We start from the raw sequence: 60948 nt of genomic DNA, 5'->3' as shown, positions 1-60948 counted from the left end.
TTTTCGTGTAGGAATCTAAATGGGCGCGTACAAGTCGTTTGAATTTGTTTCACTCGGTGAAAAAAAACTGGCCTTGGTTACTGAATATATTTTTCAAACAGATAGTGGCCCCATTCATGTTCCTGTGTGACGAGAGTAATGGTTTCTTGCGATGTGTCATCCAGACGCGACTGGGTAATGCACTGCCAGATTATGCGGTTGCGTCATGTGCTGGACCTAACGTGTCAGTGAAAGGTTTTTAGTTTGAGATAAGTACTTATCGGCTCCTAAAAGCCCGCTTTTCTTCGGAATATTTGAATTCCGTCACAAAAAAGCGGTTGTACAGAGTTTTGGTGGATGTTATGTGCCCTGTTCGAAGATGCCGGGAAGTATATGTACTGGGGAATGAAAAGACCGTTTTAAAGAGGGTAAAAAGAATACCAGTATGGGCCACAACAAAAACGTTTTTCTTCATGTTACATACGGGCACGCTTCCTATCAAACCTGGCTAAAAGAGAAGGGAATATTTCTGCTTTGGGGTGTAAACTACTACATCTGCAAAAAACCTGGAACAATTGAGCATATTTACCTGGATTGCTGGGACTCCGGCTTCCTTCGGGATATTCCACAAAAGACACTTAAAAAAGGAATTCCCATTAACATCATTCGGAATCCGGTTGTTACCGTTTGAAGATACAGGAGACGTGCCCTACGACATGGTGATGTTACTTTGTATCCACAGCGTGTCGAAAACACAAATGGCTGTTGGAAATGAAGATGTAGATATAAGGCCTGCTAGAGAATACTTTAAAGGGACACTAAAGAGAAACAATGAATCGGTTTAGACCGATAAATTGTGCTCTGAGAACTCTAATGTCGTTAATTTCGCCGTGATAGGTTTGTTAATACAGGAGAAAATCAAGTTCAAAGTTTCATTTTTAAATTTCGCGCCCAAATATCCCCGCGTGACGTCACGGATTTCAAAGTGTATTTATCGTATTTTGGCGCCATTGGCTCAACAAAGTTACGCCAAATTTGGTATGTTAAGTCTATGGCACCCTCATAGGACAATGTTTTTTTTTTTTAATTTTTACCGATTAGAAACTACGTAGTCCCTAGCAGGCACCGTCAAAACATGTGACGTCACGGCGAATTGTGCAGAAACTTCAAGGTGGCGTCGCCACCGACATTTTGTTTTTGCGCGTTTTCTCGCTTACTGAGCGTCTTATCGCAGCGAGCGTGGTGTTTTTGGTATCGTGAAAGAGTACTTTACTAATATGAGAAAAATCGTTTTGCTCTTTAGTGTCCCTATAAAGAAACTTTATCCGTGAAGTGTATAAATCTGTTGGTGAACCACCAGAGTGATTACCTGCCTTTGAAGAAGTGGATGCCATTGAATATTATTAATTTAATTCACCGACGAGACACACTCGCTCATTGCACATTTTGTTTTTTCGCCTATGACCGATAGTGTCTGTGCTGCGTAAATGTCTGTATCGCTATGAGCAGGTCTTAAATAAAAAAAAGGGGGGGGGGTGTAGCTCAACCCTTCGCTTAGCAAGCGAGAGGTACTGGGATCCACACCCAGCATTTCCACTATTATTTTGTTCTTGTTAGACGTTGTCATGTGTCATATTTAGGGCTCCGTGTTTTCGGATAAATCCTGAAAAATCCGACAAATACTCGCCGGTAAAATTTTTCACAATTTGTACTTGTCCGATAAACTCTGATACTAGAAGGGCATTTCCAACGTTCACAGAGCATTTTCAAAGCTGAGAATCATCAATAAAAAGGAGCGCTTCTCCATCAGCGGCAACAACCTCGTAAAATATGCTTGCATCTATGGCAACAAGTTTTGAAGTTGTAACACGAACAAACGTATGTATTTTGTATTCAAGTATTTGTGCTTGTATGCCTATGTATTTGTGCGTTCAATCCTTCCATATACCTCTAATAAAGTTAGTGTGTTCGCATGTTTTCGTGTTCAGATATCATTTCATCTAACATTTCGGAGTATTGAGAATTATAATAATAATAGGTCCGTTATTTTTCAAAAAGAAGATGAGGGAAGCTGGGAGAAAAAGCTGAGAAGCAGCTTAACTAGCTACTCCCCCCCCCCTTTCCCCAAGAATACACTTGCGTGAGTTTGCGGCAGTGCACATCAACAGCCTTATTAACAGGGTAAATGAACGGGTAGTGAGAAAAAATGAGAGGATAGAGAAACAGCATTATCAGCAACAATGCAACGCATTTTCATTGTAAGTTAAATTAATAAGAACACACTGCAACAACTTATAAAGCAAATTAAACACGGGATTTCAGAGAAGTAGAGATTTACGTGATGTAAACAACGACAAAGGCCGAATTTCCTCCCAAAAAGTAAGCTCCGAAAAACACCCCCCGAAATTAAAAAAAAAATAAACTCCGAACAAACGCAGCCTAGTCATATTTAATTTGATTGACAGAATCAAAGAACGCGCCTAACAAAGACGCGCTCTCGCAAGAAAACCGGTCGGCAACCGCGTCGGCGACCCTCCTTTCCAGCCAGCAGTGGCACGTAATTACTGATCAGGTTGTGAGAGTATGCTTCGATCCTCCATCGGGGGTGTAGCTCAGATGGTAGAGCGCTCGCTTAGCATGCGAGAGGTACTGGGATCGATACCCAGCACCTCCATTATTATTTTTTTTATTTGGCGTTGTCACGCGTCATGATTAATTTGATTGACAGAATCAAACAATGCGCCTAACGAAGACGCGCCGTTGCAAGAAAACCGCTCGCCAAACGCGTCAGCGACCCTCCTTTCCAGCCAGCAGTGGCACGTAATTACTGATCAGGTTGTGAGAGTATGCTTCGATCCTCCATCGGGGGTGTAGCTCAGATGGTAGAGCGCTCGCTTAGCATGCGAGAGGTACTGGGATCGATACCCAGCACCTCCATTATTATTCTTTCTATTTGGCGTTGTCATGCGTCATGATTAATTTCATTGACAGAATCAAACAATGCGCCTAACGAAGACGCGCCGTTGCAAGAAAACCGCTCGCCAAACGCGTCAGCGACCCCCCTTTCCAGCCAGCAGTGGCACGTAATTACTGATCAGGTTGTGAGACTATGCTTCGATCCTCCATCGGGGGTGTAGCTCAGCTTTTGATAGGGTTCCCCATGACGTTCTGTTGTGTGTGCTAGACCATGTCAATGTAAGCCATGTTATTAGAGATGGGGTCGCGATGGCGTACAGGTCGTGCACTACGCAGTTAATAGTGAATAAAGTGGTTAGTTAGAGGATACCAGTGCGACCATCTCTGCGTCAAGGGTGCCCTCTTTCAGCATTACTTTTTGGTCTGTATGTTGAATCATTTTGCCAGTGCATTATAAAGAGCGAACAGATACGTGGTTTTAAATTACAACAAGTATAGGTGCGTTTGTTGGCCTACGCCGATGATATTGCCACATTTTGTACAGACTACGACAATATTCTGCATGTTGCTGAAACGGTCAAGTCCTTTTGTATTGCAAGTGGAAGTGCTGTGAACTGGGGGAAGTGTCTCGGGTTCTGGCACGGTCAATGGCCGTCTACCCCAGACACGTTCGCCAACTTGAGGTTTGTTACCACTCCTGTTAATTATTTGGGAGTGCCGCTGAGCAATTATATTGACAGTGAACCACATTGGCATGATGAGATCGATGAACTACGAGAAAAAGCCAATAACTGGAACGGATGGAACCTGTCAGTCTTCGCTAAAGCTACAGTATGTAACTTATTCTTCATAAGTAAACTGTGGTATGCCATGGAAGTGATTCATTGTTCAAGAATGAATGTCCAAAACCTCCATCGCATATTCGCAGTGCTTATTTTGGGGCTCCACGCGGGAACGAGCTAGCAGAACAAATCTATGCGAGTCCGTAATGGTGGGATTGGTTTAAGCCATTTGTACTTGCGCCAAGTAGTCAATCGTTTTATGTTCTTAAGGGATGTGGAACACCCCTTCCTGCGGACAATGTGCCAGCTGCGATTAAGTCAGGCCTTACCTGACTTCGTTGTTTCGACAGAACATGCGCACGGAAGCATTCGCGGTTTCCTCAAAGAAGTAGTTATGTCTGCGCGCGTTTTGTTTACTCGTTTTTTGTTGAGCTATTTAAGTGACGTAAGTAGGAAGAAGTTATACAGAGACCTGCGTGAAATGGTGCTGCCTATGCCACTGTATAGAACTCAGTACAGTACAACAAAGGGAAAAGATATTCTCAAGCGTGTAAAAAGAATGCCTGTGCCACCAGGTGTGAAAACTTTCTTCTTTCGCTTACACACTGGCACGCTGACAGTGAAGACATGGATGGCCGAAAGGGGATTTTCCTACCCTGGGGCGTACAGTGTGAAATATGTAAAACAGATGAAACAATTGATCAAGTGTTTTTAGAATGTTGAGATGCAGTGTTTTTGTGGCATATACTGTAGAGAACACTTAAGAAAGATTTTCCCCTGCACCCCCAAGGAATCAGGTTTCTGGCAATAGACAGTGATTGTGGCGTACCCTATGACTTGATTATGCTCTTTGTACTGCACGGTGTCTGGAGATGTCGTGTGGCAGTGCGAAATGTGGATATTGGAGCAAGACCGGCAAGTGAATACTTTAGGATAGCCTTCACAGATTTGTGGAAGAGCAGAAGTCTCAACCCAACGTGTCTGAATGGTTGCCGCAAGTATAATTGTAGTAGATTCAGCGCTATTTTTAGTACAACGTTCCCTAATACCAGAGAACGTTTTTAACTATTCACCCTTTGTTATATTATTGCATTGTTAACCAATCTGTATGTACTGAAACTGGAAATAAAAGAAAAGGGTGTAGCTTAGATGGTAGAGCGCTCGCTTAGCATGCGAGAGGTACTGGGATCGATACCCAGCACCTTCACTATTATTTTTTTTTCATTGGCGGTGTCATGTGTCATACTTAATTTGATTGACAGAATCAAACAATGCGCCTAACGAAGACGCGCCGTTGCAAGAAAACCGGTCGCCAACCGCGTCGGCGACGCTCCTTTCCAGCCAACAGTGGCACGTAATTACTGAACAGTTTGTGAGCGTATGCTTCGATCGTCCATCGGGGGTGTAGCTCAGATGGTAGAGCGGTCGCTTAGCATGCGAGAAGTACTGGGATCGATACCCAGCACCTCCACTATTATTTTTTTTATTTGGCGTTGTCATGTGTCTTGCTTAATTTGATTGACAGAATCAAACAATGCGCCTAACGAAGACGCGCCGTTGCAAGAAAACCGGTCGCCAACCGCGTCGGCGACCCTCCTTTACAGCCAGCAGTGGCACGTAATTACTGAACAGGTTGTTAGCGTTGCCTCGATCCTCCATCGGGGGTGTAGCTCAGATCCCTCTTCATCATTTACTGGCAGAAATCTTATATGATGAAGAGGGATCTGAGCTACACCCCCGACGGAGGACCCTTTTGACTTGATTATGCTAATTGGCCTTCACTGTTTATGGCGGGCTCGCATGGCGGGGTTTTATTGCGATCCTGACGCACGACCCGCACGGATGTATTTTCGTGAGTGTATGACTAAGTTTGTGGAACTCCAGAAAGCTCAGGAGTTTGTACCTTAGTGGTTGTCGAGGGTAGAACCCTCGACAGCGCTCAAGGAATTTTAAATTTGTGTCTCTCCAGTAGGACTGACACAACTTTTGTCTTTTCTTTCATGGACTTATTGTTTGATGTACGTGTCTAATAACAGGCAATAAAGCAAAAAAAAGGGGGGGGGGTGTAGCTCAGATGGTAGAGCGCTCGCTTAGCATGCTAGAGGTACTGGGATCGATACCCAGCATCTCCACTATTATTTTTTTTATTTGGCGTTGTCATGTGTCACAGTTACTTTGATTGACAGAATCAAACAATGCGCCTAACGAAGACGCGCCGTTGCAAGAAAACCGGTCGCCAACCGCGTCGGCGACCCTCCTTTCCAGTAAGCTGTGGCACATAATTACTGAACAGGTTGTGATAGTATGCTTTCATCCTCCATCGGGGGTGTAGCTCAGATTCTACTTCCGGCAGCCGAGCTGTTCGGACGAGTGAATCATGGGCTCCGATGGAGCAGCTTTTGCGGCACCAAGCCGCGGTAACAGGCTTATCGATGATAACGAGGAAGCGAGTTATCAGTTTATTTTGCCACCTTTGCCGAAGGGACATGTAGTAAAGAACACTGTGTTTTTGCATGGCGACGTGCGAGCAAGGCCCTACAGGGCCGAAGGTTTCCGCGACGCGCTCGACGCGACTGGATTGTTGCCGGAGGTCGTGGCCCTTGGGGCATACCAGATCAACCACGTGTGGGCGGTCACCTTTTCGAGTGACGACGCGGTAAAGAAATTGCTGGCATTCAAGAAGCTCAATGTGAAGGGGCGTCGCTGCGTCGTCGTCGACCCTCAAGACCAGCAGGTACGTCTCCGCCTTCATTGGCTCCTGTATTGGGCGGCGGACGAAGATGTAAAGACAGCGCTGGCAGCCTTTGGCAAAGTCATTGAAGTCACGCGAGAACGTTGGCGCGTCAGAGGCGTCAGGGACAAGAATTCGACGTCACGGACGGTACTCTTGAAACTGAAGAGCGGATTGAAAGTCGACGACCTGCCGCACCAAATCCGAGTTGCAGGTGAACTGGCCCTTGTTGTGGCTCCGGGACGGCCTATGCAGTGCCTACGGTGCAAGGGAGACGGCCACGTCCGGCGCGAGTGCAAGGTGCCGCGATGTTCGCAATGCCGAATCTTTGGGCACTCTGAAGACCAGTGCGTACGCACCTACGCCGCAACCGTGGGGCCACCAGCGAGTGAAATACACATGGAGATGAGGATGGATGCTGCTGAAGCCGAGGACGCTGCTAAGGGGGCTGGGGTCCAGGAGACCGCCAGCGACGTGGCGGAGACATCGAAGACAGAGGGAGGTATCCCAACGGAGCCCATTCAGAGCATTGGCCATATCCCTTGGATTATCCGAACGTGATGTTGCTAATGAGTTTTGTTCAATTCTTACTGGAAGTGGACAACTTGCTCAGAGTATTACTGCACTGCCTAATTCTGTAGAGACGCAAATCCAAGATGCTTGTGCATTACTACATGCCCAACTGGATAACCCGTATTCTGTACTAGAACTACGAACTGCTTTATCACTAACCCGTGTAAGGACAGCAGCTGGTCCAGACAACGTGTCGTACAGCGTTCTGCGAAATCTAGGCCCCAAAGGCACGACAGTTCTTCTAGGGATATATAACAACATGTGGACAGAGGCGCACGTTCCGTCGTGTTGGAAGATCGCGAAAATTGTGCCACTGCTAAAGCCCGGTAAATCACCGCTATCCCTTGACTCATTTCGCCCAGTCAGCCTCACTAGCTGCATATCTAAAGTCATGGAAAAAATGATTGACATAAGGTTGCAGTGGTGGATTGAAGCTAATAACACTCTTCCAGAACAGATGGCTGGCTTCAGACGACGACGATGCACTATGGACTGCGTCTTTGACCTAGTCACATTTGTGGAACACGAAATGAACTGTGGGAACATCGCTGTTGCGGTGTTCATAGATATAAGAAAAGCATTTGACTCTGTCAGCCACCTATCTGTGCTGTACGGGCTTACTTCACTTGGGGTACATGGCCGTATTCTTAAATGGATCGCCAACTTCCTGCATGACAGGCAGATATACATTTCTACCAATGATGGCGAAAGCGATCTGTTCAACGTGAACAGAGGTGTACCCCAAGGAAGCGTTCTCAGTCCGCTTCTTTTCAACGCTGCAATGGCAGGTCTTCCAAAAGTGCTGCCAGAAGCCTTGAACATATCCATGTACGCAGACGACATATGCATATGGACGTCTCACAAATCTCTGGAAATCATCCAGCATCGACTTCAACAAGCACTAAATCTAACAAGCGATTACCTCAAGGAGCGAGGCATGCAGATTTCTCACGCCAAATCAGTAGTTCTACCGTTCACGAGAAAGAAAATGAAGAACCTGAAACTTTTTGTGGACGGCCAAAGAATCGAAATCGCACGAAAGCATCGATTCCTTGGTGTTACTTTAGACAGCCAACTCAGATGGAGTCAACATATAGCCGATCTCGAAAACCAAGTGAACGGCACCATAAATGTTCTTCGTCGCATTGCGGGGACAAAATGGGGAGGAACATCGGCGTCACTACTACACGTCCATTGCGCTCTTATCCGACAGAAGATTGCCTACTCCGCACCAGTTCTCCACAACATATCCCCGACGTCTCTACAGCGACTTCAACTGCTACAAGCACGAAGCCTGCGCGTATGTCTGGGGGTTCCACAGGCAACATCAAGTTCTTTGACATTAGCAGAGGCACGGGAACCCAACTTTATAGTGATTCGAAATGTGGAGACCTGTCGGCACCTCTTTCGCCTAGTCACGCAACACCCTTCACATCCACTCATAACACAAATTGAGAACCGTCCCGGCACGCAAATACACCGTGTGTACCAACAGTACATTTCACGGCTTCCTGCGTCGACACATTGGCCGCCGGACTTGACCTATCCGCCCTGGTTGCTAGAGCTACCAACTATTGAAACGTCAATAGAAGGTCTGCGTAGTAAACATGACGTACCAGCCATTGCCGCTCTGCAGTTGGCCTCACATCACTTGTTTGACAGATACCAAGGCTACACTCACGTGTACACTGATGGCTCCGTCAACAAAGAGACTGCGACATCAGCATTCATCATTCCGGAGTTACATGAGGAACATGCATGTCGACTGAGTCATCTTTCCTCTTCAACAACATCGGAGCTTGTAGCTATTTTGCTAGCGGTCAGCTTTATTAAACTGTCAACGAGGCCCAGAAGGTGGGTCGTAATCACGGATTCCCTGGCGGCTCTTGCGTGTGTGGAAAATGCCACTTCAGGAAAAATAGATATACGTATAGTATACGCGATCTTGAAAGAGCTTTCAGAAGCTACGGAGTCAGGTCATCACGTGGCATTTCAGTGGGTTCCCAGTCACTGCGGAATCAAGGGAAATGAAATGGCAGATGAGTTGGCAAAAGCCGCTCATAATTACACACAAACCCACCTCATTCCTGCATCCCAATGTGATATAAACCGAATTTTACGAAGAACGAAACGTGAATTATGTTTATCCACCTGGTTCCCAGACAGCACAAAGGAATCGATTCTGTACGCTGTTGACCCTAACCTTGAGTGCCAATTAGACCCCCAGCTCCCAAGACGTATCGACACACTCATTCATCGCCTAAGACTCGGAACCGCTTACACAAAGCACTTCTTATTTCGGATTCATCGTGCATCATCGTCAACATGTTCATGCGGCCACGACGACGAGGATGTGCATCATCTGTTACTCGACTGTCCGAAGTACGACACGCATAGACAGCGACTCGAACAAGAACTTCACACGCTGGACTCTGAGCGAACGTTTTCCTTAGCGAAAATACTAGGCCCATGGCCGACTAGGATAAACCGTAAAGCAATGAAAGTGCTCCAGCGTTTTTTTGAAGACACTAATATTTGCGATAGCTACTGAGTTCTTGAACTTGTACGACTGTAGATATGTATATATATATATATATATATATAGATATATTTTTTTTATTTATTCTGTTATCTTAACAACTATGTGGAAAGGGGTAGCCGTCACCAAGCAATGGTGACAACAACTCCTTCATTTGTTTTCTATTTCAATAAAAAAAAAAAGAGGTGCGGAAGGTGAACCTGTAACCTCCGAAAAGAACGACCGGGCGACACTGAGTCATGCAGAAGAAAGGGAGAAAGACAGCAAAAACCGCCCTTTAGTCGATGATGCCACGCACGCACCAGAGGGAGGGAACCCGTCCCAGGGCAGCGACGATATGGATACAAGTGGCCACGCTTCTTCCAAAAGACTGCTGGACACTACCGACGAGAAAACTACTGAGAACCACGCCGACGGGCCGCCTGCAAACACAACTGTGACGAGAAGGACCAGCATCAGGCCCCGCCCAAACATTCCGCGAGATAGAAAGGGCGGCGACAAGCCAAAACAGACTACGGACCACGCCAGAACAACGGATGGTCCCGGAGACGTCTAGCCACAGGCTAGACGTGGTGGTGAGCACCGAGCTCCGGGCCTCTCTTTCTCTGTCCCGTCCTAGCAATGGCAACCTACCCGACGCTTAGCTTAGGCACGCTAAACGTGAGAGGTCTGGCCGCAAAGCGTAAACAGTCAAGTGTACAGGATGATGGTGGACCAAGACCTCGATGTTTTAGCCGTGCAGGAGACAAAGGTCGAAGGGGAGGAAGAGACCCGGGGCATGTTGCTAATGTTTACGTCGATGTACTACGCGGTAGTGAGCCACGCTAAAGGAACATCAGCGGGCGTTATTTTATTTATGAGGAAAATGCCCGGGCTATCTATCGAAAATTATCATTCGTGTCCTTCGGGCAGACTAGTGTACAATGACTTTACTGTTTGTGATGTTATGTGGCGAGTTTTGTGTGTATATGCACCGAACAGTTGTGATGAACGCACTCAGTTTTTTTCCGCCCTAAAGACACACATCTGCATGCAGAGAAAAGCTATTATTCTAGGAGATTTTAACTGTGTAGTCAGAGATCGAGACAGAACAGGCAGGAGAACAAATGATAAAAACTGCCATGCACTCAATGAATTATTGACAGAGTGTGACTTAGACGACGTGGCGGAATGCCTAGTCGGAACACGCGATGTTCAATACACGCACTTCCAGGGCAATAGTCACGCTCGTCTGGACAGGATGTACGTGTCTCTAGACGTGATACCCCTGTGCCGCAGCTACGCAGTGACGCCTGTTTCATTTACAGATCATTGTTTGGTAAAGACATGTATTGGACACAAAAGAAAACGCAACACCTTCACGTGGGAGATGTGGTAAATGAATTCCAAATTGTTAAAGGACGAGCTTTTCTTAAGCAACGTGCAGGACCACCTGAAAGAAGTAGAAAATAACAACAAGGTGCAAGTCACTGAAAGGTGGGAACATTTCAAACAGCGAGTTAAGTTAACCGCCATCGACCGATCATGTAAAATAAAGCACGAAGAAAGAGCTAAAGAGAAAGAACTAAGGACGGTATTGGAAAAATTAACGGCCTTAGAAAGCAGCCAACAGGGCGTTTACAAAGATGACTTGCGCAGCATTAAAGTGAAATTGGAGCTCTGCGATGAAGAACGATATCGGGGAGCGATTATTCGCGCTAGGGCCGATATCGCGCCCTAAACGCGCGTTCGGGCTGGAAAAGTCGCATGCGCGGCGCAACCATATAGATGCAATAGAAGTAGATTGTCACGAAATAACTGACTGTGAGGGCATAGCACGTGCGTTTTTCGAGCAATTCCAACAACTTTATGCATATAGAACTGTTGACCTAGACGCTTTTAGACCTGCCTTTTTGGGACGTATGCCGCAACTTAACGATGATACGAAGAATAGACTAGAAGCACCGATATCAGCCAACGAAGTTGAAAAAGCAATCGACAACTTAAAAATAGGAAAGTCGTCCGGTCCAGACGGCCTAAGTGCTGCCTTTCATAAACAGTTTAAATCAGACTTAGCGCCCCTACTCGCGGACGTGTTTAACAAAGCGTATGAAGTAAACGCACTGCCTTACTCTTTCGGGGAAGCGCACACCGTGCTCATCCCCAAGTCGGATCAGCCTGCGAAACTGAAACATGTTACGTCGTACAGACCAATATCGCTTACGAACAGCGATTACAAAATATTCATGAAGATAATCGCAGACAGGTTACAATCAGTAATGAAAACCATTGTAGGCAGGCACCAAACATGCGGTATCAAAGGACGTACCATCAACACCAACATACACATAATGAGATCGATTCTGGAATGCTGTGACGCGTTGAGGGAGCGAGTCGCAATTCTCCAACTTGATTTGGAGAAGACTTTTGATTGTGTTGCTCATAGTATTCGAAGAGCCTTTCTAGAGCATATAAACGTCGGGTCCATAATTTCTGACGGGGTAGCCATGGCGTACCGGAACGGCACTACTAAGCTCATAATTAACAAGTCACTGGGGGCCCCCATCAGCATACAACGTTCCGTGCGTCAGGGCTGCCCAGCCAGCCCACTTTTGTTCTGTATTTATCTAGAGTGTCTGTGTCTGGCTGTCATTGAGAACAAATGCATTCAAGGATTTACAATGCAAGCGACAGAAGTCAAACTCCTAGCCTATGCTGATGACGTAGCCGTGTGCTGCAAAGACAAGCAGAGTGTTTTGCAAACGATAAATTTTGTTAAAAACTTCGGTGAAATCACTGGCAGTAGAGTGAACTGGAGAAAGTGCCTCGGTATTTGGCATGGGGAATGGCCTGAAACCCCTGCTATATTTGCCAATTTCAAGTGGTCGACAGTGCCAGCAAGGTACTTAGGCGCACCGCTTCAAGCTTACAAACAAAGTGACGAATACTGGCAGGGCGAGCATAGAACCGCTAAAGAGAAGGCTGAAGCTTGGAATGCTAAGCACTTTTCAGTATTTGCCAGGGCTACTATCTGCAACTTGCTTTTCGTCGCTAGGCTATGGTATGGTATGCAATTCATTTTCTGTAATAGGGCGAATGTGCAGAAATTGCACAGATTGTTTGCCGTGTTTGTGTGGGGTTCCGGATGGGAGAGATGTAGTCGCAACAACTTGTTCAGAAGGGTGAAAGATGGAGGGTTAGGGCTGGCCGACCTGTTTGTGAGGCAACTAGTTGGACGGTTCCTATTCTTCCGCGAGAACGAGGACCCATTTCTGCAAAGAGCCTGTAAAGTTAGGCTAGCGCATTGGTTGCCAGAATTAATTGTATGTTCTCAAGGTGTGCCGGCGGCAGTGTTCGGTTTTTGCTGAGAAACTGTATTCAGTGTTCGTTTCCTTGCTGTACGTTATTCAAAAGAATACCTGTTTACGGTCACAAGGAAAAAGCTGCGCAATGATGTACTGGACAACCTCTTTCCCCCGCCGCTGTACAGGGCGATATACAGTCGAGGTCCAGGTGAGAATGTTCTCAAACGTGTCAAAAGAAGGAAGATGTCACCAAGTATCAAAAGTTTCTTTTTCAAACCGCACACAGCTACACTTTCAGTTGCAACCTTTTTAGAAGAAAGGGGCTTTTACATGCCATGGGGATCACAATGTATCATATGCAAACAACCTGAGATAATCGACCACGCATTCTTACACTGCTGGGAGGGAGCGTATTTTTGGGAAATTTTACAGCGAACAATAAAGAAAGAATTTCCACTTGATCCCCATGGCATCAAATATTTGCCGATAGGAGATGAGGACATAACACCTTTCGATCAGGTAATGGTAACTGGCCTCTACTGTATATGGCGCTCACGCATGGCTGGCTTCTATTGTGATCCCGATAGAAGTGTTGTGCGTTTCTTGTCCTTCGTCCGTGCCGCGCTGCACATTTTCCCGAAGATGTTAGTACACCAACTCGCCCATATCGCCGTATTAGTCCCGATAGAAGACCAGCCCATGCGTATTTTCGAGAACAAATAACTCGTTTTCTTGATGTGAGGGCTAGACAAGGGTGTCCGCCACCATGGCTGGTCAGAATAGAACCCCTGGCCAATATTAAGGAATTCTAAACAGCGCCTGTTCCGATTTGACAGGTGGCAGTTTAATATTTATTTGTAATGGATAAGCATTCCATATATTTGTGTACATATGTTGCTTATGTTGATGTTCTGATGTACTGCTGATTACAGGCAATAAAGAAAAAAAAGGTGGGTGTAGCTCAGATGGTAGAGCGGTTGCTTAGCATGCGAGAGGTACTGGGATCGATACCCAGCACCTCCACTATTATTTTTTTTTTATTTGGCGTTGTCATATGTCATATTTAATTTGATTGAGACAATGAAACAATGCGCCTATAAAGACGCGCCGTCGCAACGAAACCGGTCGGCCACCGCGTCGGCGACCCTCATTTCCAGTCAGCAGTGGCACGCAATTACTGATCAGGTTGTGAGCATATGCTGTGTTTCTCCGTCGGGGGTGTAGCTCAGATGGTGAATTCCACTTCCGGCCGCGACAGCGTACGGACGTGTTTTCATGAGCTCCGACGGAGCGGCGATAGCGGCCAAGCTCGGTCGCGGAAACAGGTTATCTGCAATGGAAAACGAATACCAGGTTGTTCTGCCCAGTTTGCCCACAGGTCGGTTTATTTTAAATACCGTGTTTTTGCACGCGGACGTCAGTGCTCGGCCCTACCGGGTAGAAGACTTTCGCGACGCTCTGGCTCAACATTCGGTACTCCCCGAGGTAGTCGCCTTGGGGGCGTACCGCATGAGCCATGTGTGGGCGGTCACCTTCAAGGACGCTGAAACGGTGAAGAAGCTGGTCAGCATCGGTGAACTGCAAGTTAAAAGCAAGCGCTGTATCGTCATCGACCCGGCCAACAGGGACGTCCGAATGAAGGTGCACTGGCTGCTCCACAGTGTGCCTGACGAGGACGTGCGCCTTGCCTTCACGCCTTTCGGTAAAGTCACCGACATCGTCAGGGAGCGCTGGAGGGCCGAGGGATTGACCGACAAAGGGTCTACAACGAGGCTTGTGACTCTGAAGCTGCACTCCGGCGTCAAAATCGACGACTTGCCACACCAGTTAAGTGTGTCCGGTGAGCACGCCCTTGTTGTTGTGCCGGGCAGGGCTCCGCTCTGCCTTCGCTGCCGGGGCACAGGCCACATCCGCCGCGAGTGCCGCATTCCGCGATGTGGCTCTTGTCGGCGATTCGGTCACGAAGACGGCCAGTGTGAACGAACGTACGCCAGCGTGACAGGGCCCGGGGGCAGCGACGACACCCCCGACCTGCTCATGGACGAGGCTGACTTGGAAGAGGCGACGCCTCAGACAAACGCCCGTGAAACACAGCCATCTACATCGTCCTCTGTTCCGGAGGGCGAGCGTGATAAGCGGCAAGTCGACGAAGCCTCCAAGGACCAGCATGAGCCCGTCAAAGGCGTCGACACTGCACCGACTAGACGGGATACGGCCCCAGAAGTGCAGCCTCCGGTGAGCGTGATTGAATCCGGCGAGAAGTGTATGGTTTCTTCACACGGCGAAGGGAGCCCGATGGCCGGAAAGCGGCCGCATGAGAGCACCGTCGACAGTGAGTCGCAGCGGGACGATGGTGGAGGCGGCGAGCCACCGACGAAAACGCCAGGTGTAAGACGCTCTCCATTTAGACCGCGACCTAACATTCCGGGCGAACCACGGCGGGCGGGCAATCCGCCTTCGTAAGAGATGGTTTTTATGTCGGGTAAAGGGGGGGGAGGGGAGGGGTGGGGTGGGTTTGGGCCGAAAATGGTGTAGGAAAAAGCTACAATGTGGATCACTCTGTTTGCTTTGCTCTTCAAACGCGACAGCTTCACGGCCACTGGCCGGGTTTTGTTTCGCGGTGTCATCCGCGAGAAGAATATCGCAATAAGTTTCACCTCTGGTTTGTTCTTCGCAAAGGACACCATTCGGAAGGGCAACCTCCTTTGCAGCCATGGCCCAGCTAACAAAAGCGAGTTTGCGCGTAGCAACCCTGAATGTACGAGGGTTAAGCGCTAGAAGGCGACAGTGCCAATAAAGCCGCTTACTGCTCGAAAACGATTTGGACTTGGTCGCAGTTCAGGAGACCAAAATAGAAAGCCAGGAGGTTGCCGACCGAATGGTATCCGTTTTTCGTCCTCATTTCAATGTACATTTTTGTCACGCTGTTGGCAGTTCGGGCGGCTGTGCTGTTTTCATACGTAATGACTTTGGTAGTTGCGTACAAACGGTTGAGTCGTGCCAATCTGGCCGCCTTTTAGTGGTAGATTTTAGTCTTTCGGGTACGAGTTACCGCGTTGTCTGTGCTTACGCACCGAATGTCGAAAGAGATCGCACAATTTTTTTTAAAGGTTTCTAACGTATCTAAACTGTGAAAAAGTGATAATACTCCTAGGCGATTTCAACTGTGTTTGTGCAGCTGAAGACCGGTCCAAAAAGAGCCGTATTCACGATAAGAGCGCCGAGTTGTTATCGGAGATAGTACATGACCGCGGTTTAGATGACGTGGGCTGCGTTTTTTCCAATGGTACTCGCCCGACTTACACCCATTTTCAGCGAGATAGCCATGCAAGATTGGACAGAATCTATGCCTCAGCCGAACTTGTTGTGCTGTGCACTGCGTACGAAGTGAAACCTATTTCCTTCAGCGACCACTGTTTGGTTATTGCCGGCTTTGGCAGAGTGCAGGGGAAACCACATTTAAATTGGAACCTCTGGAAATTTAATGTGAAGCTCCTAGAGGACTATAATTTCGTAAGCGTAGTAACCGACGAACTGGAGAAGCTACACGCCTCGCAGTCAATAAATCTTGCTACTGAATGGGAGGAGTTTAAACAGAGAGTCAAAATAGCTGCCATAGAAAGAAGTAGCATACTCAAGCATAAGCGGAACCAAAGTGAACGTGAGCTTCGTGAGCGGCTTGAATACTTTACCTGCATGGAAAACATCCAACCTGGTGTTTTTAGGAAGGAAATGAGAGACGTGAAGAGTCAACTGGAGCAAATTGACGCTGAGAAGTACAAGGCCGCGATAATACGAACAAGAGCGGAAAAACTGTGGGTCGGCGAAAGGCCAACAAAACGCGCGTTGTCTGATGAAAAGAAATATGCGTGCCAGAAAGAAATCCGTCAAATAGCTAGTGGCAACGATGTCACGTCGGATAGGAAGGTCATCATGCGCGTGATAGCCGATCATTTTACTTATCTGCTTGGACAACAAAGGAACACTATGGAAGGATTTCGGGAGAGATTTTTACCTTTTATGCCGAGGCTAGACGACGAAGTTAAAGCACGTTTGGAGGTGCAGATTTCTCTACGAGAAATCGAGGACGCAATCGGCGACTTGACGCTGGGCAAGGCGCCCGGGCCCGATGGCCTCGTGGCCGCCTTCTATAAAGCTTTTAAATTTAAGGTAGCTCCTGTGTTGCTTGGAGTTTTCGCTGAAGCTTACGACCGTAAGCGAGTTCCGCTTTCATTCAGAAGGTCGCACGCTGTGCTGATACCCAAGAGTGATGACCCCGAAAAACGTCTCTCCGTGGGCTCTTATCGTCCTATCAGCCTCACCAACGTGGACTACAAAATATTTATGAAAGTATTAGCCAAAAGACTCCAGGGGTTTATTGAAATGCTGGTAGGGCCACATCAGACTTTGCGGTATTAAAGGCCGCAGCATAGCGACAAACATTCACGTCGCACGAAGTGTTCTTGAATGTTGTGACGTTCTAGGCGAGCGCGTGGCAATGATGCAGCTCGACCTGGCGAAAGCTTTTGACCGAGTCTCGCACGAGATTTTATTGGACATTCTCAAACATTCAAATGTTGGCCATGTAATACTAGAAGGCGTCAGAATGGCGTACACGGACTGCACCATGCGTATTATAGTAAACGGAGAACTTACGGAGAGCGTGAGCGTCCGCTCGTCAGTGAGGCAGGGATGTCCTTTGTCGCCTTTGCTTTTTGCACTTTATCTCGAACCGCTCTGTTTGGCCATTGACCACACGGAAGCTATTACGGGCTTCAGGCTGGAGACAGCACACGTCAAAATTTTGGCTTACGCAGATGATGTTGCTGTGTTCTGCTCAGATAGGGAGAGCATCAAACAAGCCACTAATATTGTATGCGACTTTTGTGACTGCACCGGTGCCCAAATAAACTGGGATAAGAGTTACGGGTTTTGGCATGGTGACTGGGATGTTACCCCAGAGCATTACTCTCGGTTACGCTGGTCGGCAATTCCAACACGTTACCTAGGCGTGCCACTTGAATCTTATCGTGATCCAGAAGCGCACTGGTCTGACCAGGCGCGAAGTGCAAAAGAAAAGTCTACTGCGTGGCAAGGCAGGCAATTGTCTATTTTTTCACGAGCCACTGTCTGTAACATTTTTCTGATCTCCAAAATCTGGTATGTGATGAATGTGTTATGTGCATCGCGAGTTAGCATACAAAAACTTCACCGCGTTTTTGCTGTTTTTATTTGGGCGTCCACTTGGGAGCGGACTAGCAGAATGAATTTGTTCCGCCCTGTTAAGAAAGGTGGCCTTGGTCTTGTCCATTTGTTTTTGCGACAGGTTGTGTCGCGATTTATGTATTTACGGGATCAAAATCACCCGTTCCTCCGACTTATAGCGTCGTCGCGCGAAATGATCAACGGTTCTGTAACCGGGTACCTGCGCGAGGTGGTTCTCTCGTTCAGGTTGCTGAACGAACGATTTTCGTTAGATTATTTATTTAATGTTAAGAAGAAAAAGCTATATAAGGACCTAGTGGAAAACATGCTACCAGAGCCCTTGTACCGTTTCCCACATCGCGGAGGCGCTAGACAGGATGTGCTCAAACGAGTAAAGAAAATGCCTATACAACCATCAGTTAAAACATTCTTCTTTCAGTTGCACACAAACACACTCGCTGTTAAAACCTGGCTCCAAGATAAAGGCATCTTTATACCCTGGTCCACTGACTGCATCTTATGTAAAAAACCGGAAACGATTGAACATGTATTTCTAGACTGTTGGGACCCAATATTTCATTGGGATGTGCTTCAACGCACATTAAAGAAACAACTACCCCTTGACCCTTACGGCATTCGTTTCTTACCGGTAGACGTATCCGGGGGCTTTCCGTACGATGTTATCATGGTCCTGGGACTTCACGCCTTGTGGAAAACGAGAACGCAATATCAGCATGTTGATAAAGATATACGCCCTGTTCGCGAACATTTCATTGAAAGTGTCGTGCGTCTGCGACATGTGTATCGCGCTCTTGCCGATCCGCCAGACTGGATCTCTGTACTCGGTGTATTGGTATGCATGAAAAGATTTTAATCCCGCGGTAGCCAAAGTCTGGCTGCCAGGTTTTATGTCTTGTAATATATGATTTCGGCAATAAAGAAAAAAAAAAGCAGCTCAGATGGTAGAGCACTCGCTTAGCATGCGAGAGGTACTGGGATCGATACCCAGCACCTCCACTATTATTTTTTTTATTTGACGTTGTCATGTGTCATATTTAATTTGATTGAGAGAATGAAACAATGCGCCTATAAAGACGCGCCGTCGCAACGGAACCGGTCGGCCACCGCGTCGGCGACCCTCCTTTCCAGTCAGCAGTGGCACGTAATTACTGATCAGGTTGTGAGAGTATGCTTCGATTCTTCATCGGGGGTGTAGCTCAGATGGTAGAGCGCTCGCTTAGCATGTGAGAGGTACTGGGATCGATACCCAGCACCTCCACTAATATTTTTTTCATTTGGCGTTGTCATGTGTCATATTTAATTTGATTGAGACAATGAAACAATGCGCCTATAAAGACGCGCCGTCGCAACGGAACCGGTCGGCCACCGCGTCGGCGACCCTCCTTTCCAGTCAGCAGTGGCACGTAATTACTGATCAGGTTGTGAGAGTATGCTTCGATTCTTCATCGGGGGTGTAGCTCAGATGGTAGAGCGCTCGCTTAGCATGTGAGAGGTACTGGGATCGATACCCAGCACCTCCACTAATATTTTTTTCATTTGGCGTTGTCATGTGTCATATTTAATTTGATTGAGACAATGAAACAATGCGCCTATAAAGACGCGCCGTCGCAACGGAACCGGTCGGCCACCGCGTCGGCGACCCTCCTTTCCAGCCAGCAGTGGCACGTAATTACTGATCAGGTTGTGAGAGTATGCTTCGATTCTTCATCGGGGGTGTAGCTCAGATGGTAGAGCGCTCGCTTAGCATGTGAGAGGTACTGGGATCGATACCCAGCACCTCAACTAATATTTTTTTTCATTTGGCGTTGTCATGTGTCATATTTAATTTGATTGAGACAATGAAACAATGCGCCTATAAAGACGCGCCGTCGCAACGGAACCGGTCGGCCACCGCGTCGGCGACCCTCCTTTCCAGTCAGCAGTGGCACGTAATTACTGATCAGGTTGTGAGAGTATGCTTCGATTCTTCATCGGGGGTGTAGCTCAGATGGTAGAGCGCTCGCTTAGCATGCGAGAGGTACTGGGATCGATACCCAGCACCTCCACTATTATTTTTTTTATTTGGCGTTGTCATGTGTCATATTTAATTTGATTGAGAGAATGAAACAATGCGCCTATAAAGACGCGCTGTCGCAACGGAACTGGTCGGCCACCGCGTCGGCGACCCTCCTTTCCAGTCAGCAGTGGCACGTAATTACTGATCAGGTTGTGAGAGTATGCTTCGATTCTTCATCGGGGGTGTAGCTCAGATGGTAGAGCGCTCGCTTAGCATGCGAGAGGTACTGGGATCGATATCCAGCACCTCCACTAATATTTTTTTCATTTGGCGTTGTCATGTGTCATATTTAATTTGATTGAGACAATGAAACAATGCGCCTATAAAGACGCGCCGTCGCAACGGAACCGGTCGGCCACCGCGTCGGCGACCCTCCTTTCCAGTCAGCAGTGGCACGTAATTACTGATCAGGTTGTGAGAGTATGCTTCGATTCTTCATCGGGGGTGTGGCTCAGATGGTAGAGCGCTCGCTTAGCATGCGAGAGGTACTGGGATCGATACCCAGCACCTCCATTATCACTTTTATATGGCGTTGTCATGTGTCATGCCATCGCTGGTTCATAGTTAGAGACCTCTGAGAATTACCATGGAATGATTCAGTGAAATATGATCCGGGAATGGGAATGGAAAATACTTTTTCTTACAAGCCTCTAGCTCTGAGCATTCAATGAATACGTGAAGTGCGGTGAGTGGGCCGCCACATCTGTCGCAGCTGGGTGGGTCACTCACCACCGGGCAAAAGGTATGTATGTGTGCTGTGTTTGTGTCGCCGACAAAGTGTCCCTTCTGTAGACGCGTTTTTGCTGTGGGTGGACAATTGAAGAGCAATAGCATAATTGCGTGCAACTTATTTTTTTTATTTTGTACATACTACAGTCCGAAGAAGAGGCCGGAAGAAAAAATGCATAGTGACCGAAATTGAACATGTTATACATCAAAATATGGTAAGCGTTGTTGCTGGAAGACAAGCATAGAATAACAAACATGAGTAAAATACGTTTGTGCAAAAATTTCACTAATTTGTGAAAACACTGCCATGCACACAAAAAGAAAACAAGCACAATTTTGGTCATGAGTATTCATAATAAGTTTACACGAAAAACTACGGGTGTTTTTCGAAGTCAGAAAGACCACGCTCTGAAAAAAACGCGATGTATGTAGTGCATTTCATTCGTTGGTTGTTCTTGGGAAAAAAAACGAGGTATTGAAAAGGTTAGTGCGTGCGAAGTATGGTGCCAATTCGTAATTGGCACTACGCCTGGTCTGTCCGGAAGAAGCGGAATAAAGCTATTTACTAGGGTCGATCTTAAACTGCCGAGTACGGAGCAAGAAAAACAATTTAAGCCTGGCGATAGTTCTGTGCTGTTTCAAATGTCGTTAGTAGCCATCAGTCATAAAGAAGACTCAAGCTAATGATAGCTGCTATAGGTAAATCTAACTGCTCTCCTTTGCACCATTTCTGGCTGTTTTTGAATGCGCAGTTGAGATGTGGCATTCAATAAATGTATTGTATGCAAGAAGTTTCATCTGTGGTGACGCGTTCTTTAGTTTGTGTAAACATTTATTGTTTCCTGGAAGCCGGGGAACACACGTCGCGAATATGGCTACCCCATTATGTATTTCTAGAGCCTAAAAGCGCTAGTGGCGTGGTGCAAAATAATGCAGTGTTTATCGCACTTACGTAAAGTTCAAGAACGTGAAAGACGAGGGTGCTTAGACAGGCGTAAATCACAGACATATCCCTCGTGTTTGTGTGTGTGTGTGTCTCCGCATCCACGTCTTTTTGTTGTGCATGTTGTGTTGCACTCGTAATTTACCCAATAGGAAATAAAAGCACCGCTAAAATAGAGCACATATAATAACGTTGTTGCATATTTGGGGACTGCGTCTGCATACCCCAAGTCCACAGAGAAGATCAGTAGCGTTGAGCTAGCTGGGCTAGTTGATGAGTGATCAGTATACCATATGGTGAAGTAGCGCGCTTTTGACAATGACGGGGACAAGGGGTACATGAAAGACACTACACTGGCTACACTCACAACTAAATTTATTTCAGAAGATACTTCATGTATGGTATGCACTCACGCACGCCCGAGCGACACAGAAATGAATTAACAGCCAATGAATTCAATATTCATGAGCAAATTTTGCGCACCCTCAAGCGATAGCGCAAGGCTTGTGTAGTTTAGACAGTTCAAAAAAATATCAAAAATAAACTGTTGAGGGTAACAGCAAGATAAGGTATCCATTCTGGTCGTAGCGCGACAAACGTAGACAAAAGAGCAGAGGACCACAGAGGGCAGGCGTTGTGTGGTTCTCCACTTTTTTGTCAACGTTTGTCGCGCTACGACCAAAATTGAATCCTCACCAACTATCCCAATTTGCAGTTCTGTTAAGATAAGGTGTACTGGCAGTAACTTGCACGCGTTTCAAACGCGTGTACGGCTTAATAAAACCTTAGCAGCGCTTAAAATTACTGAGAACGAGCAGCATGTCATGTGTCCACTACGGTAAAACTGAAAAAAAAACATTAATCCGTCGAGCCGGATTCGAACCAGCGACCTATGGATGTCCGCGTCGGTTATGCCTCTACAGTCCACCGCTCTACCAACTGAGCTATCGACGGCACGAAGTCGACGCTCGCGCCGGCCCTCCTGATCGGCGCGACTCGCTAAATGACCTAGAACTGCAGGGGACGCGCTTGTGCTGTTTAATAAACTGGTTCGGCATTCCTAAGAGCGTCGCTCTAAGTGCCATAAAAAAATAAGAAAAGCAGCTGGATTCATGCCAGCGTGCGATCGCCTCTTGCTACCTGTGAAAACTGTAGTTAGAAAAAAAATTAATAACAACAGGAAGAGTGTGAAAGGAATCGACTCGTGCTAAGCAGCAGAAGCAGCAGAAGCAGCAACAGCAGCGGCGGCGCTGCCGCGACCGGTTCTGCTTAGCACAAGCGAATCCCTTGGACTATTCACTGGGTTTGCATCAGGTCAACTCTAAAGGAAATGATTTTTTTTTAAATTTCGAAAGCTTACAAGTACGCATATTACTAAGCGATGTCATAATGCACATTCAAATTTCCTTGATGGAGGAAGCGTAACAGTGACCAGTGGAACGGTCCGTGAATCCAGCGGTCAAGGCCGGGTGGTCGGCCAAGTTGAGACATTTTCCACGAAGGTGGCGAAGACGGCTTAAATGTAGGCCTGTAAAAATCCACACGAAGTGTGTTGCAGTCACAGAGCGGATTGGGCTTCACAAAATTCTGTTCTACCATTGCTTTCGAAAGATCACAACCACATTTGGTGACATATCTACAGAAAAGATGGCTTCGCTCTAACTATACGATTTACAAAAATTCCAGAGGAATACCCCCTTCCTTAACTAGCACCCTTCCCAGTCTTCCTTAATGCCTTGAATCTATAAAGCCACTTCTATTCACGTCTTGGAAAGCATGCATGCCTCTTTACTATCATTTCAGAGTTAACTTAGCGTCATTTCCATTCTTTCTCCTGTCATATGCTATGGTTGTTTACAAGGCTATCTTGTTTCTAATTTCCATGACGTTTTCACCTACAAGGTACCGTATGTATACATTTTTTTTTGTCTAATAGATTCACTTCTTTGAAAAATATCAATGTGTTTCTTTTCGTATCTATGTTCGAACGTTTGTACAATCTTCAATTGGACGTTTATATGTGTGCAAGCGAGAAAGAGGGATGGGCGCCCTATGAGGCTATCAAGCCTTGACGCCGACCCCATAGGTAAATATGTGTACTGGTTGTCTGCAATGAAATATATATATATATATATATATATGTGTATATATATATATATATATATATATATATATATATGTATATATATATATATATATATATATATATATATATATATATATATATATATATATGTGCTGTCACTTCCGTTTTTCACTTACGTTATACATTTCTCTTCAATAGGGGTGTGCGAATATCAAATTTTTCGAATACGAATCGAATACGAATATCCACCTTCGAATATCGAATCGAATATCGAATATCAAAGGAAAAATGCCTCCACAGTAACAATATTTTATTTAACATGTAGCTATTTGAAAAAAAAAAGACATTAACAGCCTGACTGGCAACACAACATACACTGCTATCTCCAGAACACAATGTCCAGGTTAGCACAATGCACATCACAACACAAGCAAATTTCACGGCACAATGAAAGTAATGACTACATGTTATCATGAAGAAATATGAGTTGCTCCACATGATCAGGCAGCAGGCGCTCCCTTCAAACAGAGACAACCCCCCCCCCCCCCCGCCACTGAAAAGGCACGCTCGCTTGGAACAGGAGTGGCTGGTATAGGGAGGTACATGGGTCAAAGCTTTGCCAGAGTGGGGTATCTGCAGGTGCCTACAGTCCGCCACCAGTCACGTAGGTCACCGTCTTTCTTCTGGAGTGGTCCCGCATAGTCAACGAGTGGTAGTGCGGCACGTTACGGCCGCATAATATTGCAAATGCACGGTTACATGATCGCCAACAGCGCTGCACGTTGGAGATGCACCAGCAATAAATCATACGCATTGGGGTGCTCGTCGCAGGCAGATATCGTGCCTCCGTGTACTTACGATCTTTATCGCTCCTCTTGGCAACGCTTTTAGCGATACGAACGCAGCAGAAATGTGGATTATGCATGATAATCGAATCGCATATTCAAATTTTTCGAATATTCGAAGTTATCGCATATTCGAAACTTTTCGAATACACGATTTTCGAATCGAATACGAATATTTCGAATGTAATATTCGACGAATATTCGAAACTATCGAATATTCGCACACCCCTACTCTTCAAGTCATGCCTAGCTGAGGTAGGTCACTGAGACTTTATCGCTTAGAGATGGTCCTACACACCATGGATATCGTATCCCGTCGGAGATAGTCGGCGAAAAGATTCCGTGCAGACACTTCGCCTCGTGCCCATCGGATCATTGCGTGTGTTTGCATACTCCAAGTAGGCGCGTGTGACATGCTCGATTTGAAAACCTCATCTTCGTTGTACATTTATGATACAAGAGGTCTCCCTGACAGCTTTTACTTTGGGACCCTCGTCTGTATTATATCTATTTTCTACTTGTATTATATTACTGTACTGCACTGAATAAATCTTCTTATTCATCACAGGCCCCCTATGCATCCGCTTCATTGATTTTAACGCGAAAGCCATCTTCTTCTTTTTCTTCTAAATCAATGTATTAAATTTCCTGCGCCCCCCTCCGAAAGCTTTCTGCAATTGACGTAGTTTTGCACTGCCTCCAGGATTGGAGGCGTTGCAAGTTTTCTGCACCGAACCTTGTCTTGCAATACCTCCAGGATCTGCCCACCTTTGACCAAGCAATGATGTCTTGTGATGACGTCACAAAGTTTTGCAATCTCTGACATCATGATGACGTCATATGGTGATGTCATCACGTGATGATGATTTTTAGCATCGATCGTCATGACGCCGCCGATGTGGGACGCCGACGCGGGACGCCGGGCAATTTTCGCGTATCTAAGGCTTCCGCCTTAACACTTTTTTTTTCAGAACGAAAGTTTATGCAATTAGCAGCACAAGGCAGACGCCTGCTGGCATGCATCCAAAGCCGTTGTTTTTATGATGGCAATGAACCAGTTCATTGCAAAGCGCATGCACTCCCCCGATATTGCAGTTCTAGGACATTCATCGCTCGGCACTGACCGGCCGTGCCGGCGTGTGCGTCGACTTTGTGCCGTCGATAGCTCAGTTGGTAGAGCGGTGGACTGTAGAGGCATGCCCGACGCGGTCATCCATAGGTCGCTGGTTCGAATCCGGCTCGACGGACTCAATTTTTTTTATCTTGACGTACTCAAGACATAGCACGCCGCCTGTGCAGAGAAACATTAAACGACGCCGCTAAGACTGTAATGATTATTTCAACAATATGTGTGCATTCCCCAAAGATGCGAAAATGTTTATTAGCAGCAGCTATTTTCAGCAAAACTTTGAGACGTTCGAAAAAGACTCTCCACCTAAAAATAACAGGAATTATGAGTGGTGTTCCACTAATTCTAGTAATTAACTAACAAGCCTACACCAGATCGGGTACATGATTAAAGACACATACACGATATCAGCACATGCAATAGATATGGAAAATTTTCAAGAATTATGCATGTGCGACCTGACTGGAACCTTTAAGCTGACAAGCTCGACGACTCAACTCAACGTGAACCTTTGCAGCTGAAACCAGCACAGTTTCTCAGAAAACCATCGATAAACTTGCGATACAATAAGTGGTCATTACATTCTGCATTGTGCATAGCACATTGGTAGATTATGTATTATAAAATTCGCATTTTTCTTACAGCATCGAGTACTCCGTAATATTTGTAAGTGCTCCTCAGTATTCTTTAAGCCGCGGCGGCTGCATTTTCGATGGAGGCGAAAATGTCTGAGGCCCGTGTACTTAGATTTAGGTGCACGTTAAGGAACCCCAGGTGGCAAAATTTCCGGAGCCCTCCGCTACGGCGTCTCTCATAATCATATCGTGGTTTTGGGACGTTAAACCCCAGATATTATTATTATTATCAGTATTCTTTAAGGGGTTAATTATGTGGCTTACGATTGAATGAACCATACGCAGGAACGTCAGAAATATTTTAAAAGCGCAATACGAAATTCGAAGTTGCTTTCCATAAATATCACTTATGCCATTCAACTCAACGTATTGCCAAATTATTGAATTTAACTAATCCCTCCAACTGTACGTGCAACGGTTTTCATTAAAACGAGACCCCTTCGTATCATTTACGGTGCGAGAGTCTTTTAATTCTCACACGAAAACTAGCAGCTCTACAAAATGATATGTTATTCACTTAAACGTCACTTCCGCCCCGCCACGGTGGTCTAGTGGTTGTGGCGCTCGACTGCTGACCCGAAGGTCGCGGGATGAATTCACTGCCGTGGCGGCTGCATTTTCGATGGAGGTAAAAATGTTTGAGGCCCGTGTACTTAGATTTAGGGGTACGTTAAAGAACCCCAGGTGGTCGAAATTTCTGGAGCCCTCCACTCATTATCATATCGGGGTTTGGGGACGTTAAACACCAGACATTATTATTAAAGGTCATTTTCCCCACCGACAATGAACTTGCATTCGACTGTCTCCGATTACCTCCCAAATAATCACCGTCAAGCATTTCACCCCATTATTTATTCTAGTGGCCTATTTCTGGAGGAAAACATTTGTTTCTGTTGCGGAGATTTGAATGTCGTGGTGGTGGTGAGAACCTATGTTACAGGGAAAAAAAGTAACAATAATTCACTAATTAACCCAATGTAGTAGAAAAAAAGAACATTCAGGAGCCTTTCCCTTATCGGGATAATGGGGGCAAGCGAAGCTTGGCGTCGGCATGCCTGACACACTACCTTTCTTTCTTTCTTTCTTTCTTTCTTTCTTTCTTTCTTTCTTTCTTTCTTTCTTTCTTTCTTTCTTTCTTTCTTTCTTTCTTTCTTTCTTTCTTTCTTTCTTTCTTTCTTTCTTTCTTCTTTCTTTCTTTCTTTCTTTCTTCTTTCTTCTCTTTCTTTCTTTCTTTCTTCTTTCTTTCTTTCTTTCTTTCTTTCTTTCTTTCTTTCTTTCTTTTCTTTCTTTTCTTTCTTTCTTTCTTTCTTTCTTTCTTTCTTTCTTTCTTTCTTTCTTTCTTTCTTTCTTTCTTTCTTTCTTTCTTTCTTTCTTTCTTTCTTTCTTTCTTTCGCAATGCGCAAGGCTCCCTCCTAATTGTTTCCATGCATGGAATTGGACCTTCAACGACGTGCTTAGCAGCGCAACAATTCAACTGCTACAGGCAACAACGATCGATATGCGTTCTTATCCCGGCAGCGTGAAGTGACAAGTGACCTCGATAAGAGCACCCTGCACAACGGAAACGGCTGATCGGCGACAAGCCCACGATCGAGAGTGCATCATGAACGACGCGCAAAAATACGTATGCGACCAGCGCACCTTCGTGGGCCACATTTGCGTATCTCGGCGGTGCCGGGTTTTTCAGGTACGACGCCACCGCACAAATGTACGAGTTATAAAATCTCGGCTCCAAAACACCAATAGTTGCCAGAAAAGGAATCCCGGCTCCTCTCTGCAGTTCGATGGCGGCTTCTCCTGCTTGGCAGAGATGGCTTTCTTTTGTAGCAGTGTTTCAAGTTTGGGTCATTTTCGGTGCTTTTTGCGTAAATGCAATTATGTAGACAACAATACAACTGCACAACTTATGCTTATGTTTAAGGAAAAACACGGCAAAAATACACTCAAGTGAATGTGCGAGCAGTTTTGAAGCACTGTGGTAGAACCATCAACATGAAAATTGTGCAAACACCCTCATATTGATGCAATTATACCCCGGTCACACTAGCAAATTTTGTGTAATTTTGAGCGAGCGCACTTATGCCCCCGGAATGTCACTTTGGCGGCGCGCTGCTACAAGAGAAACGGATGCGTACTTTGGAAATTATGGTTATGACGATGGGTACTTAAGTAGCACAGCAGATATTTGTTATTTCAGGCAATGTTTATTAGGTACCAATGTGTTACAGCAGTTAGCAGCGCTAAAAAATTACACCATCTCCCGCTAAATGGGACCATGAGGCGATGCGAAGCCGGAGCACTTGCACGATCGCGTTCCGTTGGCTTTCGTTAGGTATGCTACCGACCTCGCGTCGTGGAACGCGAAAAGGAACGCTACGCGCGTCGAATCTTCCCTCTAGCCTTGCCGTTAATTCTCACAGGGCGACGTGTTGGACAGGGCAGGAAGGCTGTACCGCAGAAAGAGGGCTGTATAAAGCTGCAGCATTGAATGCACGGATAGTCCCCATGATTTTCCGGCAACGAACTTAAATACGTTCTCAATGCATATGAGTTTTAGGGGCGAAGCTCCTTAAGGCGGCACCCGTTCGTCCCTCGTAGTCGTAGTCGTAGTAGTAGTAGTGCGTAACCAGTCGTAACGCTAGTACCAGATCTTGACCTCCAAGGTGGTGCCGGTGGGAGATTTTTCCTGTGCGTTGTTGAACAATAAAAAATTCTCAGCGAGCGCGTTAACTAAAAGCCGAATTCTTCTGTCTCTCATTCCCCATTAGCAGCCATTGGCATGTTCCAGTAGGAAACGTTAGTAGAAGTAGAAGTGTAAGTGTTAGCTAAAGCCGACTTCTTCTGTCTCTCACTCCCATTAGCAGCCATTGTTTACCTCCAAGGTAGTGCCTGGTGAGATTTCTCCTGTGCGTGATTAAACAATAAAAATTTTGTTCAAAACGCCGTTGATTGATGAAATAAACCAACGAAAGACGCCAGATGTTTTATAAAAGCAAAACGAAAGAACGCCAGATGTTTCTAAAGCAAAACGAAAAGACGCCAGCTGCTTAACGAAAGACGCCAGATGTCTTCTAAAGCAATGATTTTCTAAACAATGAAAATTCACAGCGTACATGTAAAATTAAAGTGAGCTGCAAGTCGTCATAACTCATCGAACCTTTAGTATAAACGTGCCCGATCTCACGTCGGTGATGATGTAGTGGGCAGAATTCACCGAAGATTCGCGGTTTACCGATGAACCTCCGCAGCTTCGCCCACTCATCATCATTCACTCCGTGGATATGCTGTGATTTTTTCTCTTCAGATGTGCGACATGGGGACTCCAGGTCAGGTCGCGATCCACAATGACACCTAGGAATCTATGGCTGCTCTTATAAGCATTGATTGGCCTTCGATGCACACTGGGTAGAAGGACATCGGTTTGCGTGTAAATGCCACTGCTGCATTTTTTTCTGTAGCGATAGTCAAACCTTGCTGGCGAAGGTATGCAGATGTCAATGTTGCCGCCTTCTGTATTCTTGCGCGCACTTGAGGCCGTGTCACGCCGGACGCCCAGATACAGATATCGTCAGCGTAGAGAGATATATTAGCCGTCTGTGCACACGTGCAAGACTAACATCCGTGCACTACAGAGCGTGCAAGCCCAAGCACTTCGGACATGTCTTGGCCTTACAAGATGCTCATCGACAGTTGCAACTATCGCTATCGCACAAGAACAGCCGGTCGCAACTCATATCATCGTTGAGACGCTGAGAGCGTACATACGGCATTTGTCACGGCTGCCGTCACATCATTTAGCCTGTTTGCCAGCGCGGAGGCCCCATGCTTCATTCTGCGGTATTGTGACGAAACACTACGACATATTACCACCTGGCTTCAAACCTGCAATGCGTCCGGCATCTGCGTTGTGGACTCTCCATCAACCTGACATGTGCTTATCGGTTCCTGGAATCGTTAAGAAGGCACGCATGTCACCGCTAGTTCTGAAGCAGTTGTCTTTGCGTCTGTTGGAAGAAACCTACATTGACCGCAAGCATGTTTACACCGATGGCTCCACTAATTCCAACAGCTCTACCGGAGCGGTGGTCGTTCCATCTGATGACGTACTGTTACAGTTCAAGTTTTCTCACATCACGACGTCGACAGCCGCAGAACTCGCAGCGCTTCAAGGCGCGGTCAAGTACATCCTTCAGCAGCCACCTAATCGATGGGCCATCTTTTGCGACTCCAGGTCAGCCTTACAAACACTACGGTTTGCTTTACGGCACGGATTACACGAACAATCCGTGTACGAGATAAGGCACGACTACCACCAAGCACTCGAGGAAGAACATATTATATTTCAATGGTTGCCGAGTCATTGCAGAATTATCGGCAATGATCGCGCGGATGAAGCTGCACAATCGGCTCATGACCAAGATCTGCGGACACCCATACCACTCTTGAGAACAGACGCCGCGTGGCGACTACAATCCCTTGCACGCCGTATCACTCTTCTACAATGGAATACGCCGGGTTTTTCCAACACGCGCCTGTATTCGATTGACCCAAATTTGCAACTTCGTTTGCCATCAGGGCTCTCAAAACGCGATGCAACTTTACTGTGCCGCATGTGGTTGGGCGTGGCATTTACGAATGCGTATTCGTGTCTCATTGGAATGGCCAGCAGTGCGGCATGCAACATTTGCGCCTGCGAGGAGACGCTTGAACACATTCTATGCCACTGCCCATCATACCAAGCTCAACGACGTAGTATGGAAGTAAAGCTCCGTCACCTGGACTCAAGACCGCTGACAGAAAAGAAGATCTTGGGACCTTGGCCTACGGTCTCGCATATGCGCAAGGCCACGAAAGCCCTCTTGTGCTTCTTGAGGACCACCGGACTTCACGAGCGCCTGTGAACTAAGAGCGCGAGTTCGTGTTGTGTAGTTCCAAACTGTTCATGCATCCCTTTCTTGCTCTTCTTCTTTCTTCTTTACCCTTTCTTTTCTATTATGTCCCCTTTCCTCACCCCAAGTGCAGGGTAGCCAACCGAGCCAAAGCTTGGTTAACCTCCCTGCCTTTCCTCTTCGTATCTCTCTCTCTCTCTCAGGGCGAGCGGGGAACGCGGTCGTCAGGCGCGCGAGGGGGGGAGCGTAGGAGAGGAGAGAGAGAGGGAGGGGACGCGCATGCGCTGGCGCTCATCGCGGCCTTGCGCAGGAGAGGGGCGTTGCGAAGCAGCGTTTCGGCATGTCGAGCCCACGTTTCAGAGGGGGAGTGGAGAGGGGTAGAGGAGTAGGGGAGAGGGGGAGGAGGTTTGTGAAGAGGAGGTATGTGGAGAGGGTTTGCGCATGCGCAGTAAGGGTGGTCACGCCGCACACCACCACCGGTTTGAGCTCCGCTATAAGATGCTTCGCATGTAATAAACGTTGCGTACAAACGCGGCTGCTGCGGCCTTTGCACGGCGTGTGCTGGGCATGCCTCTGGCGGTCCTGGCTCTAAACTGCCTGAGAGCGAGAATAGCAGAGTAGTTTTTGTGGTATAACATGTTTCAATGCATAAGAATGTTCCTAAAAACTAAAACGATACCTTAAGAAAGGCTATGAACTCAGCTTCGGATAATGTCTCATTCATTCTCGAGACAGTGCTACTGAGGCTAGACACTCCGCCGCAGCGAAGTGAGTTTGGCGAACGCACTCGCCGGCAAGTGCGCTTTGCAGCGAGTGTCACTAAGCGTTCCCGTGGGACAGAGTGCAAATGACACTAGCAGTGAAATGCACTTCCTCAAAGTGCACTTAAGTTGCCCCGTGTGGCAGGGGTATTAGTGATATGGTTCAAGCAAAGATACATGCTAAACTTCACTTGAAACGCTATACGAAAAGGTCAAAACAAAGCAGTTAGATCTGAAAGTTTGTAGGAAGGACACGTTGACATAGTCGAGAAAGATATTTTTTTTATCTTGTACCCATGAGATATGCATCACTGAAACGTAAGTACGCCATATAGAGGACCATCGAGTAATACATCTGGATACCGCCAAGTCCACAAAGAAAAATGATGACAGGTTTAGCAGCGCGTACAGCTTCTACGCACAGGGCGCGTACCATGTAAAAAAAATGCGACAAAATATAAAAAGAATTGAGTCCGTCGAGCCGGATTCGAACCAGCGACCTATGGATGTCCGCTTCGGGATTCCCTCTACAGTCCACCGCTCTACCAACTGAGCTATCGACGGCACGAATTCATCGCACGGGCCGGCGCGGCCGGTCAGTGCGACACTCTGAGTGACCTAGAACTGCGTGAGAGTGGAGGTTTTGCTCTGAACTGGTTTGGTCGGGGGCAAGGACATCGGCTTGATGTCATATGAGCTGGATGTTGCTACGCGACTGGACGCTGTGCATTATATTCAGCATATAGGGTGTTCGTGTGACCGCATATTATGTGAACTATAGTCTTATATGGCTGGGCTGTATTTTGCGGTGTTTTTCGTGGCGCTATATAACAGCGCTAACATCTTTTGGACAACACATATAGCAATAATAAAAAAAGCTGGTTGGACGCCAGTGCTCGTCAGTGTTGTGTTATTTGGGGAAATTGATCGTTCTAAAAAAACAAACGGGAAGAACGTGTGCAGCATTCGCTCGTGTTAGGCTGCATCTGGGGTGGTGGCGGCGGCCCCGCAGCGGATAGCACACGGGTGACTTGCTAGCACGCTTTCCCAGTCTTCAATGATACCCTCTTAATTTACTTCCGGTTTTTACCTCTGGTTTGCATTTCCCACCCAGTTCTGCCTAGCTAAGCTAGGCCTCCGAGAGTGGTTCCGTCAGAAGTTACCGTCAACATCGTGGACATCATACCTCTGTTAAGGTTGGGTGAGAGTGAAAGTGAGTTTCAAGATTTGGCTGTACAGCAATGGTAATAAAAGTTATGGATACAAAATTTGCAAGGTATTTTAAAGGTAGACGCAGGTTGCATTAGAGCTCAAAATTAGTTTCAAGTAACGTTTAGTGTTTTTTAGTTTTTTTAAGTTTTACTAGATATGTACTTTTTCTTAAGATCTGACATTTGCAGGTAGCAAACCGGAAACTGCTTCTGGTTAACCTCCCTGTCTTTCCTTTCTTCCTCTTCTCTCTCTCTCTCCCTCTCTGACATTTGCAGAGCATTGAAATTTTGCAAAAAAGGTAGCTAGTAACGTTTTACAAAAGTGGAACTAAAATTGTGTGCCTACAGCAAAAGCTAGATTGCTATGTTTTTTTACGTCTCTCGAGTTATTAAAATCGCCACTGATGAATGGATTTCTTTATACTAAAAAAAACACATATGCACCTAGGCTACTGATTCTCCTTCCAGATATGTAAATGCCCCTAAATAACACATGTCAGAATTTCGGTTTGCTTAACCCCGATAGTTCCCGAGAAAATGAGCACAAACTTCAAAAATGATGCTTTGAGAAAAACGCAGAAATAACGTAGGGGTAAACGCGCATTTCCTATCAACGTGCCAAAAAAAGAAAGGACCAAAAATATCATTGAAACAATGAATGCCCAAGTGTGATAGTATTTTCTGAAAGATGAAGAAATGCTCTATCAGGTGATTGCAAAATCCTAAAATTGAATTTTTTGATCCAGGAAGTCTCACGCCACATTAAAGGAAGTGGGTGAAGGAAACTCGCGAAGACACGTCGCCTATATAGTGTTCATCGTAGCCTTGCGTAAAAGACGAGAATACAAGGAGCCTTCGCTTTATGCAGACTCCGAGCTTACGCCTTGAATATGCTGAAATTTGGTGCTTTTAACTACGAAGCTGTTTAAGCCGGCCGTTAAAACTTTTCGTATGAACAAAAAACTATCGTCATCGTGAACGGGTGTGAGTGCCAAAGAAATTGGGCAAATCGCACTACTCGCCGCCGGTCCACTAAAAGTGAGAACAACAGACGGCTGGCAACCACCAGTTAGGATTTCTAGACGGACGTAACCAGTAATTGAGAAAATCTTTAACAAACCGACGGGATTAACACAGTGATAATCACCGCGGCCGCGCGTTTCAGCTTTGTTGAAACACCTGTACGGAGGGCTTCGGCGGTACATACAACAAGATAATACTAGCGAACGGGAAAGGCAATGATGGCTGCGAGAAGACCCCGAAGCGATGGAAGCCCTACGCCAACGACGACGTGCCCGTAGATCTATGGGAGGTGCGAAGGTTCGGTTTCAGCGCGAGTTTAGGTCTCTGGAGTTTGGGCATACGTGTCGTGTCCGTGACTGTTTGTGGTTTAACTCGAACCTCTCTAGGCTGAGAAGCAACCTAAAAACAATCTAGCATCACCTAGCTAAAGCCTAGGAACAACCTAGAAACAAGCAGATTAGGCTTCAGAATCGTCTAGCTTCGCTGTTTCAAGCTTTGCGTGACTTAGTGCAAGCTTGGCCGTTTTTTTAGAAAGATGATTTAAAGAACTAACAGGAAGGGGACGAGCGCTGGCATCCATGCAGCTGCATTCTTTACGGCGGCAAACGAACGTTCTCTCTGCGACTGAACCGGTTCATTGCAAAACGCACGCACCTGCACTGTACTGTAGGTCAAGTTCATTCATCGCATGGCACTGACAAGCCGTACCAGCGCGTGCGTTTCATACGTGCCGTCGATAGCTCAGTTGGTAGAGCGATGGACTGTAGAGGCAAGCCCGACGTGGACATCCATAGGTCGCTGGTTCGAATCCGGCTCGACGGACTTACATTTTTCCTTTTTTCCTGACATGACACACTGCCTGTTTGCAGCAGTTGTAAGTGCTGATAACGCTGTAATGTTTTGCTATTTAGAACTGAGGAGTGCGGATCTATTCCCCACTGGAGCCAAAATGTTTATTAGCAGCAACCAATGTCGACTACACGTGTATATCTTCGAAGTGAATGTCCCGTTTTAAAAGAAAAGAAACTCTCATTGGCTGCCCACACATGAAACTGAGAAACTCGGAGCGAGTCGTACCAGTGTGCCTACACAAGATTATACGAATCGTGTGAACGAAAGGGGATCGCGCCCATGCAACGCTAGAGGCAGCAAGTAGGGTACATGTTTAAAAAAAAAACGCATACATGTTTTCGAGACAAGCAGAAGCATGTAAATTTCTCAAGAGGCATGCATGCGCTACCTGGCTCGCCTAATTTAAAAATTTAAGTTGGAATGCTTGCCAAGGGAACACAACTTGAACATCTGCAGTGTTCTTCATTGAATTGATCGGTTGGTTTCCTGCCATTGTAACCTTGTGCAACCCACACTGGGGTATGCGGGAGATGAATCGGGCGATACAATGACTTAGAAGTTTTTAGTGAACTACGCTAAGATTTTTTTGCTCACTAATCACTCAACTATGCAAGCGATGGACATTTGAGCCTTAGAGGGCCATACTTGTGAGTCGCTCAACATATAGGTCCTTCGCAACGCCTCATTGAAGATAACAGATCTTCAGCAACTTTTGGGACGTCATCTCTGGACCAAAATAAGGTTCACTCATCACCATCCTCATCGCTATGCATACGGATACATTCCGTTATTGCAAGAATTGCTCTTGTATCCAACCTACCTAAAAATAAACATGTCTGTTTGTTCTTTTAAGTGGGCATATATTTAATTGTCCAATAATATAAGGTTATACCTGAATCAATTATTATATATCACAGTAGTCACAAAGCTGCGGTCACTACCACTGGCAAATGATGGAAGCAAATACTTGCGCCTTTGTCTCACTATGAACGAAGGAAGGGAATTTTGAGCGCCCGTTTGTTTGACGCAACCTTGAAGGGCCCCTGAACCATCGAGAGGTCGAAATTTAGTTGTGGCGTTGCAGTTGCGCACGACTATAAAACGAACACGTGGCCGTGAGATTTTTTCGAAATGGTGTCTTAATTGCGAATGATACAAAGGAGGCCTTCCCTCGTTTCGCTCTTTCCTTCGCTATGCTCTGTTCGTCGTCTCGTCTCTCCTCCTGGCTGAGTGTTCCTCCTTGCCGTGTGAGGAGGAAGAGCAGCAAGCGCGCGTACCTGCGAGCGGACGAACAGCTGTTGTGGATGACGTGCAGACGACATGATGACGTCACGGTGAACGTTGGGGGGATGGGGAATGCCGAAAGGCCCGGAGAGGAGAATGGATTGTTTCTTGGAACTTGTGGGGCGCTCGCGGCTTGTAGCTCTGCCGCGTTTGGCATTGTTGATCGTGACGACATTCTGAACTCGATGCGCGCGTGCACTTGAAATGCTAAGAAAATTATCTCAGGTGGTCTAGGGGCCCTTTATTGACAACCCGCAGATTATGAAGCCAAGGATGGTATAGGGTACGTAATTGTACGGTTTATGTGTGTTGTACTAGTTGTGATATAGATGTGAAGAAAGTAAAGTGGACGAAAAGACAACTTGCCGCCGGCAGGGAGCGAACCTGCAGCCTTTGGATGTGTGACGTGTTAAAGCTTTGTTGGTCATCCAACTTAGCACAGTGGTATGGATCTTCATTTTTTTCCCTTGTAGTACATCTGAGGGCACAATAGGTCCCTTTATTTAGGGTTTTCTCTGCGCAAATTGTTGGTTATGTTCTGTCATATGTTTGATGATTGTAGAAAGCACATATTTTCAATGAAAACAATAAGGATGTGCAAGAGCGCGAATCAATAGCCAATCGCGTAATAAAACTATTAGGCCTGTTAAGGTGGTACTAGTGCCTAAATACATGGCTTGTTCGCGCTGCCAGGAACTGGACGAATTGACAAAGAAAAATACAGACACAGGGTCAAGCGCTATACCGGTACTCGTATTGCTTAGAAGGATGAAGAGAAACTGCCTTTATAAAAATGGTTAGTTGTTACTCCTTTAAAGCGTGGTAAACTGTCTGATCCGTTGAGCATAGCAAATGAATAAGCGAAAATAAAATTAAGCTTGTTACACGACATTCACCTCGAGAAATCCTTAGAAAAATCCAGCTCACATTTGAAACCATGCCCGTGTGATGAATTACTAAAATCACTGGGTCTTGTTCACATATGCTCCGAGGATTCATATATCAGTCATTAATGTTCATTATAAGACGTGAATATCCGTATGATGAAAACACATGCGGAACTGTCTGAGGTACTCGCATTTCACTTGTAAAAAGTTCTTGGAGGAAAACCCGCCGTTAGATTTTAACGGCTGAGGTATTGCGCTGCTAAGCTCGAGAGTATAGGGGCGCAATTCCCGGCCACGGCTTAAGCTTGGCGCAAACACACACACACACACACACACACACACACACACACACACACACACACACACACACACACACACACACACACACACACACACACACACACACACACACACAGCACCCATGTGCTTAGATTTAGGTGCCCGTTAAAGAATCCCAGTAGGCCGTAATTGATGCACAATTCGTGGCAGAGTGAATAAAACACCACAAGCACAAGAACGGAAGAAACGAGCGACACGACACTTTGCTCATATTGTGCCCCTGTGTGCGCTGTTTGATACCCTCTACTATGAACGACATCTACAAGCCCTCCTTGCAGTTTTTTTTTTTATTGCGATAGCAATTATATGAAACGTCACGGCTGGTTTAAAAAGAAAAATTCCGAAAAATTCTTCCGAAGCGCGGAATCGACCCAGGGACCTCTCGCGCCGCTGCGCGTGCGCTAACCATTACGCCACGAAACGCAGATCTCCAAGGTAGCTAACGGCGAGTGTTATACTATACACACCCTTTACCGCTGGCCGGACTCAGAGACCGCAGGCGCTTATAAGCGTTTCTTCATTACCAGCGAGATGGTGCGAGGAGCGAAACGGGCGCACTTAAGACTCGTCGGCCAGCTCGCTCGCTTCTTCTAATATTTTCGCAAGGAGAACCTTGCCCTTCCGCTGTCTGCTCGCGCGGTATAGTTGCTGCCGGGGGGCCGCTTTTCTTGCTATCCCATTCATTGCTTCGTCCTTGCGGCGAAACTGTGACCTTTTTTTATTGAAATAAATACGGAGTCCCCCCCACCCTCCCCACCCCGCTACGGCGTGTCACGTAATATTATTGCGTTGCACGTAAGGCTCAAGAACATGGAGGACAAGGCCATTTAGACAGAAGGAAGCAAATCTCAAACATAATCACATGTGTGTGTCCACGTGTTTCCCGTCTGTGTGTTTTATTGTGCCCCGAAGTTATCTTACATTTAGACGATAGGGACACTCTAACGTAGGCATACAATGGAAGACTCACACACAATTGTTGATTACAGCCGTATCCCTCAAATATATCGAAATACATAATTAAAGCCTTAGCAGCGCTTACAGTTCTCATGCTCAGACGGCGTGCCATGAATAGATTAGGTGAATATAAATTAAAAAAAAAATTACTAAAGTCCGTCGAGCCGGATTTGAACCAGCGACCTATGGATGACCGCATCGGGAATGCCACTACAGTCCACCGCTCTACCAACTGAGCTATCGACGGCTCGAATTCGACGCACTGAGAGGCACGGCTGGTCAGTGTCACCCGCTATATAACCTCGATCAACGCCTCCTCTATTTTTTTTTTTCGAAAAGATAGAGGAGGCTCTGCCTAAATCTGCGGCATAGCGGATGTGTGTGCGCATTGCAGTGAACTGGTACGGCCGTCGCAAGAGCATTTGTTTGCGCGCGATAAAATACTAGGCTAGATGGATGCCAGCGCCCAGCACACATCGATTCGTGCTAGTTGACTAAATTTTCGTTCTAAAAAAATTCTTTAAATTTTCGTTCTAAAACAACCGGCGTCCCGCAACGCTGATGCGGGACGCTGGTCAATTTTCGCATTTGATCAGGCATCTAAGGCTTTCACCTTAATAAATCAAGACAGTGGCAACAGACCAATCCCTCATCTAAATGAATAACGACACGTCGTGTTCTTCTGGCGTAGAAATATCTGCTCTACACGATAAGAGGAAGTTATGCTTACAATATTATGCTCTCGCGTCCCGAAATATATATGCTGGTCTGGCTTCTTCCCCTTTGTGTTCATTTTGCAATGGGGACGCATCAATAGAACAATTTTTTTTATCATGCAGCCGCTTCCATTTACCCAGGAAAAACACTGTGAAAGGAGCATTTGGTCAAATTTGATTGGCTTTCACTGCTTCAAATATTCTATCCTTGGGAGCTTCCTCATTGTCACATGGATGTCTGCTCCACTGCTGAAAAGTATTTGATTAAATCAGGGCGGTTTTAGTCTGAATTCGTAAATAAGCATACGTCCATTTTTTATAGAAATTTATTGGTTTCTTCGCCAAGCCCCCAAAGTGGGTGTGAGCCAGGAATGTAGGTCATCAACATCATCATCATCATCATCATATTCATCATCAACTCGCTGTACGTACATTCCAAGTTTGTGCGTTGGATTAGCGGCAGACTTCTTTTTATTGGCGATAGCCCCTCATCACACGCGAAAACTGACTGGCGTCAAGCGTCGGCGGGGTCAACACGAGTGATGCGAAAAATCGTCACGGGATGACGTCACCATATGACGTCATCACGACGTCACAGATTGCTTATATTTGTGACGTCATTGCGATGTGACTGTGACGTCACATCCCCGTGACGTCACATGATGACGCCATCACCTGACACCATCGCTTGATCAGGGGGGGGCGATCACGGAGGCAGTGCAAAACGAGGTAAGGCGCCTCCGATCCTGGAGGCAGTGCAGAAATACGTGAAATACGGAAAGCTTTCGGAGGGTGGCGGGGCAGGAAAAATACATCGACTAAGAAAAAAAAAAAAGAAGATTGATTTCGCCTTCGAGTCGTTTTAGGTGAGTGCGTAAGGGACCCTCTGAATATTTTTCTTTGAAAGGGCCATTTATGATAACCACAGCACATTGTCAAGTTGCGTTCTCGCGACGAGCGTGTGAATTTATATTGTGTGAGACAGGTCCCACATGCATACCTGTTGAAACCCTTGCATGACTGTTGCATGCAAGAAGCGGACGAGCTGGCGTGCATCCAACTGCACTTTTTTAAATGACACGCAAGGTGATATTCTTGCGACGACCGAACCGGTTCATTGCAAAGCACAAACACTTCCCGTTTTTCTAGGTCACTCAGCGCTTGGCACTGACCGGTCGTGCCGGCGCGAGCGTCGCGTTCGTGCCGTCGATAGCTCAGTTGGTAGAGCGGTGGACTGTAGAGGCATGCCTGACGCGGACATCCATAGGTCGCTGGTTCGAATCCGGCTCGACGGACTGATTTTTTTTATTCTTTCGTAGTATTTCCATTATGCGGCATGTATTGACAGAAGCTGTTACCGTTGCTAACGCTGATGAATATTTGTTCTATTTACACTTAAGGAACACAGATGCATTCCCCAAAGATGCAAAAAATATTTATTAGCAGCAGCCAATGTCAGCGACACTTGGAGGTATTCGAAGAGGATGCTCGGTTTTGAAATAGCATCAATTTTAATAGGCTACACCAGCAAGAAATTGAGATGTTCGGAGCGAGTCGTACAAGGGTGCCTACACCATCTCGTAGGAATCTTGAGCGATCGGAGATGGGGCCGATACAGTGATAGTAGCAGCTATACGACAAATGTGTGTTCGGGGCACATAAGAGACGCGCAGTGTTCTATAATGTTTCGGTTCTTACTTGCCAAATCCAGGATATGATTATGAGACATGGCGTAGTGGAGGGCTCCGGAAACTGGATTTCTTTAACATGCACTGACATCCCACACTACACAGGTCTTTGTAAGGTATTGAGGAGATGTATGGACATGCCACGGCGGTTATGGTGCTCGACTGCTGACCTGAAGATCGCGGGATCGAATCCCGGCCGCGGCGGCCGCATTTACTATGGAGGTGAAACTGCTTGAGGCCCGTGTACTTATATTCAAGTGCGCGTTAAAGAGCCCGAGGTGGTCAAAATTTCCGGAGCCTTCCACTACGGCGTCCCTCATGATCATATCGTGGTTTGGGGACGTTAAACCACAACAACTATTAAGAGATATGCATGTGCGACCTGACTGAAACAACTTATGCTCACGCATTCGCCTCGACAACACGGCGTCAGCATGTGCAGTGTTGGATGAGTTTGTTGGATGGCTTCCAGCAAGTGACATGTTGCAACCAACACTGGGGAATGCCGGCCATGATTCGCGCAATACAATGATTTAGAAGTTTTTTTAGTTCTTATAAGCAGCAAGAGCAGAGCGCAGCCGAGTTGTTGATCTGCACGCGGCACTTTCTGACGTCCCTGTGGCTGGTGGTTATAAAGGCCGAACTGACTGACGCGGTAATAGAACGTTTTTGTGTTCTGGACTTAAAAAAAGCAAGCGACTGGCATTTAAGCCTTAAGCGGCAACACGGAGATGAATCTTGAGCCACTCAACATAAAGGAGCTTCGAAATTGAAACTCAGTGTAGATGGCGGACGGTACAGCAACTTTTGCCATATCGCTATATGTACAGCGATCAGGGATCCAAAGGCGTCATCAAAAAAGTTTAGCATAACGACTAGTGTACACAATTACTCGTAATAACGGCGTCATATCGGTACAAATCTGGTCGGTAAAAGTAACGTTGCGCGTGATGACATTCTTCGAGTCGAAGTTACGCCGATAGACACGAACTGAGTACGGTGGACACGCAAGTACGTGCATTACTTAGCCCTAAATTTATGCTTTTGAATCCATGAGTACTGCGCACCTATACACTCCAATATTGCAATCCCTCTTTTTTCAAGTGCATCGAGAAGGAAACAACATTACTATCATGGCAAGACATATCATTTATTGAATGGCTAAGTTCCGCGCGAAACTGCTTCAGGCAACATGTCACTTTCTTAACATCTTCTTCCAGGCTTGCTTTACCAATTTGTGCCCAACTCCGTAAGAACATTATTTTTCTCGTAACATTTACATTTTTATTATATTTAGTCTTACGCTATGCGTATGCTGTAATGCCCAAACACCTCCTTTCTATGCGGATTTAAGGTAGCGAATATGACATCACTTGATTCACCTAAGGAATAACCATATGAGCGTGAAAACGTGATCGCCGCGCACGAATCGAACGAAATTTTTACTAAACAAACGCATCGTCATTGCGACTACTCAGTGCGTTAAAATGTGGCCGTTGAAACTGCACGTAGTTTCGTAATTACGGACAGTACAGCTGTTCTTTTTGTTTTTTAGGTCCGCTTCAACACCACACTTCAGCGATGGTTCCTCATGTGGGTCTGTGAGGGAGCTACCTGCAAAAAAGAAAAAAAGCCGGCAGATCCCACGCATTGTGGGAATCGATGTAATGCGAAGCAGCCAGCAAAGAGCTGCATACATCGTCTTGTATGTCATTGTGGAAAATGCGTGTCATGGTTTTCATGTTAACTCCTATTATTTATGTTCTTCACACAGTAACGTCGCGCGATACCAACTTCGGGGTCGATCAAGCTAGAGAAACGGCCGCCAGCGCCCCATGAGCGTGGCACGCAAGTCATGCTGTACATGACATACGTGTCATGACTTTCATGTTAACTCGTGTTATGTATGTTCCTCACACGGTCACGTCGCAAGATACCAATTTTGGTGTATATCAAGCTAGCCAAACGGCCGCCAGCACCCCATGAGCGTGGCACGTAAGTCATGCTGTACATGACATGCGTGTCATGATTTTCATGTTAACTGGTGTTTTTATGTTCGCCACACAGTCACGTCGCGCAAAACCAATTCCCGGGTAGATCAAGCTAGCGAAACGGCCGCCAGCGCCCCATGAGCGTGGCACGTAAGTCATGCTGTACGTGACATGCGTGTCATGATTTTCATGTTAACTCGTGTTATTTATGTTCGTTACACAGTCACGTCACAAGATACCAATTTTGGTGTATATAAATCTAGCGAAACCGCCGCCAGCGCCCCATGAGCTTGGCACGTAAGTCATGCTGTACATGACATGCGTGTCATGATTTTCATGTTAACTCGTGTTATTTATGTTCGTTACACAGTCACGTCACGCAATACCAATTTCGGGGTAGGTCAAGCTAGCGAAACCGCCGCCAGCGCCCCATGAGCGTGGCACGTAAGTCATGCTGTACATGACATGCGTGTCATGATTTTCATGTTAACTCGTGTTATTTATGTTCGTTACACAGTCACGTCACAAGATACCAATTTTGGTGTACATAAATCTAGCGAAACAGCCGCCAGTGCCCCATGAGCGTGGCACGTAAGTCATGCTGTACATGACATGCGTGTCATGATTGTCATGTTAACTCGTGTTTTTATGTTCGTCACACAGTCACGTCGCGCAATACCAATTTCGTGGTAGATCAAGCTAGAGAAACGGCCGCCAGCGCCCCATGAGCGTGGCACGTAAGTCATGCTGTACATGACATGCGTGTCATGATTTTCATGTTAACTCGTGTTATTTATGTTCGTTACACAGTCACGTCACAAGATACCAATTTTGGTGTATATAAATCTAGCGAAACCGCCGCCAGCGCTCCATGAGCGTGGCACGGAAGTCATGCTGTACATGACATGCGTGTCATGATTTTCATGTTAGCTCGTGTTATTTATGTTCGCTACACAGTCACGTCTCAAGATACCAATTTTGATGTATATCAAACTAGCGAAACGGCCGCCAGCGCACCATGAGCGTAGCATGTAAATCATGCTGTACATGACATGCGTGTCATGATTTTCATGTTATGACTCGTCATTTATGTTCGTCATACAGTCATGTTACACCATACCAATTTTGGTGCACATTCGATGAACCAAGCGACCAGGAGAGCACAAAGTCGTAGGCGGCTAGATAGATAGATAGATAGATAGATAGATAGATAGATAGATAGATAGATAGATAGATAGATAGATAGATAGATAGATAGATAGATAGATAGATAGATAGATAGATAGATAGATAGATAGATAGATAGATAGATAGATACGCTCAAAGTCGCAGAAGTTCGCTAAGAAATGCTTCGCATTTAAAAAAAAACATGGTTGATCCCTCTGTCATAGGAATCGGTATAACACGAAAGCAAAACGTGTCTTCATAGACGTTGTTGAGCGTTTGTTTATTGTTTCAGCCCGAGGGCGAAGGAATGAATGCTATAGCAACAAGTTGTAATGTCACGCGAAGAACGGCAAGCAGCTCGAAACCTCCAACGCGTTGCTCGAGAAGAAAGGACGCATGGAACGAACATACACAGGATAAGCGCGATCTAACAACTGTCACAGCTTGACAGTTAAAGCGCGCTGGTCAAATACAGAGGACGCACGAAACGAACGCACAAGTATACACAGGATGAGCGCGAACTGTCACAGTTGTAACTTATTTGTTTGTGAGCAGCGCGCTCCTTTTGCAAAGGCGGCCGCTGAAGTGAGAGAAACGACCTTCGTGCTCTCTGTAACTTAAACGCAAGCTTGCAGTGAGAGCGCAAGACGCACAAGATAAGCGCACGCGCAGGAGCGACCACGCCCCTAGGCGCTGCGCCGTGCTCCCGACCGGGCTGCAGAAATTAGGCGCCTTTTCCTCTTCAAACCACTACCACCACCACCACGCCCTGTAAAGCAACGTTACTAGAACAAACTCAGTTTAAAAGCTCCGCCGCAGAGGCGGTCCGCGTGGCGGTCGTGAGAACTAGAGGCGCTGCAGTCACGTCTAGCTCTAGTCTAGCTCCCGCGGTTGGCGCTTGTTGTGATCGGCGCCGCCGATGTACGAGCGCACGTGGGTTACAGCGACGTCTGCGTTTTGTTCGCTCGTCATTTTTGCGACTGTTCTTGACCAGGCTTACCGTCTTGTACGAAGACACGCGCATGATGTACGAAGCGTAACGAGGGCGAACAGATTCACGGTGTGGTATGCCGACTTGCTTTGCGCCGGGCTGCAAGAGCGGCTACCGCAACGACGACTCCGCTTTACGACACTACTTCGGACCTCCAAAACACCCTACGCCATTCAAGCTTTGCATCGCAAAGATAGGAAGGTTACTGCGAAATGCAAGGTCTGTGGCGTTCATTTTGAGAGTGACGACATTGTAAAGCACTATCGTCGTGTCGTTGCGGGACAAGAAGTTTTGATCCCACGTGGAAAGTGGGAACTCTTGCCCGGTGCCGTGCCGCGCTTGTTCCCAGCACTTCCACCCCACATTTCAAAGCCAAAATGTTCGGGGTTTAGGCGCAAATCCCCCCCAAACCGCACGGCGTCCCGCGAAAGCCCAGTGCCCAGTTTGGAGGAGCCGCCAGAAATAGAACAGCAAAACGAAAGGCAGACGATTACCTATATACGTTACCGAGACTGACAGTTGCATCACACTGACATTCGATGAGTTGTGAGCTGTCGTTATGCCTTCAAGGCAGTGGATTTTCGAGAGATTTTACGACGAGGTATCGAACAAGATGTGCGGAATATTTTACACTCGCCGGCTCGAGAACGGGCTGCTCAGCGCAAAAATATGACACGGTACACATAGAAAAGATGAGGACCAGCGCTGGTCCTCGTCTTTTCTATGTGTACCGTGTCAAATTTTTTTGCGCTCAGAAGTTTAATAATGGAATACCAACTAGCCCAATCCCACACTTTGCCTCGGAAACGGAGACTTACTTGTGCGAAAGATAATTGTAGTTGACGAGCAGTTTAACTGCATAGTGAACGCCTACGGCACGAAACGCAAACGGCTGTCGTACAGTGTAAGAAGTGCTGCGGGCATGGAATATCTGCTCGGTGACGTTGAAAAACTGAAGTTCAATACTGACGACTCTTCTAGCGACAGAGTACGCGCGAATAACTGCTCGGTGCTCACATGACGGCCGATCTGTTCGATTTGTTTAAGGCACCGTATAAGTTGCGACGTAGAAAGGTGAGACACCGAAAATACAACTATCCGCTGAAAACATTGCTCAGAGACGACGTCTATTCGATGTAATCGCACACTGAGATCTCATTTACCGAGTTCTCGTAAAAGTTTCCGATTTTGGGTCAGTATCCCTTTAACCGTCGCGAAAACGTGTCTTGCAAACATTGCAAAGCATTGGTGATGTTTTTCGAGAAAGTTTTTTTCAATAAATTGTAGACAACATGAGTACACTTTTTCTAGAACGTTTTTGTATCTCGAGTAAGCACGCTTCTTTGTACACTATAAAGGCTTTTACAAACGTGTTGGGTTGTTCGTGGTCTAGATAAGACGGCAGCGGCTAAAATTGTAGTGGTAGTTATAAAAATTACGCTGAAAACCCTCATTCGCTTAGAAACTCCTATGCTTGGAAGTTAAGCGCAATGTAGACAGCTCAAATATTGTCACAGGGTCGTGACGTCTACGAAGGCAGCAGTCAGCAGGTCCGAGATGAAACTCTTTATTTGGCCGAATTAGTGGCCGGCAAACAAAGTCAAACTACAGCAATACACTGATAGCGGCGAAGAGCGTCGACCGTCGATCAACTGACAAGCGGTCTAGCGCGTCGGCTTTTATACAGGCGCTATCGAACTTTCCAGCGATATCCCTGGTGGCGGCGTTATCTCTCGACAAAGCTGGAACATTCGCGTGCGGCGCGCAATCTTACCAAAACGATCTACTACAATCGCGAAGCTTCTCGAACACTGCTTCGCGGACAGCGTCGAGCGTTGATAACCGTCCTTGCTGGTCAAACCCGAATACATCAAAATAAAACAAATGGGCCTGGCAATATAGACCGAACATAGATTCTTAGCCAATCCATGAAGAACGCACGCGGGCCAATTGCATACAGACGACCTTATGCATATCCACCTAAGTATCCACCCAACTAGTACAATAAGAAAGTTGCCGCCCAATTGCCGCGAGCAACTGCGCGGCGGACCGCAGCGTTATGCCGTGGCAGCAGACGACGCGCCGATAGTGGCGCAAGACGGAACTGCAGCGCCGCTAGTTCTCGCGACCGCCGTTCGGACCACCCTCCTCCGTTGGCGGAGATACGGAGCTTTGAAACTGAGTTTGTTCTAGTAACGTTGCTCTAGAGGCACACGCTCATCTCAACGCGGGGGGCGAAGACATTTAAAGCGCGCTCTTCGAGCCCTTCGCGCCATCTCGCCAGTGATATCGAAAACACGCTGATGTACCCTGATCTCTGAGTACTGCCACTGGCAAATGGTGTATATATATAGCACGCCGTTAATATGACGAAGAGCGTGCCGTTTGTGGCGGAGTCGTTTCGCGCTGCGCGCTGGGGATCGAGAGGTCGTAAGTTCGATTCCAGGTGAGGGAACTTTTAAATGCGAAGCATTTCTTAGCGAACCTCAGGCACTTTGGGCGTTTCTATCTACATATCTATCTATCTAGCCGCCTACGTCTGGATGCTCTCCTGGTCGTCTCCATAGGATGTAATATACCAAAGTTTCCATAGCATAGGATGAGTGTATGAAGATCATGATTCACCGGTCATGACATGAATAACACAAAATGCTTGTCGCGTACGCCATGAAACCCTTTCCCTCAGTCCCGTGTGGCACATACCCGCATACCAGAAGAGAGAAGAAATAATAGAGAAGGAAAGGCAGGGAGGTTAACCAGTATGGGACAACCGGTTTGCTACCCTACACATGGGGACAGGGTGGGGGAGATTAAAGATGGAGAGAAAAGAGAGAGAGAAAGATAGCACATCACACTGCACACACAGAATCAGTCGGTCACTCTTGCGTGTGGTACGCGACATTTCTGTCACAGCCGCTTGTCCAAGTTCGTCTCTCTTAAAAACCTCAGCAGTGCCTTCGTCGCCTTCAGCATACCAGAGTTAATGTTATGCGAGTATGTGCCACATGTGATAACAGTCTCAATCAACGCAGTAACCGCGAACATACACATTTACGCGGAAGGAAAGTGATAATAAAAGTAATTGTTGGAGTTTTACGTCCCAAAGCCACGATATGATTATCAGAGACGCCATAGTGAAGGGCTCTGGATATTTTGACCATCTAGAATTCCTTAACCTGCACTGATATCGCACAGTACATGAGCCTCTAGCAGTTGACCTCCATCGAAATGCGACGGCCGCGGCCGGGATCGAACCCGCGACCTTCGGGTCAGCAGGCGAGCACCGTAACCACTACACCAGAGCGGTCGACGCAAGGAAAGTTAGGGATCTGAAGACAGAGCACCCCTGGAAGACGCTGGGCTACCATCCACTCGTCCACGTGGTCCACAGCGTCGACCACGTAGATTACGCAAAAACCGGAGTCAATGCTTCCTACAATAACTCTGCCGAGAGGACCATGTCCCTCATGATTACCGGTGACTTCAGCATTTATTTATCAGAACCCAACAACGCCTGATTCTTAGACGGCATGAAAGACGGCTTGGATGCGGACAGGGCATCACAAGACGTCGGTGCCACGTCCAGGACAGAAGGTATCATAGATCATTTCTTCGTAAAAGCCACCCGCGGTTTCCACCAGCTCTACTATACCTCGCACTTCACTACACTTAGACCGTTCGTAGCCGCGATCACGACCGAATCCGATAACAAGTCCTGTCGAGCTGCTGGTGCTCACTGATCATGGTGACGACCTTACTCAAGAACTGCCAAGAACCCCTTCCACACATGCACACAGGTTCGTGAAACGCGTGTGCGTTCTCCATCATAACGGATAAGTATAAGCATAACAACTGTAACGCAACTCTAACACCTGCAACTGTGACTGTAACGTACTTGCAGTGCGCCTGCGCGTGCCACTCGGCTGTGTATATATCTAGGGAATCTTTTTTGAATAAAGTTTATTTGCGAGTAGCGCCTGTTCTGTGCATCTGTGTTCGTTCATTGTCCTATGCGAATTCGCGCAATGCAGTATTGACGAATATAAGCACTACGTATCAGATGACTGCGTTTGGTATTGATAACATCTATGTTGCTGTTGCCATCGTTAAGCAACTGTAAACAACTAGTTATATAATACATGTGCGACTCTTCAAAATATGTGTCTGCGTATACCATTTGCACATTTCTCTAGCGTCGTTCCACAACGTTTCGCCCAATGTGAACAATTGCGACACCTTGCTGCGCATGCTTCGCATAACATGGATTCCCACGGTACGTGGGATCTGCCGATTTTTTCTTCTAGTTTTTTCTTTGCCATATGTTAGTCTCTATATTTTACAACGTTATATCCGTGACGGAAATGCGTCAGTGAAGCCGTGGTGAACCCCGGCATAAAACACTTTCGTGTTAAAAAACCGGTGTTCAATTGTCGAGGGAGAAAACTGAGTTTGAACATATCAGTTCTACTTTGAAATGTTAAGAAAGTTTTGTTTGCGAGAGCTACCAGTACAGGAAGGATCAGCGAACTTTATGCATTTAGAGATTTGCAATAGTCCCTGCGCATAAGATGTGAACAGGGAGCCAGCTTTCTAAAAGACAGATCGTAGTTTCTGAAGGCTACGAGTACAGGAAGGACCAGCGAGCTTAATGCATTTACAGACTACGAATAGTCCTTGCGCATAAGGGTCACAAGTAAGGGGCACGAGGCACGTGCGGAACAATGAAAAGTTTCAATGGTACGCGACGGCATGCGAGGAGCGGAAAATTCCTGGACGGTATGCAGCTCTGCGAAGTCCACGTACGCAATTGGTCGGAGGAGGGCTCGTGGCGCGCGACCCGAGCCGTGGCGAAAAACCCAAGGAGAGAGAACGGGTTGGACACCGTTGGAAGGAAGACGAAAAAGCCACCTCTCACGGGCGACGAGAGCGGCGATCCGGCATTGCAGCACTAGGAGTTTCTTGCTGTGGACGTCGATCTCGGCAGCGACCGGGTGAGGCTAACACGAAGTCGCAGCATCCTCGTCACAGCGGTTCCCGGAGCATCTGCAACGTTCCACCTTCGCCGGCAGAACAGCAGGACAGCTCGGAGGACCCACAGTAGTTTCTAGAGCGCCACATCATCACTTAAGCCACAGACTCATTTGGATGAAGGGGACGAAAAGGCAGCTAGGCCTAACCCCTCAACCTCGGTGACGTCTATGACGACGACCGGGAAACCGGCAACAAGCGGATCGTCCGGTTGCTTCTGAGAAACGTCGAGCGTATCCTCATCGAGAGCGTCGACGACGAGCGCTACGTGACACGGACGACAAGGATCAACTTACGCGCTGCGCCAACCGTATATACAGTAAGACCCTAAAATACGAACGCGACTTTGAGGCCAATGAGGCCGGACTGCCTCGGCAGTTAGGACTGAGCGTAGCCATAGCATTCTTTTTATTAGGTTATTTGCATGTATTTGATTTGGGTCGACTATTTGCAGTGTGAAGTTTGTTAGTAGATAAATTTGTTAGCCGTGCCACCACCGTCTCCCGCGTCTCTTAGTTCAATCCCTTGCAAGCACTCCCGAGATTCGTCACAATAAGACGTGAACAGTGGAGCAGCTTTGTAAGCGACAGACCGTCAATGCTGAATTTGCCGTCTGACAGACTGCAACAGCGGGAGGATTACAGTTAAGGCTAACTGCTGATGACAATGATGCATTGAAAAAACCGCAAACCACTCTAACATACATTACAGGACCACAAGAATAGAAGACGTGTGTCGCGCATCACGTGCGGAGCTTGTTTGTGGACATGCATCAGTATGTCCCGAACGCATATTTACACACCAGAATTTTGATCTTTCCAGTGGGCAGCCATCATGGGCCGGAGGTTGTATGCCATATGGAACGAAAGTTCACAATGGCGCCCGGCCTGTTCTTATCGCGTGCTGCCGCCAGTGGCCGCTCGCCATCGGCTGTGACGCAACCAAACGAACAATTCTTATGCTGGTCGTTCCGACATGTGATAACAGTGGTTGAGATTATCATGCTTGCTCTAAACGTGGGTGCCAGAGTAAACAAATGTGGTCTATATAAAATGATTATTGTGTTTACATAAAGCGGTAAATTATACATTCACGGGAACAAAGAAATAAACGGTATGAATTCAATCTATAGCTCCCAATAAAACGCGGTCATATAGATTACATAACTACTTGCACGTTCATTGTGGCCACTATGCCGTCTCAACTGTTACTTAGGGACCTTTGTCACGTCCTTACGCCCCCATAAACCTAATAAATCCCTGCACCGGTGGTATTGCATCGACTTACCCATCAGTGGCAGCTTTAAAGTTCGAAGCTTAGACGGCAAGACGGCACAAACACCCGAGGGACGGATGATGATGCTGTTGTTGTTGACGATGATGATGATTACCTACATCACTGGCTCACACCCACCCTGGGGGACCGGCCGAAAAGCTAATAAAATTTGAGAAAAAAAATGCATACACATGAATTCGACGGGCGACCTCTTTCCGTCTTCCAGATATCTTGAGCACAGTAATTTGCTCACAAAATTGTTTGCCCGTTGTTTCGTATTACATGGCGAACGTGTACCAGGCCACTATAGGGGTTGATATTGGGTTGTGAGACATGCCCTCCATACACTACAATAACAGTATGGGCTTCACAACAGTTTTTTTTTACAAGACGCAATGATAGAAATGTTAATATGTTCTCTGTCTGAAAGATTAAGATGTAATGACATCGATAGAGAGGTTCGTGGTTAATGGCACATAGCCACTCTGGGGGAACGAAGACGAGCATAGAGGGGTTAAAGAAGCAGGAAATAATAAATGTCACATAGTAGGCAGGGTTAGGAAAAGCATCATCGCTGAAATATTCTTGTCATCATTCATAATCACAGTTGTTACCATTGCTCTTCATCTCTTTGACGCCCCTCTCTACTCTTTCCCCGGTGCAGAATAGTAGGCTAAAGTGGACAAGCTGAGGCGACCTCTAGCACAGCTATCTGTCTCCGAGGGTGAAATCTTTTTCGTGGCACGTGCACGGAGTGGCACTCTTATCAAGTGGTCCTAGAAACGTTGACTCTTCTCTTCCAAGCACTTCTGGTCGAGCACTTTGCGTTGTCCGAATATTCAGAAAAAAGCCCCTAAAAATAGAAATCTATGGCTCTGCTTCAAGTTGACAGTGATATTGGATACAAATATCAGAGCATAAGTTTACTCAAGATAAGGTCATTTAACTGTCAGTATTATTAATGAAAACTGACTGATTTCTTTGAAAGATTGTGAACAGCTGGCATTGTTGCGGCACCTGGCGGAGCAGATTTTAACCACGCGCTTCCTTCGACGTGGCCTCTGAGATCCGCTTCGGCAATGCACGAAGCGCACAGTGGACCCCAGAGAATGCAAAAGTGCACGGGAATGCCGATGTGCGCCATTACTAGATTAGGGTCGCCTCGAGATTTTTATTGAACACAATGTATTTTATTGCCCACAAACGCAAACAATGAGGGGTCCAGTTGTGTACTTGAGGCATCTTGTTGTTTTTCCTGACCATGTTCTGCTGCGACGCGCCCTTTCTCAAAGTTCGTCACGTGAGCTTCCGGTCTGACGTAACGCAGATGACGGATTTCCTGCGCCCCCGGTGAGCACATTTTGGTGTCGCCTCGATCGGGGTCTTGAACTTCGATGATTATTATCTAAACTTACGTGCGCTTCTTGCGATTTTTAAAAAATGGGCATGCCATAAATTGTCACGTCCTACAGCTCTTCCATATAAGCAACGGCCAGAAAGTTAATAATTTAAAAGTTCATTAACGGGTTTTTGTTAATTACTCATTTGAATGCAACTTTAGGTGGGAAGTATTTCCGCCTCGGCGTAGAGTTCGTTTGTGAAAACGAGAGAGGCCTGGCTCTAATAGCATTTTTATAAAAAATCTGTATTGCCTGAAAAAAAAAACATTCTCTATACCAGGCAACAATATCACATCTCACAAGTAACTTTCACAAATAATTGCCGTCGATTAGCTTACGCAGAAAAAAATCACACTGGCTCTTACGCATTCGCCTAATATTACTCGAAGGCGAAAGCCATCTTCTGTTTATTCGACGTCAGGTTAACAAATGTAATATTGCGTTGCAGGAGCGAACAATCGCACCAGGCATCACGCCATGGGAAGTGCGTAACAAGTGGGTGGTTTAAAACTGCCTACCCATTAGAAAGGGCTCAGCCATCATTGATCATCATCGTCGTCAGACACCACATCAACTGTGCAACTGCGTAGTCTGTACTTCGGTACATAGCAAAATAATAACGAATAGTTGCGTAGTGGGTACTTCGCAACTGTGCTTGTAATGGGTGCCTTAAGAGAGTTTCCAACTGGCTGTAATTCCGCTCCAGCCCAGCTTACGCCGTGACTGTGCCGCGTGTTCCGCGCAGGCCTGGTGTTTTTTTTTTTTTTTTCTCCCGAGCCCGTGGTGTTGTTCAGAACCTACTCGGAGTTAAATCATTCCGATAGCGCAACAGATGATCCGGCGCTGTTCTTGAGCAGAAGCGCTGGCAGTAATCGTCTCCCTGAACCACCATTTAAAATAGCAGATAGCGCCGCCGTTTTTCATCTGAAAATACGACAAGCGCTCATTCGCGTTAGCAGAAGAAAGAGTGAAAGAAACTGTAATTCTCAAGAAAATTGGCAGGGTTGAAAAGATTACTTGTACCAGGTGTTCAAAAGTTGAGCCTGGGTTTAACAGAACAAGTTAGTCATTCGTTCGGGTCCTCTACTATGGGGCACGTCCAAGGGGATGTTTTCTTCGCCATTGAGGGACTTATTAGAGAGTCTAAAAGAACGCCCTGCTAAATTCTGCGGCTTTAAGTATTTCATTTGTATTTGAAATCCCCATTATTATATTATTTAGGCTTAGCAGCCTAGTAGTGTTACTTTGTAGAACCTAATGGAAATATTCACTCACCACTTAGTGAGTATCGTGTATTGTGTATCGAACCATCGGCTGAAGGTTAGAAGAACGCGGACATGCTACGCTAGAACCACGGATCCAAATATTAAGGCGAAAGCCTTATATGTCTCATTTCGTTTTTGTATTTCCAGTGGCTACACATGAAGTTACGGCTGATTTCATGTCACTAAAGAATAGAAGGTGTTGTGACGTAGACGGCCTGAAAATCCGCCCAATTAAGTATGTTATTCATGTCATATCTCCTGTTTTTAGAATACATCATCAACTTAATCTTCTCATTGGGCACGTTTCCTAGTCGTCTTCCGATAGCCAAACTTTCTGTTATTTTCAAAGGCGGTGAGAAAAATAGCATGGCCAATTACAGACCATTTTCTATTTTGCCTGTATTTTTTAAAGTAATTGAAAATTTATTACATAGACGAATAGTGTCATTCCTAACCAAGCATTACATTATGACGCCTTTTCAATTTGGTTTCACAAAGCAGCGCTCAACGGAAACTGCTCTACTAATGCAAAAAGAAATCATACGCGATCCATTTGAAAAGGACATATATACAATTGGAATTTTTGTAGATTTCTTAAAAGCATTTGACAGAATTAACCATATTACATTAATTAATAAACTAGAACACTATGGTTTTCGGGGTAACATTATAAATGTCATAAAAGCCTATTTGAAATATCGGCAGCAAAAAGTAGGTATTAATGGCTACGCATCCAGTTTTAATGAACTGTCACATGGCGTGCCCCAAGGAGCTATTCTGGGTCCCCTGCTTTTTATTCTGTACGTGAACGACTTGGAAAACATGGATAATAATAAAACATTTATTATTTATGCAGATGGTACCAGCTTATTTTTTAAGGACTGCGATTTGCGTAAACTAGTCGACAAAGGAAAGGATGTCTTGGAACTGCTGAACATTTGGAGCATAAGAAATTTGCTAATTTTAAACACCTCAAAAACAAAATCTGTGCTCTTTCGTTCAATAAATAAGCCCATAAACTGCGTCTTGGCATTAATGATCGGCTCAGAATCTATTAAAATTGAACCTCTTGTGAAAACCCTGAGTGTAATTTTTCACGAAAACATGCTATCGAACGATCAGGCTGAGCTTGATCATACTAAACTTTCTCGTACTTTAGGTATTTTATCGCGTGCACATTTTCTCTTACTACAAAAAATTAAATTCTTACTATATAATTCACTATTTTTATCTACATTAAGCTATTGTTATCTAGTATGTGGCACCACATTGGAAAAGAACTTAGGCCGAATATATAGATTACAGAAAAAAGCTGTGCACATAATTACAGGTGTTCCTCGCGATGAACATTCCAAACCCATTTTCGAAGCCCTTAATTTAAAACCAATGCCTGACATGTACAATAAAATTTTAATGAAGCGATATCGTACTTCCCGAAAGAATCACGATTCTTTTCTTACTGATTTAGCGCGTTTAACACCCTATACCTGCCCGTATAGCACACTGCTTTCGCTATGATGTCAAATGGTACCAAAGCCTTCGTCAAGCCTTAATGGTTTTTTGCTTTCGCCCACTGCATCACTGTTGTGACTTTTGTAATGTCTCGTGTGATGTCCGAATGAACTGAATTGAATTGAATTGAAAACGCGAAAATTGACCGGTGTCTCGCGTCGGCGTCTCCCGTCGGCGGCGTCAACAAAAGGGATGCAAAAATCATCACCACGTGATGACGTCACCATATTACGTCACCATTACGTCAGAGATCGCCACAATTTGAGACGTCGTCCTGACGTCAGAGTGACGTCACGTCACGTGACATCATAGCTTGGTCAGCGGTGGGCCGATCACGGAGACAAAGCCAAGTGAGGTGCTTCCGATCCTTGAGGCAATGCAAAACCACAATAGGTGCAGAAAGCTTTCGGAGGCTGGCGGAGCGGGAATAATAGATCGGCTGAGAAGAAAAAGAAGATGGCTTTCGCCTTTCAGTAAGTCTTAGGTGACCGCATAAGGGAGCCTGGGAGTTTTTTTCACTATCAACCAACGTAGGCTACATTATATTTTCTCTTCCATTCTTAAATTATTTTTTATTCACTGAGAATTCATGAGAACTCATTTTTTAATGTCAAATAATAATTCTGATCAAAAATATTCTTTGTGTTCGAACCATGTACCAAAGTCACTGCAGTTTCGGTTTCGCTTTCACTGTATAGTCAGACAACCTTGTACTGCACACCCAGAATTTGTGTTCTTTCTCTCTCCTTTCCTTTGTGTTCCTTCTGGTGTTGCATCACTGCGGCAGCACCGCCTTTTTACAGATGGTAGATAGCATTAAATGTCAATATTGTAGTGTTGTCGCCGTCTGTCATCTGCCCGAGGAGTGGCCGCTACAGCAACGCGTGCCATGTAAAACGGAACATCCTTACTAAACAAGAGGGACAATTCATTCTCTTTTCTATAATTTAAGTACATTACCTTAGTTACCCGACTCTTCACCAATCCCCCACGGTGGGCGTAAGCCAAAATTCTAAGATCTACACCTACGGCGCCAGGGAATTGCTTCACGTGTCATCGTCAGTGTCAGTTCCCGCTGGTAGGATGGAGAAGAAGATGAAGAAGACGGAGAGAAAAGTGTCGACGCGGCTCGCTCCCGCTTCTGAAGAGCCGGCGCAGGCCATCATACGGTATCCGTCGTGCTCGACTGAGCCGCAACCACCGGCGGGCGTTACCGCACAGCCAAGCAGCGCCCGAGACAAAGTCGACACCAACGAGGCGAATAACGTGCTACTGGACGTCGCCCGTCTCGTGAGTCTCCATAGAGTGACAGTGTAATGCAGTTGAATATATCACAGGTCTACACGAACTCTTTGATACGGTATGCACACAATTGTGTACATCACTTGTTTTGGCTAGTTCTATCGTCTAGTGGATAATAAAGGGCAAGATACATGTAGCTTTGGATAAATTGAGCCTCCTGCAGAATAAGCGCGTCTTCATTTAACTTCAATTTGCAGTCTACTGTTGCCTGTTGCATATGATCAATTTGGTGAGGGCACTACTAAGTTCGACGCGCCGCTTCCCGCGAGCCACCGTCAAGAGTATAGTTTTTATTTACTTAAAATGGACATAACCGAGAACAAATATGCACGACATTTCTGGACTTAGATTTGATTCAACTTACACAAAAACAGCAGATCAACGACTTTAGAAGAAATAGATATTTAATTACTATTAAATTAAGATGGAGTACAATAACGCACTTAAAGCATTTTGACATAATTTAATCTTGCAATAGAATATCGAATGCCTTGAAATAACGCTGTATTGATTTTACGGTTTTACAGACAGTTCTTCACAGGTGGCGTCTGAAAGGGTCAAACCATTATTAAAGATGATAGTCTTTCTTGGGGAACTTAAACGCATAAATTTTGGTTTGTCTTTCTGTCTGTCCTTCTGTCTGTCTTTCTGTTTGTCGGCACGTCCCTCGATTCAGCCACTCGGCCAAAGTTGAACCACTTGCCCAAGGGCCAGCCGTCTTGAACTGGTACAGCTGTTCATACTTGTGAACGTTGTCGATCAAAAAGTAAATATCATGCATATCTGAGGTGCAACATGACTAGGTAAATATAAGGTGGCGTGTTCCTTTAATAGAAAATGCATACATACGCAATTTTAAGGACCCTAGTTTCTTAAGCTGCGCTGAAAATGCATAAGAATGGAAGCTTGAGCGAGTTGGTATGCGTTCATCTTTGTTGAAACAGCGCTCACTAGACGACGACGAAGTAAAAGAAGGCACAGGACAGGCAGCGCCTGTCCTGTGCCTTCTTTTACTTCGTCGTCGTCTAGTGAGCGCTGTTTCAACAAAGCTGAAAATGCGACTGCGCTGAAATTTGCCTTCCTCCGTGCCCTTCGCACGAGCTCATTGTTGTGTTTCGGTTTCGGTTCTGTATTGCACTGTACGAATGCCATGGGTTGGTGTTGAAAAACTTTAGTTTTGAGAAGGCCAAGAAGGTGAAAAAAAATATTTAAAAAATGAAAAAGCAGCGTTGTGGGCGGCCTTCAGGCTGCCGGTTGTGGGCGCCGCTCTGGCGTTCCTGTTTTACCCAGGCGACGTGTAAATAAAAGAGTGTGTGGAGAGTACTCGTTGAGTGCGGACGTTTCTCTGCTTCAGCGCTTCGCGCCAAACCGCGTTTTCGGGCTGGCTGGCGTCCCCGCCGGTCGCGTTGGTCACCGCCGGTCTTCGCCTGCTGCTGCGCCGGGACTACCAGCACGCAACACAGCACTCATGTTTCCCGACGTATTGCCAGATGGCGTCCATATCTCACACAGCGCCTCTTCTATCGTCTTTACACGACATTTGCAGCGAAGCACGCAGATACGCGGCCAATTTTTTTCTTTCTTTATGTTCAAACTGAATGCGGTTGTATACATACAGAAAACATGGGTCAAAAGACAAGGATACGATTAGGAAGCTCTATGAACATCATGAGCGTCGGGGTGGCTTAGCAGGTAATGCGCCTCGCTGCTAAGATCGTGGATACGGGTTCGATTCCTGCAGCTACGGCAGCTGCATACCGATGGGGTGAAATGCAAGGATACCCGTGCACTTAGATTTAATTGCACGTTAAAAAAACCACAGGGGGTCAAAATTAATCCCTACAACGGCGGGCCACATAATGATATCGTCGATTGGGCATATCAAAATATGGAATTACCTTACGTTCTAGCGAAATCGTGGGCCAGGAGCCGCTGTTCTTTGGCGGCTGCCTCGGCCTGCCCGCGATCCAGACCTCTTCTGGGTCGGAGCTGAGCAGTGAGGCCTACCACTGCTGCGTCGCAGTAATTTGCAAGCCCTGCGGGTTACCATGGATACATATACTGGGACAGCCAAATAGTATGTGAATGAGGTCGGCCCGGGGGCTCGGCACAACTGGTACTGAGGTGTAAATGTACTATAGGATATTGAAGGAAACCGCGCATAAACGACGGGAACGAACAGAGGCACACACAGGAGAAACGTAGCGCTGACTTTCAACAAAAAAGATACAAATGGATTACAAAGTGTCATTGCACTGATGGCATATTCCCAGGCGATCGGCGGGATTACTCATAGAAGTGGTTATTATTGACCTAGAGAATGAAATATATGCGACAAACTACTAATACTAATATACAGGGTGTTTCAGCTAAAAAGCACCAAGTATTAAAAATATTAAACAAAGGTGCTACTCGTCTCCAATTAGCGCAGTATTGTTCTGAGCCATATAGAGCACGTCAGACTATTTTTTTTCCAATCCACCAAGCTGGGTAATTAACAAATATTGCTTAATGAACTTTTTAAATAGTAACTCTAGAGAAAAATTTTTAATACAAAAGTTGTAGCGCTTGTTCAGAAACATCGAATGTTTTAATCTATGCTAAGATAACTCCCCTGATTAATTTTTTTTCCGGCCTTTCTTTAGAACGCGCGAATTTTAAAAAAAATACCACGTGACTGCCGCCTAACGCGCGACGCTTTTAGTGCCCTCAAATGTAAGTTGAACGAATTATCAAAGGTTGCTCCGCGCACGATGGTCGATTAAGCAGGCTGCCGATGACTGCGATGGACGCTAAATGATGATAGGGCGTACCTTCTAAAGCAAAGTCTAAGAAAGAGCGGCCGCGACGTGTGAGTGAATCTTTTATCTCGCTCCTTCATCACGTTGTCAACCTCGCCCCTTCCAATGCGTTTCTTCATTAGTGCGAAAAAAAAAGAGGTGCCTACGCTGCATCAAATGCTGCCCACGGTCTCATGCGGCATTTGCTCCGTGGCTGCCGCTTTTTCGTTGAAGAATTTTTTTTTGTTGTTGTTGAAACGGTGTGCTCATTTCGTCGCTTTACGTCCATCGCAGTCACCGATAGCCTGTTCCATCGATCTGCGTGCGCGAAGCAGCCTTTGATAATTCGTTTAACTTACGTTTTAGGGCACTAAAAGCACCGCGCGTTTGGCGGCAGTCACGTGGTATTTTTAAAAATTCGCGCGTTCTAAAGAAAGGCCGGAAAAAAATTAAGCAGGGGAGCTATCTTAGCCCAGATTAAAAAATTCGATGTTTCTGAACAAGCGCTACAAGTTTTGCATTGAAGACTTTTCTCTAGAGTTACCATTTAAAACGTTCATTAAGCAATCTTTGTTAATTTCCGAGCTTGGCGGATTGAAACAATATTCTGACGTGCTCTATATGGCTCAGAATAATACTGTACTAATTGTAGACGCGTAGCGCCTATGCTTAATTTTTTAATACTTGGTGTTTTTTAGCTGAAGCACCCTGTATGCGACTCTAACTTTTCAGTAATGTTTTGGCCTAAAATGCTATTTAGATGTTGTACGCGATTGGAAACATGTGCATCTGGAAAAAATAACACTTTTGCAACGTTAAGAAATATTCGCCATCAACGTTACGATAAGAAGGCACTCCTGTTCCAATAAAAATAAAGGCAAAATCATTTGCGACATGCCAACGTTTCGATAAGGAGACGTCTTCATCGGTTGTTTGTTGCCCTGATGGAGGCAAGTCCTCTTCTCTTCACGTCAACTCCAGTGGCATTCTTTTGTTTGAGCACTTGAAATGTGCACCGAGTTAAGTAAGGGAGCGCTAACTGGGACACGTACTGGCGCTGTTCGTTCGTGTCGTCGTTTGCCCTCACAGGGTTGGTCCCTTATGCGTTCGCCTAAGATTACTCCAAGGCGAAAACCACCTTCTCTTTATCATCAGTCGATTGTATTGATTCCACCGC

The 60948-nt window shown here is 46.2% G+C and overlaps 1 protein-coding gene and 15 non-coding genes across 16 annotated transcripts; 13 read left to right on the top strand and 3 right to left on the bottom strand.

Moving 5' to 3' along the window:
* The first annotated feature begins 2580 nt into the window (after nucleotides 1-2580).
* Nucleotides 2581-2653, top strand: Trnaa-agc (transfer RNA alanine (anticodon AGC)). Its single transcript has one exon. It is a non-coding gene; the product is annotated as a tRNA-Ala (tRNA).
* A 190-nt stretch (nucleotides 2654-2843) lies between these two features.
* Trnaa-agc (transfer RNA alanine (anticodon AGC)) lies at nucleotides 2844-2916 on the top strand. The gene has a single exon. It is a non-coding gene; the product is annotated as a tRNA-Ala (tRNA).
* Nucleotides 2917-4811: 1895 nt separating this feature from the next.
* On the top strand, nucleotides 4812-4884 carry Trnaa-agc (transfer RNA alanine (anticodon AGC)). The gene has a single exon. It is a non-coding gene; the product is annotated as a tRNA-Ala (tRNA).
* An 852-nt stretch (nucleotides 4885-5736) lies between these two features.
* On the top strand, nucleotides 5737-5809 carry Trnaa-agc (transfer RNA alanine (anticodon AGC)). Its single transcript has one exon. It is a non-coding gene; the product is annotated as a tRNA-Ala (tRNA).
* An 8263-nt stretch (nucleotides 5810-14072) lies between these two features.
* LOC125760101 (uncharacterized) lies at nucleotides 14073-15281 on the top strand. Its single transcript, XM_049419777.1, has one exon. It carries the CDS (start codon nucleotides 14080-14082, stop codon nucleotides 15265-15267), a length of 1188 nt encoding a protein of 395 aa, XP_049275734.1. The 5' UTR covers nucleotides 14073-14079; the 3' UTR covers nucleotides 15268-15281.
* Nucleotides 15282-19215: 3934 nt separating this feature from the next.
* Trnaa-agc (transfer RNA alanine (anticodon AGC)) lies at nucleotides 19216-19288 on the top strand. The gene has a single exon. It is a non-coding gene; the product is annotated as a tRNA-Ala (tRNA).
* Nucleotides 19289-19477: 189 nt separating this feature from the next.
* Nucleotides 19478-19550, top strand: Trnaa-agc (transfer RNA alanine (anticodon AGC)). The gene has a single exon. It is a non-coding gene; the product is annotated as a tRNA-Ala (tRNA).
* A 452-nt stretch (nucleotides 19551-20002) lies between these two features.
* On the top strand, nucleotides 20003-20075 carry Trnaa-agc (transfer RNA alanine (anticodon AGC)). Its single transcript has one exon. It is a non-coding gene; the product is annotated as a tRNA-Ala (tRNA).
* A 189-nt stretch (nucleotides 20076-20264) lies between these two features.
* Nucleotides 20265-20337, top strand: Trnaa-agc (transfer RNA alanine (anticodon AGC)). The gene has a single exon. It is a non-coding gene; the product is annotated as a tRNA-Ala (tRNA).
* Nucleotides 20338-20526: 189 nt separating this feature from the next.
* On the top strand, nucleotides 20527-20599 carry Trnaa-agc (transfer RNA alanine (anticodon AGC)). The gene has a single exon. It is a non-coding gene; the product is annotated as a tRNA-Ala (tRNA).
* A 2021-nt stretch (nucleotides 20600-22620) lies between these two features.
* On the bottom strand, nucleotides 22621-22712 carry Trnay-gua (transfer RNA tyrosine (anticodon GUA)). The gene is given in 2 exon segments: nucleotides 22621-22656; nucleotides 22676-22712. It is a non-coding gene; the product is annotated as a tRNA-Tyr (tRNA).
* A 3132-nt stretch (nucleotides 22713-25844) lies between these two features.
* On the top strand, nucleotides 25845-25936 carry Trnay-gua (transfer RNA tyrosine (anticodon GUA)). The gene is given in 2 exon segments: nucleotides 25845-25881; nucleotides 25901-25936. It is a non-coding gene; the product is annotated as a tRNA-Tyr (tRNA).
* Nucleotides 25937-32575: 6639 nt separating this feature from the next.
* Nucleotides 32576-32667, bottom strand: Trnay-gua (transfer RNA tyrosine (anticodon GUA)). The gene is given in 2 exon segments: nucleotides 32576-32611; nucleotides 32631-32667. It is a non-coding gene; the product is annotated as a tRNA-Tyr (tRNA).
* A 2400-nt stretch (nucleotides 32668-35067) lies between these two features.
* Trnay-gua (transfer RNA tyrosine (anticodon GUA)) lies at nucleotides 35068-35159 on the top strand. The gene is given in 2 exon segments: nucleotides 35068-35104; nucleotides 35124-35159. It is a non-coding gene; the product is annotated as a tRNA-Tyr (tRNA).
* Nucleotides 35160-38811: 3652 nt separating this feature from the next.
* Trnay-gua (transfer RNA tyrosine (anticodon GUA)) lies at nucleotides 38812-38903 on the bottom strand. The gene is given in 2 exon segments: nucleotides 38812-38847; nucleotides 38867-38903. It is a non-coding gene; the product is annotated as a tRNA-Tyr (tRNA).
* Nucleotides 38904-40575: 1672 nt separating this feature from the next.
* Trnay-gua (transfer RNA tyrosine (anticodon GUA)) lies at nucleotides 40576-40667 on the top strand. Its single transcript is given in 2 exon segments — nucleotides 40576-40612; nucleotides 40632-40667. It is a non-coding gene; the product is annotated as a tRNA-Tyr (tRNA).
* Nucleotides 40668-60948: the final 20281 nt, after the last annotated feature.

The sequence above is a fragment of the Rhipicephalus sanguineus genome, chromosome 10, assembly GCF_013339695.2.
Source record: "Rhipicephalus sanguineus isolate Rsan-2018 chromosome 10, BIME_Rsan_1.4, whole genome shotgun sequence".
NCBI classification, from domain to species: Eukaryota; Metazoa; Arthropoda; class Arachnida; order Ixodida; family Ixodidae; genus Rhipicephalus; species Rhipicephalus sanguineus.
Note: the sequence above shows the minus strand (reverse complement) of the source record. Positions and strands in the feature narration are given on the sequence as shown.

What these genes read in the sequence shown, in the direction of transcription:
- LOC125760101 (XM_049419777.1), top strand. Translation starts at nt 14,080, where the DNA reads ATGAGCTCCGACGGAGCGGCGATAGCGGCCAAGCTCGGTCGCGGAAAC.